The sequence below is a fragment of the Meles meles genome, chromosome 9 (genome assembly GCF_922984935.1).
Source record: "Meles meles chromosome 9, mMelMel3.1 paternal haplotype, whole genome shotgun sequence".
NCBI classification, from domain to species: Eukaryota; Metazoa; Chordata; class Mammalia; order Carnivora; family Mustelidae; genus Meles; species Meles meles.
In genome coordinates, this window is record NC_060074.1 from 117671335 (window position 1) to 117740128 (window position 68794).

The window sequence follows — 68794 nt, forward strand, 5'->3', positions numbered from 1 at the left end:
GTACGACGCAACCGCCTTCTGGCCGTGTTCTCGCAGGTGAGGAAAGAAGTGAGAACAAGGGCGGCCTGAAGCCGACTTGGACTCTCTGTGTGAAGTGCACGCCAAGTCCATTAGGCCTTCAAAAGGTAGCCTCGCTCTTCAGGTGAAGCCTCAGAAGCGGCAGCGTGTTCGCAGCTCAGGCAAGAACTTAGAACCAAGGCGGACTCTACGCCAAGTTGCAAGCTCTACGTAAAGTGCAGGCTAAGGCCCTGCTGCTTCCAACACGTAGAAACGCTCCGAAGGCCAAGAGGCCTATGCGGCCGTGTGTTCCCATTGCAGGAAGGAAAGAACTTAGAACCAAGGCCGACTAGAAGGCAGTTGGAGCTTCTGAGTTAAGTTGCCCGTCCAGTCCCTTGGGCTGCAAAGCGTGTCATCGCGCTTCAGGTGAAGTCTCCTCAGTGGCAGTGTGTTCCCAAGCGAAGGGAAGACTTGAGAAGAAGGGCGTACTAGAAGCTTGTTGGATACTCCGAGTTAAGGGCACACAAAGACGCTGCGGCTTCCAAAACGTGAACGCGACCTTCAAAGGGAGGATTCCCAAGGGGCAGTTGGCTCCCGGCTGTGGAAAGAAGTTGGAACCTGGGGCGCACCCTAGGCAATTTGCACACTGCGAGTTAAGTGCAGGCCCAGACCCCTAGGCTTCCACAACGTAAACTCGACCTGAAGTGAAGTTTCCTATGTGGCAGCGTGTTCCCTGCTGCGGAAAGAAGTTAGAGCAAGGCCGCACTGGAGGCAAGTTGGACACTCTCAGGGCAGGGCACCCCAGGTCCCCTTTTGCTTCCAAAACGTATCATCGCTCCTAAGGTGACGTCTCCGGGGGGGGGGCGTGAGATCGCAGGGGAGGAAAGACCTTAAGAACAGGGGCGGACTAGAAGCCTGTTGGCTACACCGAGTTGAGTTCCAGGGAAGGCCCTTAGGCTTCCCAAACCTACAAACGCAGCGAAGGCGAACACTACTAGAGGGCAGTGTTCTCCCAGTTGCGGAAAGGTGTTAGAACAAAGGCGGACGCCAAGGCAGGTTGGAGACTCTGAGGGAAGTGCTCGCCAATGCGCCTCTGCGTCCAAAACGCCAAGCGCCGCGTACGACGCAACCGCATTCTGGCCGTGTTCTCGCAGGTGAGGAAAGAAGTGAGAACAAGGGCGGCCTGAAGCCGACTTGGACTCTCTGTGTGAAGTGCACGCCAAGTCCATTAGGCTTCCAAAAGGTAGCCTCGCTCTTCAGGTGAAGCCTCATAAGCGGCAGCGTGTTCGCAGCTCAGGCAAGAACTTAGAACCAAGGCGGACTCTACGCCAAGTTGCAAGCTCTACGTAAAGTGCAGGCTAAGGCCCTGCTGCTTCCAACACGTAGAAACGCTCCGAAGGCCAAGAGGCCTATGCGGCCGTGTGTTCCCATTGCAGGAAGGAAAGAACTTAGAACCAAGGCCGACTAGAAGGCAGTTGGAGCTTCTGAGTTAAGTTGCCCGTCCAGTCCCTTGGGCTACAAAGCGTGTGTTCGCGCTTCAGGTGAAGTCTCCTCAGTGGCAGTGTGTTCCCAAGCGAAGGGAAGACTTGAGAAGAAGGGCGTACTAGAAGCTTGTTGGATACTCCGAGTTAAGGGTACGCAAAGACGCTGCGGCTTCCAAAACGTGAACGCGACCTTCAAAGGGAGGATTCCCAAGGGGCAGTTTGCTCCCGGCTGTGGAAAGAAGTTGGAACCTGGGGCGCACCCTAGGCAAGTTGCACACTGCGAGTTAAGTGCAGGCCCAGAACCTTAGGCTTCCACAACGTAAACTCGACCTGAAGTGAAGTTTCCTATGTGGCAGCGTGTTCCCTGCTGCGGAAAGAAGTTAGAGCAAGGCCGCACTGGAGGCAAGTTGGACATTCTCAGGGCAGGGAACCCCAGGTACCCTTTTGCTTCCAAAACGTATCATCGCTCCTCAGGTGACGTCTCCTTGGGGGGGGGGGGGCGTGAGATCCCAGGGGAGGAAACACCTTAGAACAGGGGCGGACTAGAAGCCTGTTGGCTACACCGAGTTGAGTTCCAGGGAAGGCCCTTAGGCTTCCCAAACCTACAAACGCAGCGAAGACGAACACTACTAGAGGGCAGTGTTCTCCCAGTTGCGGAAAGGTGTTAGAACAAAGGCGGACGCCAAGGCAGGTTGGAGACTCTGAGTGAAGTGCTCGCCAATGCGCCTCTGCGTCCAAAAAGCCAAGCGCCGCGTACGACGCAACCGCCTTCTGGCCGTGTTCTCGCAGGTGAGGAAAGAAGTGAGAACAAGGGCGGCCTGAAGCCGACTTGGACTCTCTGTGTGAAGTGCACGCCAAGTCCATTAGGCTTCCAAAAGGTAGCCTCGCTCTTCAGGTGAAGCCTCATAAGCGGCAGCGTGTTCGCAGCTCAGGCAAGAACTTAGAACCAAGGCGGACTCTACGCCAATTGCAAGCTCTACGTAAAGTGCAGGCTAAGGCCCTGCTGCTTCCAACACGTAGAAACGCTCCGAAGGCCAAGACGCCTATGCGGCCGTGTGTTCCCATTGCAGGAAGGAAAGAACTTAGAACCAAGGCCGACTAGAAGGCAGTTGGAGCTTCTGAGTTAAGTTGCCCGTCCAGTCCCTTGGGCTGCAAAGCATGTCATCGCGCTTCAGGTGAAATCTCCTCAGGGGCAGTGTGTTCCCAAGCGAAGGGAAGACTTGAGAAGAAGGGCGTACTAGAAGCTTGTTGGATACTCCGAGTTAAGGGCACGCAAAGACGCTGCGGCTTCCAAAACGTGAACGCGACCTTCAAAGGGAGGATTCCCAAGGGGCAGTTTGCTCCCGGCTGTGGAAAGAAGTTGGAACCTGGGGCGCACCCTAGGCAAGTTGCACACTGCGTGTTAAGTGCAGGCCCAGACCCTTAGGCTTCCACAACGTAAACTCGACCTGAAGTGAAGTTTCCTATGTGGCAGCGTGTTCCCTGCTGCGGAAAGAAGTTAGAGCAAGGCCGCACTGGAGGCAAGTTGGACACTCTCAGGGCAGGGCACCCCAGGTCCCCTTTTGCTTCCAAAACGTATCATCGCTCCTCAGGTTACGTCTCCTGGGGGGGGGAGCGTGAGATCCCAGGGGAGGAAAGACCTTAGAACAGGGGCGGACTAGAAGCCTGTTGGCTACACCGAGTTGAGTTCCAGGGAAGGCCCTTAGGCTTCCCAAACCTACAAACGCAGCGAAGACGAACACTACTAGAGGGCAGTGTTCTCCCAGTTGCGGAAAGGTGTTAGAACAAAGGCAGACGCCAAGGCAGGTTGGAGACTCTGAGTGAAGTGCTCGCCAATGCGCCTCTGCGTCCAAAACGCCAAGCGCCGCGTACGACGCAACCGCCTTCTGGCCGTGTTCTCGCAGGTGAGGAAAGAAGTGAGAACAAGGGCGGCCTGAAGCCGACTTGGACTCTCTGTGTGAAGTGCACGCCAAGTCCATTAGGCTTCCAAAAGGTAGCCTCGCTCTTCAGGTGAAGCCTCAGAAGCGGCAGCGTGTTCGCAGCTCAGGCAAGAACTTAGAACCAAGGCGGACTCTACGCCAAGTTGCAAGCTCTACGTAAAGTGCAGGCTAAGGCCCTGCTGCTTCCAACACGTAGAAACGCTCCGAAGGCCAAGAGGCCTATGCGGCCGTGTGTTCCCATTGCAGGACGGAAAGAACTTAGAACCAAGGCCGACTAGAAGGCAGTTGGAGCTTCTGAGTTAAGTTGCCCGTCCAGTCCCTTGGGCTGCAAAGCGTGTCATCGCGCTTCAGGTGAAGTCTCCTCAGGGGCAGTGTGTTCCCAAGCGAAGGGAAGACTTGAGAAGAAGGGCGTACTAGAAGCTTGTTGGATACTCCGAGTTAAGGGCACGCAAAGACGCTGTGGCTTCCAAAACGTGAACGCGACCTTCAAAGGGAGGATTCCCAAAGGGCAGTTTGCTCCCGGCTGGGGAAAGAAGTTGGAACCTGGGGCGCAGCCTAGGCAAGTTGCACACTGCGAGTTAAGTGCAGGCCCAGACCCTTAGGCTTCCACAACGTAAACTCGACCTGAAGTGAAGTTTCCTATGTGGCAGCGTGTTCCCTGCTGCGGAAAGAAGTTAGAGCAAGGCCGCACTGGAGGCAAGTTGGACACTCTCAGGGCAGGGCACCCCAGGTCCCCTTTTGCTTCCAAAACGTATCATCGCTCCTCAGGTGACGTCTCCTGGGGGGGGGGCGTGAGATCCCAGGGGAGGAAAGACCTTAGAAGAGGGGCGGACTAGAAGCCTGTTGGCTACACCGAGTTGAGTTCTAGGGAAGGCCCTTAGGCTTCCCAAACCTACAAACGCAGCGAAGACGAACACTACTAGAGGGCAGTGTTCTCCCAGTTGCGGAAAGGTGTTAGAACAAAGGCGGACGCCAAGGCAGGTTGGAGACTCTGAGGGAAGTGCTCGCCAATGCGCCTCTGCGTCCAAAACGCCAAGCGCCGCGTACGACGCAACCGCCTTCTGGCCGTGTTCTCGCAGGTGAGGAAAGAAGTGAGAACAAGGGCGGCCTGAAGCCGACTTGGACTCTCTGTGTGAAGTGCACGCCAAGTCCATTAGGCTTCCAAAAGGTAGCCTCGCTCTTCAGGTGAAGCCTCAGAAGCGGCAGCGTGTTCGCAGCTCAGGCAAGAACTTAGAACCAAGGCGGACTCTACGCCAAGTTGCAAGCTCTACGTAAAGTGCAGGCTAAGGCCCTGCTGCTTCCAACACGTAGAAACGCTCCGAAGGCCAAGAGGCCTATGCGGCCGTGTGTTCCCATTGCAGGAAGGAAAGAACTTAGAACCAAGGCCGACTAGAAGGCAGTTGGAGCTTCTGAGTTAAGTTGCCCGTCCAGTCCCTTGGGCTGCAAAGCGTGTCATCGCGCTTCAGGTGAAGTCTCCTCAGTGGCAGTGTGTTCCCAAGCGAAGGGAAGACTTGAGAAGAAGGGCGTACTAGAAGCTTGTTGGATACTCCGAGTTAAGGGCACGCAAAGACGCTGCGGCTTCCAAAACGTGAACGCGACCTTCAAAGGGAGGATTCCCAAGGGGCAGTTTGCTCCCGGCTGTGGAAAGAAGTTGGAACCTGGGGCGCACCCTAGGCAAGTTGCACACTGCGAGTTAAGTGCAGGCCCAGACCCTTAGGCTTCCACAACGTAAACTCGACCTGAAGTGAAGTTTCCTATGTGGCAGCGTGTTCCCTGCTGCGGAAAGAAGTTAGAGCAAGGCCGCACTGGAGGCAAGTTGGACACTCTCAGGGCAGGGCACCCCAGGTCCCCTTTTGCTTCTAAAACGTATCATCGCTCCTCAGGTGACGTCTCTTGGGGGGGGGGCCGTGAGATCCCAGGGGAGGAAAGACCTTAGAACAGGGGCGGACTAGAAGCCTGTTGGCTACACCGAGTTGAGTTCCAGGGAAGGCCCTTAGGCTTCCCAAACCTACAAACGCAGCGAAGACGAACACTACTAGAGGGCAGTGTTCTCCCAGTTGCGGAAAGATGTTAGAACAAAGGCGGACGCCAAGGCAGGTTGGAGACTCTGAGTGAAGTGCTCGCCAATGCGCCTCTGCGTCCAAAACGCCAAGACCGCGTACGACGCAACCGCCTTCTGGCCGTGTTCTCGCAGGTGAGGAAAGAAGTGAGAACAAGGGCGGCCTGAAGCCGACTTGGACTCACTGTGTGAAGTGCACGCCAAGTCCATTAGGCTTCCAAAAGGTAGCCTCGCTCTTCAGGTGAAGCCTCATAAGCGGCAGCATGTTCGCAGCTCAGGCAAGAACTTAGAACCAAGGCGGACTCTACGCCAAGTTGCAAGCTCTACGTAAAGTGCAGGCTAAGGCCCTGCTGCTTCCAACACGTAGAAACGCTCCGAAGGCCAAGAGGCCTATGCGGCCGTGTGTTCCCATTGCAGGAAGGAAAGAACTTAGAACCAAGGCCGACTAGAAGGCAGTTGGAGCTTCTGAGTTAAGTTGCCCGTCCAGTCCCTTGGGCTGCAATGCGTGTCATCGCGCTTCAGGTGAAGTCTCCTCAGTGGCAGTGTGTTCCCAAGCAAAGGGAAGACTTGAGGAGAAGGGCGTACTAGAAGCTTGTTGGATACTCCGAGTTAAGTGTACGCAAAGACGCTGCGGCTTCCAAAACGTGAACGCGACCTTCAAAGGGAGGATTCCCAAGGGGCAGTTTGCTCCCGGCTGTGGAAAGAAGTTGGAACCTGGGGCGCACCCTAGGCAAGTTGCACACTGCGAGTTAAGTGCAGGCCCAGACCCTTAGGCTTCCACAACGTAAACTCGACCTGAAGTGAAGTTTCCTATGTGGCAGCGTGTTCCCTGCTGCGGAAAGAAGTTAGAGCAAGGCCGCACTGGAGGCAAGTTGGACACTCTCAGGGCAGGGCACCCAGGTCCCCTTTTGCTTCCAAAACGTATCATCGCTCCTCAGGTGACGTCTCCTGGGGGGGGTGGTGTGAGATCCCAGGGGAGGAAAGACCTTAGAACAGGGGCGGACTAGAAGCCAGTTGGCTACACCGAGTTGAGTTCCAGGGAAGGCCCTTAGGCTTCCCAAACCTACAAACGCAGCGAAGACGAACACTACTAGAGGGCAGTGTTCTCCCAGTTGCGGAAAGGTGTTAGAACCAAGGCGGACGCCAAGGCAGGTTGGAGACTCTGAGGGAAGTGCTCGCCAATGCGCCTCTGCGTCCAAAACGCCAAGCGCCGCGTACGACGCAACCGCCTTCTGGCCGTGTTCTCGCAGGTGAGGAAAGAAGTGAGAACAAGGGCGGCCTGAAGCCGACTTGGACTCTCTGTGTGAAGTGCACGCCAAGTCCATTAGGCTTCCAAAAGGTAGCTTCGCTCTTCAGGTGAAGCCTCATAAGCGGCAGCGTGTTCGCAGCTCAGGCAAGAACTTAGAACCAAGGCGGACTCTACGCCAAGTTGCAAGCTCTACGTAAAGTGCAGGCTAAGGCCCTGCAGCTTCCAACACGTAGAAACGCTCCGAAGGCCAAGAGGCCTATGCGGCCGTGTGTTCCCATTGCAGGAAGGAAAGAACTTAGAACCAAGGCCGACTAGAAGGCAGTTGGAGCTTCGGAGTGAAGTTGCCCGTCCAGTCCCTTGGGCTGCAAAGCGTGTCATCGCGCTTCAGGTGAAGTCTCCTCAGGGGCAGTGTGTTCCCAAGCGAAGGGAAGACTTGAGAAGAAGGGCGTACTAGAAGCTTGTTGGATACTCCGAGTTAAGGGCACGCAAAGACGCTGTGGCTTCCAAAACGTGAACGCGACCTTCAAAGGGAGGATTCCCAAAGGGCAGTTTGCTCCCGGCTGTGGAAAGAAGTTGGAACCTGGGGCGCACCCTAGGCAAGTTGCACACTGCGAGTTAAGTGCAGGCCCAGACCCTTAGGCTTCCACAACGTAAACTCGACCTGAAGTCAAGTTTCCTATGTGGCAGCGTGTTCCCTGCTGCGGAAAGAAGTTATAGAAAGGCCGCACTGGAGGCAAGTTGGACACTCTCAGGGCAGGGAACCCCAGGTACCCTTTTGCTTCCAAAACGTATCATCGCTCCTCAGGTGACGTCTCCTGGGGCGGGGGGGCGTGAGAACCCAGGGGAGGAAAGACCTTAGAACAGGGGCGGACTAGAAGCCTGTTGGCTACACCGAGTTGAGTTCCAGGGAAGGCCCTTAGGCTTCCCAAACCTACAAACGCAGCGAAGACGAACACTACTAGAGGGCAGTGTTCTCCCAGTTGCGGAAAGGTGTTAGAACAAAGGCGGACGCCAAGGCAGGTTGGAGACTCTGAGTGAAGTGCTCGCCAATGCGCCTCTGCGTCCAAAACGCCAAGCGCCGCGTACGACGCAACCGCCTTCTGGCCGTGTTCTCGCAGGTGAGGAAAGAAGTGAGAACAAGGGCGGCCTGAAGCCGACTTGGACTCTCTGTGTGAAGTGCACGCCAAGTCCATTAGGCTTCCAAAAGGTAGCCTCGCTCTTCAGGTGAAGCCTCATAAGCGGCAGCGTGTTCGCAGCTCAGGCAAGAACTTAGAACCAAGGCGGACTCTACGCCAAGTTGCAAGCTCTACGTAAAGTGCAGGCTAAGGCCCTGCTGCTTCCAACACGTAGAAACGCTCCGAAGGCCAAGAGGCCTATGCGGCCGTGTGTTCCCATTGCAGGAAGGAAAGAACTTAGAACCAAGGCCGACTAGAAGGCAGTTGGAGCTTCTGAGTTAAGTTGCCCGTCCAGTCCCTTGGGCTACAAAGCGTGTGTTCGCGCTTCAGGTGAAGTCTCCTCAGTGGCAGTGTGTTCCCAAGCAAAGGGAAGACTTGAGAAGAAGGGCGTACTAGAAGCTTGTTGGATACTCCGAGTTAAGGGTACGCAAAGACGCTGCGGCTTCCAAAACGTGAACGCGACCTTCAAAGGGAGGATTCCCAAGGGGCAGTTTGCTCCCGGCTGTGGAAAGAAGTTGGAACCTGGGGCGCACCCTAGGCAAGTTGCACACTGCGAGTTAAGTGCAGGCCCAGAACCTTAGGCTTCCACAACGTAAACTCGACCTGAAGTGAAGTTTCCTATGTGGCAGCGTGTTCCCTGCTGCGGAAAGAAGTTAGAGCAAGGCCGCACTGGAGGCAAGTTGGACATTCTCAGGGCAGGGAACCCCAGGTACCCTTTTGCTTCCAAAACGTATCATCGCTCCTCAGGTGACGTCTCCTTGGGGGGGGGGGGCGTGAGATCCCGGGGGAGGAAACACCTTAGAACAGGGGCGGACTAGAAGCCTGTTGGCTACACCGAGTTGAGTTCCAGGGAAGGCCCTTAGGCTTCCCAAACCTACAAACGCAGCGAAGACGAACACTACTAGAGGGCAGTGTTCTCCCAGTTGCGGAAAGGTGTTAGAACAAAGGCGGACGCCAAGGCAGGTTGGAGACTCTGAGTGAAGTGCTCGCCAATGCGCCTCTGCGTCCAAAAAGCCAAGCGCCGTGTACGACGCAACCGCCTTCTGGCCGTGTTCTCGCAGGTGAGGAAAGAAGTGAGAACAAGGGCGGCCTGAAGCCGACTTGGACTCTCTGTGTGAAGTGCACGCCAAGTCCATTAGGCTTCCAAAAGGTAGCCTCGCTCTTCAGGTGAAGCCTCATAAGCGGCAGCGTGTTCGCAGCTCAGGCAAGAACTTAGAACCAAGGCGGACTCTACGCCAATTGCAAGCTCTACGTAAAGTGCAGGCTAAGGCCCTGCTGCTTCCAACACGTAGAAACGCTCCGAAGGCCAAGACGCCTATGCGGCCGTGTGTTCCCATTGCAGGAAGGAAAGAACTTAGAACCAAGGCCGACTAGAAGGCAGTTGGAGCTTCTGAGTTAAGTTGCCCGTCCAGTCCCTTGGGCTGCAAAGCATGTCATCGCGCTTCAGGTGAAATCTCCTCAGGGGCAGTGTGTTCCCAAGCGAAGGGAAGACTTGAGAAGAAGGGCGTACTAGAAGCTTGTTGGATACTCCGAGTTAAGGGCACGCAAAGACGCTGCGGCTTCCAAAACGTGAACGCGACCTTCAAAGGGAGGATTCCCAAGGGGCAGTTTGCTCCCGGCTGTGGAAAGAAGTTGGAACCTGGGGCGCACCCTAGGCAAGTTGCACACTGCGTGTTAAGTGCAGGCCCAGACCCTTAGGCTTCCACAACGTAAACTCGACCTGAAGTGAAGTTTCCTATGTGGCAGCGTGTTCCCTGCTGCGGAAAGAAGTTAGAGCAAGGCCGCACTGGAGGCAAGTTGGACACTCTCAGGGCAGGGCACCCCAGGTCCCCTTTTGCTTCCAAAACGTATCATCGCTCCTCAGGTTACGTCTCCTGGGGTGGGGAGCGTGAGATCCCAGGGGAGGAAAGACCTTAGAACAGGGGCGGACTAGAAGCCTGTTGGCTACACCGAGTTGAGTTCCAGGGAAGGCCCTTAGGCTTCCCAAACCTACAAACGCAGCGAAGACGAACACTACTAGAGGGCAGTGTTCTCCCAGTTGCGGAAAGGTGTTAGAACAAAGGCGGACGCCAAGGCAGGTTGGAGACTCTGAGGGAAGTGCTCGCCAATGCGCCTCTGCGTCCAAAACGCCAAGCGCCGCGTTCGACGCAACCGCCTTCTGGCCGTGTTCTCGCAGGTGAGGAAAGAAGTGAGAACAAGGGCGGCCTGAAGCCGACTTGGACTCTCTGTGTGAAGTGCACGCCATGTCCATTAGGCTTCCAAAAGGTAGCCTCGCTCTTCAGGTGAAGCCTCATAAGCGGCAGCGTGTTCGCAGCTCAGGCAAGAACTTAGAACCAAGGCGGACTCTACGCCAAGTTGCAAGCTCTACGTAAAGTGCAGGCTAAGGCCCTGCTGCTTCCAACACGTAGAAACGCTCCGAAGGCCAAGAGGCCTATGCGGCCGTGTGTTCCCATTGCAGGAAGGAAAGAACTTAGAACCAAGGCCGACTAGAAGGCAGTTGGAGCTTCTGAGTTAAGTTGCCCGTCCAGTCCCTTGGGCTGCAAAGCGTGTCATCGCGCTTCAGGTGAAGTCTCCTCAGGGGCAGTGTGTTCCCAAGCGAAGGGAAGACTAGAGAAGAAGGGCGTACTAGAAGCTTGTTGGATACTACGAGTTAAGGGCACGCAAAGACGCTGTGGCTTCCAAAACGTGAACGCGACCTTCAAAGGGAGGATTCCCAAGGGGCAGTTTGCTCCCGGCTGTGGAAAGAAGTTGGAACCTGGGGCGCACCCTAGGCAAGTTGCACACTGCGAGTTAAGTGCAGGCCCAGACCCTTAGGCTTCCACAATGTAAACTCGAACTGAAGTGAAGTTTCCTATGTGGCAGCGTGTTCCCTGCTGCGGAAAGAAGTTAGAGCAAGGCCGCACTGGAGGCAAGTTGGACACTCTCAGGGCAGGGCACCCCAGGTCCCCTTTTGCTTCCAAAACGTATCATCGCTCCTAAGGTGACGTCTCCTGGGGGGGGGGGGCGTGAGATCCCAGGGGAGGAAAGACCTTAGAACAGGGGCGGACTAGAAGCCTGTTGGCTACACCGAGTTGAGTTCCAGGGAAGGCCCTTAGGCTTCCCAAACCTACAAACGCAGCGAAGACGAACACTACTAGAGGGCAGTGTTCTCCCAGTTGCGGAAATGTGTTAGAACAAAGGCGGACGCCAAGGCAGGTTGGAGACTCTGAGTGAAGTGCTCGCCAATGCTCCTCTGCGTACAAAACGCCAAGCGCCGCGTACGACGCAACCGCCTTCTGGCCGTGTTCTCGCAGGTGAGGAAAGAAGTGAGAACAAGGGCGGCCTGAAGCCGACTTGGACACTCTGTGTGAAGTGCACGCCAAGTCCATTAGGCTTCCAAAAGGTATCCTCGCTCTTCAGGTGAAGCCTCATAAGCAGCAGCGTGTTCGCAGCTCAGGCAAGATCTTAGAACCAAGGCGGACTCTACGCCAAGTTGCAAGCTCTACGTAAAGTGCAGGCTAAGGCCCTGCTGCTTCCAACACGTAGAAACACTCCGAAGGCCAAGAGGCCTATGCGGCCGTGTGTTCTCATTGCAGGAAGGAAATAACTTAGAACCAAGGCCGACTAGAAGGCAGTTGGAGCTTCCGAGTTAAGTTGCCCGTCCAGTCCCTTGGGCTGCAAAGCGTGTCATCGCGCTTCAGGTGAAGTCTCCACAGTGGCAGTGTGTTCCCAAGCGAAGGGAAGACTTGAGAAGAAGGGCGTTTTAGAAGCTTGTTGGATACTCCGAGTTAAGGGCACGCAAAGACGCTGCGGCTTCCAAAACGTGAACGCGACCTTCAAAGGGAGGATTCCCAAGGGGCAGTTTGCTCCCGGCTGTGGAAAGAAGTTGGAACCTGGGGCGCACCCTAGGCAAGTTCCACACTGCGAGTTAAGTGCAGGCCCAGACCCTTAGACTTCCACAACGTAAACTCGACCTGAAGTGAAGTTTCCTATGTGGCAGCGTGTTCCCTGCTGCGGAAAGAAGTTAGAGCAAGGCCGCACTGGAGGCAAGTTGGACACTCTCAGGGCAGGGCACCCCAGGTCCCCTTTTGCTTCCAAAACGTATCATCGCTCCTCAGGTGACGTCTCCTGGGGGGGGGGGGGGCCGTGAGATCCCCGGGGAGGAAAGGCCTTAGAACAGGGGCGGACTAGAAGCCTGTTGGCTACACCGAGTTGAGTTCCAGGGAAGGCCCTTAGGCTTCCCAAACCTACAAAGGCAGCGAAGACGAACACTACTAGAGGGCAGTGTTCTCCCAGTTGCGGAAAGGTGTTAGAACAAAGGCGGACGCCAAGGCAGGTTGGAGACTCTGAGGGAAGTGCTCGCCAATGCGCCTCTGCGTCCAAAACGCCAAGCGCTGCGTACGACGCAACCGCCTTCTGGCCGTGTTCTCGCAGGTGAGGAAAGAAGTGAGAACAAGGGCGGCCTGAAACCGACTTGGACTCTCTGTGTGAAGTGCACGCCAAGTCCATTAGGCTTCCAAAAGGTAGCCTCGCTCTTCAGGTGAAGCCTCATAAGCGGCAGCGTGTTCGCATCTCAGGCAAGAACTTAGAACCAAGGCGGACTCTACGCCAAGTTGCAAGCTCTACGTAAAGTGCAGGCTAAGGCCCTGCTGCTTCCAACACGTAGAAACGCTCCGAAGGCCAAGAGGCCTATGCGGCCGTGTGTTCCCATTGCAGGAAGGAAAGAACTTAGAACCAAGGCCAACTAGAAGGCAGTTGGAGCTTCTGAGTTAAGTTGCCCGTCCAGTCCCTTGGGCTGCAAAGCGAGTCATCGCGCTTCAGGTGAAGTCTCCTCAGTGGCAGTGTGTTCCCAAGTGAAGGGAAGACTTGAGAAGGCCAAGAGGCCTATGCGGCCGTGTGTTCCCATTGCAGGAAGGAATGAACTTAGAACCAAGGCCGACTAGAAGGCAGTTGGAGCTTCTGAGTGAAGTTGCCCGTCCAGGCCCTTGGGCTGCAAAGCGTCTCATCGCGCTTCAGGTGAAGTCTCCTCAGCGGCAGTGTGTTCCCAAGCGAAGGGAGGACTTGAGAAGAAGGGCGTACTAGAAGCTTGTTGGATACTCCGAGTTAAGGGCACGCAAAGACCCTGCGGCTTCCAAAACGTGAACGCGACCTTCAAAGGGAGGATTCCCAAGGGGCAGTTTGCTCCCGGCTGTGGAAAGAAGTTGGAACCTGCGGCGCACCCTAGGCAAGTTGCACACTGCGAGTTAAGTGCAGGCCCAGACCCTTAGGCTTCCACAACGTAAACTCGACCTGAAGTGAAGTTTCCTATGTGGCAGCGTGTTCCCTGCTGCGGAAAGAAGTTAGAGCAAGGCCGCACTGGAGGCAAGTTGGACACTCTCAGGGCAGGGCACCCCAGGTCCCCTTTTGCTTCCAAAACGTATCATCGCTCCTAAGGTGACGTCTCCTGGGGGGGGGCGTGAGATGCCAGGGGAGGAAAGATCTTAGAACAGGGGCGGACTAGAAGCCTGTTGGCTACACCGAGTTGAGTTCCAGGGAAGGCCCTTAGGTTTCCCAAACCTACAAACGCAGCGAAGACGAACACTACTAGAGCGCAGTGTTCTCCCAGTTGCGGAAAGGTGTTAGAACAAAGGCGGACGCCAAGGCAGGTTGGAGACTCTGAGGGAAGTGCTCGCCAATGCGCCTCTGCGTCCAAAACGCCAAGCGCCGCCTACGACGCAACCGCCTTCTGGCCGTGTTCTCTCAGGTGAGGAAAGAAGTGAGAACAAGGGCGGCCTGAAGCCGACTTGGACTCTCTGTGTGAAGTGCACGCCAAGTCCATTAGGCTTCCAAAAGGTAGCCTCGCTCTTCAGGTGAAGCCTCATAAGCGGCAGCGTGTTCGCAGCTCAGGCAAGAACTTAGAACCAAGGCGGACTCTACGCCAAGTTGCAAGCTCTACGTAAAATGCAGGCTAAGGCCCTGCTGCTTCCAACACGTAGAAACGCTCCAAAGGCCAAGAGGCCTATGCGGCCGTGTGTTCCCATTGCAGGAAGGAAAGAAATTAGAACCAAGGCCGACTAGAAGGCAGTTGGAGCTTCTGAGTTAAGTTGCCCGTCCAGTCCCTTGGGCTGCAAAGCGTGTCATCGCGCTTCAGGTGAAGTCTCCTCAGTGGCAGTGTGTTCCCAAGAGAAGGGAAGACTTGAGAAGGCCAAGAGGCCTATGCGGCCGTGTGTTCCCATTGCAGGAAGGAATGAACTTAGAACCAAGGCCGACTAGAAGGCAGTTGGAGCTTCTGAGTGAAGTTGCCCGTCCAGTCCCTTGGGCTGCAAAGCGTGTCATCGCGCTTCAGGTGAAGTCTCCTCAGTGGCAGTGTGTTCCCAAGCGAAGGGAGGACTTGAGAAGAAGGGCGTACTAGAAGCTTGTTGGATACTCCGAGTTAAGGGCACGCAAAGACCCTGCGGCTTCCAAAACGTGAACGCGGCCTTCTAAGGGAGGATTCCCAAGGGGCAGTTTGCTCCCGGCTGTGGAAAAAAGTTGGAACCTGGGGCGCACCCTAGGCAAGTTGCACACTGCGAGTTAAGTGCAGGCCCAGACCCTTAGGCTTCCACAACGTAAACTCGACCTGAAGTGAAGTTTCCTATATGGCAGCGTGTTCCCTGCTGCGGAAAGAAGTTAGAGCAAGGCCGCACTGGAGGCAAGTTGGACACACTCAGGGCAGGGCAACCCAGGTCCCCTTTTGCTTCCAAAACGTATCATCGCTCCTAAGGTGACGTCTCCTGCGGGGGGGGGGGGGGGCGTGAGATCCCAGGGGAGGAAAGACCTTAGAAGAGGGGCGGACTAGAAGCCTGTTGGCTACACCGAGTTGAGTTCCAGGGAAGGCCCTTAGGCTTCCCAAACCTACAAACGCAGCGAAGACGAACACTACTAGAGGGCAGTGTTCTCCCAGTTGCGGAAAGGTGTTAGAACAAAGGCGGACGCCAAGGCAGGTTGGAGACTCTGAGTGAAGTGCTCGCCAATGCGCCTCTGCGTCCAAAACGCCAAGCGCCGCGTACGACGCAACCGCCTTCTGGCCGTGTTCTCGCAGGTGAGGAAAGAAGTGAGAACAAGGGCGGTCTGAAGCCGACTTGGACTCTCTGTTTGAAGTGCACACCAAGTCCATTAGGCTTCCAAAAGGTAGCCTCGCTCTTCAGGTGAAGCCTCATAAGCGGCAGCGTGTTCGCAGCTCAGGCAAGAACTTAGAACCAAGGCGGACTCTACGCCAAGTTGCAAGCTCTACGTAAAGTGCAGGCTAAGGCCCTGCTGCTTCCAACACGTAGAAACGCTCCGAAGGCCAAGAGGCCTATGCGGCCGTGTGTTCCCATTGCAGGAAGGAAAGAACTTAGAACCAAGGCCGACTAGAAGGCAGTTGGAGCTTCTGAGTTAAGTTGCCCGTCCAGTCCCTTGGGCTGCAAAGCGTGTCATCGCGCTTCAGGTGAAGTCTCCTCAGTGGCAGTGTGTTCCCAAGCGAAGGGAAGACTTGAGAAGAAGGGCGTACTAGAAGCTTGTTGGATACTCCGAGTTAAGGGCAAGCAAAGACGCTGCGGCTTCCAAAACGTGAACGCGACCTTCAAAGGTAGGATTCCCATGGGGCAGTTTGCTCCCGTCTGAGGATAGAAGTTGGAACCTGGGGCGCACCGTAGGCAAGTTGCACACTGCGAGATAAGTGCAGGCCCAGACCCTTAGGCTTCCACAACGTAAACTCGACCTGAAGTGAAGTTTCCTATGTGGCAGCGTGTTCCCTGCTGTGGAAAGAAGTTAGAGCAAGGCCGCACTGGAGGCAAGTTCGACACTCTCAGGGCAGGGCACCCCAGGTCCCCTTTTGCTTCCAAAACGTATCATCGCTCCTCAGGTGACGTCTCCTGGGGGGGGGGCGTGAGTTCCCAGGGGAGGAAAGACCTTAGAACAGGGGCGGACTGGAAGCCTGTTGGCTACACGGAGTTGAGTCCCAGGGAAGGCCCTTAGGCTTCCCAAACCTACAAACGCAGCGAAGACGAACACTACTAGAGGGCAGTGTTCTCCCAGTTGCGGAAAGGTGTTAGAACCAAGGCGGACGCCAAGGCAGGTTGGAGACTCTGAGGGAAGTGCTCGCCAATGCGCCTCTGCGTCCAAAACGCCAAGCGCCGCGTACGACGCAACCGCCTTCTGGCCGTGTTCTCGCAGGTGAGGAAAGAAGTGAGAACAAGGGCGGCCTGAAGCCGACTTGGACTCTCTGTGTGAAGTGCTCGCCAAGTCCATTAGGCTTCCAAAAGGTAGCCTCGCTCTTCAGGTGAAGCCTCATAAGCGGCAGCGTGTTCGCAGCTCAGGCAAGAACTTAGAACCAAGGCGGACTCTACGCCAGGTTGCAAGCTCTACGTAAAGTGCAGGCTAAGGCCCTGCTGCTTCCAACACGTAGAAACGCTCCGAAGGCCAAGAGGCCTATGCGGCCGTGTGTTCCCATTGCAGGAAGGAAAGAACTTAGAACCAAGGCCGACTAGAAGGCAGTTGGAGCTTCTGAGTTAAGTTGCCCGTCCAGTCCCTTGGGCTGCAAAGCGTGTCATCGCGCTTCAGGTGAAGTCTCCTCAGGGGCAGTGTGTTCCCAAGCGAAGGGAAGACTTGAGAAGAAGGGCGTACTAGAAGCTTGTTGGATACTCCGAGTTAAGGGCACGCAAAGATGCTGCGGCTTCCAAAACGTGAACGCGACCTTCAAAGGGAGGATTCCCAAGGGGCAGTTTGCTCCCGGCTGTGGAAAGAAGTTGGAACCTGGGGCGCACCCTAGGCAAGTTGCACACTGCGAGTTAAGTGCAGGCCCAGACCCTTAGGCTTCCACAACGTAAACTCGACCTGAAGTGAAGTTTCCTATGTGGCAGCGTGTTCCCTGCTGCGGAAAGAAGTTAGAGCAAGGCCGCACTGGAGGCAAGATGGACACTCTCAGGGCAGGGCACCCCAGGTCCCCTTTTGCTTCCAAAACGTATCATCGCTCCTCAGGTGACTTCTCCTGGGGGGGGGGGCCCGTGAGATCCAAGGGGAGGAAAGACCTTAGAACAGGGGCGGACTAGAAGCCTGTTGGCTACACCGAGTTGAGTTCCAGGGAAGGCCCTTAGGCTTCCCAAACCTACAAACGCAGCGAAGACGAACACTACTAGAGGGCAGTGTTCTCCCAGTTGCGGAAAGGTGTTAGAACAAAGGCGGTCGCCAAGGCAGGTTGGAGACTCTGAGGGAAGTGCTCGCCAATGCGCCTCTGCGTCCAAAACGCCAAGCGCCGCGTACGACGCAACCGCCTTCTGGCCGTGTTCTCGCAGGTGAGGAAAGAAGTGAGAACAAGGGCGGCCTGAAGCCGACTTGGACTCTCTGTGTGAAGTGCACGCCAAGTCCATTAGGCTTCCAAAAGGTAGCCTCGCACTTCAGGTGAAGCCTCATAAGCGGCAGCGTGTTCGCAGCTCAGGCAAGAACTTAGAACCAAGGCGGACTCTACGCCAAGTTGCAAGCTCTACGTAAAGTGCAGGCTAAGGCCCTGCTGCTTCCAACACGTAGAAACGCTCCGAAGGCCAAGAGGCCTATGCGGCCGTGTGTTCCCATTGCAGGAAGGAAAGAACTTAGAACCAAGGCCGACTAGAAGGCATTTGGAGTTTCTGAGTTAAGTTGCCCGTCCAGTCCCTTGGGCTGCAAAGCGTGTCATCGCGCTTCAGGTGAAGTCTCCTCAGTGGCAGTGTGTTCCCAAGCGAAGGGAAGACTTGAGAAGAAGGGCGTACTAGAAGCTTGTTGGATACTCCGAGTTAAGGGCACGCAAAGACGCTGCGGCTTCCAAAACGTGGACGCGACCCTCAAAGGGAGGATTCCCAAGGGGCAGTTTGCTCCCGGCTGTGGATAGAAGTTGGAACCTGGGGCGCACCCTAGGCAAGTTGCACACTGCGAGTTAAGTGCAGGCCCAGACCCTTAGGCTTCCACAACGTAAACTCGACCTGAAGTAAAGTTTCCTATGTGGCAGCGTGTTCCCTGCTGCGGAAAGAAGTTAGAGCAAGGCCGCACTGGAGGCAAGTTGGACACTCTCAGGGCAGGGCACCCCAGGTCCCCTTTTGCTTCCAAAACGTATCATCGCTCCTCAGGTGACGTCTCCTGCGGGGGGGGTGGGCGTGAGTTCCCAGGGGAGGAAAGACCTTAGAACAGGGGCGGACTAGAAGCCTGTTGGCTACACCGAGTTGAGTTCCAGGGAAGGCCCTTAGGCTTCAGAAACCTACAAACACAGCGAATACGAACACTACTAGAGGGCAGTGTTACCCCAGTTGCGGAAAGGTGTTAGAACCAAGGCGGACGCCAAGGCAGGTTGGAGACTCTGAGGGAAGTGCTCGCCAATGCGCCTCTGCGTCCAAAACGCCAAGCGCCGCGTACGACGCAACCGCCTTCTGGCCGTGTTCTCGCAGGTGAGGAAAGAAGTGAGAACAAGGGCGGCCTGAAGCCGACTTGGACTCTCTGTGTGAAGTGCTCGCCAAGTCCATTAGGCTTCCAAAAGGTAGCCTCGCTCTTCAGGTGAAGCCTCATAAGCGGCAGCGTGTTCGCAGCTCAGGCAAGAACTTAGAACCAAGGCGGACTCTACGCCAAGTTGCAAGCTCTACGTAAAGTGCAGGCTAAGGCCCTGCTGCTTCCAACACGTAGAAACGCTCCGAAGGCCAAGAGGCCTATGCGGCCGTGTGTTCCCATTGCAGGAAGGAAAGAACTTAGAACCAAGGCCGACTAGAAGGCAGTTGGAGCTTCTGAGTTAAGTTGCCCGTCCAGTCCCTTGGGCTGCAAAGCGTGTCATCGCGCTTCAGGTGAAGTCTCCTCAGTGGCAGTGTGTTCCCAAGCGAAGGGAAGACTTGAGAAGAAGGGCGTACTAGAAGCTTGTTGGATACTCCGAGTTAAGGGCACGCAAAGACGCTGCGGCTTCCAAAACGTGAACGCGACCTTCAAAGGGAGGATTCCCAAGGGGCAGTTGGCTCCCGGCTGTGGAAAGAAGTTGGAACCTGGGGCGCACCCTAGGCAAGTTGCACACTGCGAGTTAAGTGCAGGCCCAGACCCTTAGGCTTCCACAACGTAAACTCGACCTGAAGTGAAGTTTCCTATGTGGCAGCGTGTTCCCTGCTGCGGAAAGAAGTTAGAGCAAGGCTGCACTGGAGGCAAGTTGGACACTCTCAGGGCAGGGCACCCCAGGTCCCCTTTTGCTTCCAAAACGTATCATCGCTCCTAAGGTGACGTCTCCTGGGGGGGGGGGGGGCCGTGAGATCCCAGGGGAGGAAAGACCTTAGAACAGGGGCGGACTAGAAGCCTCTTGGCTACACCGAGTTGAGTTCCAGGGAAGGCCCTTAGGCTTCCCAAACCTACAAACGCAGCGAAGACGAACACTACTAGAGGGCAGTGTTCTCCCAGTTGCGGAAAGGGGTTAGAACAAAGGCGGACGCCAAGGCAGGTTGGAGCCTCTGAGGGAAGTGCTCGCCAATGCGCCTCTGCGTCCAAAACGCCAAGCGCCGCGTACGACGCAACCGCCTTCTGGCCGTGTTCTCGCAGGTGAGGAAAGAAGTGAGAACAAGGGCGGCCTGAAGCCGACTTGGACACTCTGTGTGAAGTGCACGCCAAGTCCATTAGGCCTTCAAAAGGTAGCCTCGCTCTTCAGGTGAAGCCTCAGAAGCGGCAGCGTGTTCGCAGCTCAGGCAAGAACTTAGAACCAAGGCGGACTCTACGCCAAGTTGCAAGCTCTACGTAAAGTGCAGGCTAAGGCCCTGCTGCTTCCAACACGTAGAAACGCTCCGAAGGCCAAGAGGCCTATGCGGCCGTGTGTTCCCATTGCAGGAAGGAAAGAACTTAGAACCAAGGCCGACTAGAAGGCAGTTGGAGCTTCTGAGTTAAGTTGCCCGTCCAGTCCCTTGGGCTGCAAAGCGTGTCATCGCGCTTCAGGTGAAGTCTCCTCAGTGGCAGTGTGTTCCCAAGCGAAGGGAAGACTTGAGAAGAAGGGCGTACTAGAAGCTTGTTGGATACTCCGAGTTAAGGGCACGCAAAGATGCTGCGGCTTCCAAAACGTGAACGCGACCTTCAAAGGGAGGATTCCCAAGGGGCAGTTGGCTCCCGGCTGTGGAAAGAAGTTGGAACCTGGGGCGCACCCTAGGCAATTTGCACACTGCGAGTTAAGTGCAGGCCCAGACCCCTAGGCTTCCACAACGTAAACTCGACCTGAAGTGAAGTTTCCTATGTGGCAGCGTGTTCCCTGCTGCGGAAAGAAGTTAGAGCAAGGCCGCACTGGAGGCAAGTTGGACACTCTCAGGGCAGGGCACCCCAGGTCCCCTTTTGCTTCCAAAACGTATCATCGCTCCTAAGGTGACGTCTCCGGGGGGGGGGCGTGAGATCGCAGGGGAGGAAAGACCTTAAGAACAGGGGCGGACTAGAAGCCTGTTGGCTACACCGAGTTGAGTTCCAGGGAAGGCCCTTAGGCTTCCCAAACCTACAAACGCAGCGAAGGCGAACACTACTAGAGGGCAGTGTTCTCCCAGTTGCGGAAAGGTGTTAGAACAAAGGCGGACGCCAAGGCAGGTTGGAGACTCTGAGGGAAGTGCTCGCCAATGCGCCTCTGCGTCCAAAACGCCAAGCGCCGCGTACGACGCAACCGCATTCTGGCCGTGTTCTCGCAGGTGAGGAAAGAAGTGAGAACAAGGGCGGCCTGAAGCCGACTTGGACTCTCTGTGTGAAGTGCACGCCAAGTCCATTAGGCTTCCAAAAGGTAGCCTCGCTCTTCAGGTGAAGCCTCAGAAGCGGCAGCGTGTTCGCAGCTCAGGCAAGAACTTAGAACCAAGGCGGACTCTACGCCAAGTTGCAAGCTCTACGTAAAGTGCAGGCTAAGGCCCTGCTGCTTCCAACACGTAGAAACGCTCCGAAGGCCAAGAGGCCTATGCGGCCGTGTGTTCCCATTGCAGGAAGGAAAGAACTTAGAACCAAGGCCGACTAGAAGGCAGTTGGAGCTTCTGAGTTAAGTTGCCCGTCCAGTCCCTTGGGCTGCAAAGCGTGTCATCGCGCTTCAGGTGAAGTCTCCTCAGTGGCAGTGTGTTCCCAAGCGAAGGGAAGACTTGAGAAGAAGGGCGTACTAGAAGCTTGTTGGATACTCCGAGTTAAGGGCACGCAAAGATGCTGCGGCTTCCAAAACGTGAACGCGACCTTCAAAGGGAGGATTCCCAAGGGGCAGTTGGCTCCCGGCTGTGGAAAGAAGTTGGAACCTGGGGCGCACCCTAGGCAATTTGCACACTGCGAGTTAAGTGCAGGCCCAGACCCCTAGGCTTCCACAACGTAAACTCGACCTGAAGTGAAGTTTCCTATGTGGCAGCGTGTTCCCTGCTGCGGAAAGAAGTTAGAGCAAGGCCGCACTGGAGGCAAGTTGGACACTCTCAGGGCAGGGCACCCCAGGTCCCCTTTTGCTTCCAAAACGTATCATCGCTCCTAAGGTGACGTCTCCGGGGGGGGGGCGTGAGATCGCAGGGGAGGAAAGACCTTAAGAACAGGGGCGGACTAGAAGCCTGTTGGCTACACCGAGTTGAGTTCCAGGGAAGGCCCTTAGGCTTCCCAAACCTACAAACGCAGCGAAGGCGAACACTACTAGAGGGCAGTGTTCTCCCAGTTGCGGAAAGGTGTTAGAACAAAGGCGGACGCCAAGGCAGGTTGGAGACTCTGAGGGAAGTGCTCGCCAATGCGCCTCTGCGTCCAAAACGCCAAGCGCCGCGTACGACGCAACCGCATTCTGGCCGTGTTCTCGCAGGTGAGGAAAGAAGTGAGAACAAGGGCGGCCTGAAGCCGACTTGGACTCTCTGTGTGAAGTGCACGCCAAGTCCATTAGGCTTCCAAAAGGTAGCCTCGCTCTTCAGGTGAAGCCTCAGAAGCGGCAGCGTGTTCGCAGCTCAGGCAAGAACTTAGAACCAAGGCGGACTCTACGCCAAGTTGCAAGCTCTACGTAAAGTGCAGGCTAAGGCCCTGCTGCTTCCAACACGTAGAAACGCTCCGAAGGCCAAGAGGCCTATGCGGCCGTGTGTTCCCATTGCAGGAAGGAAAGAACTTAGAACCAAGGCCGACTAGAAGGCAGTTGGAGCTTCTGAGTTAAGTTGCCCGTCCAGTCCCTTGGGCTGCAAAGCGTGTCATCGCGCTTCAGGTGAAGTCTCCTCAGTGGCAGTGTGTTCCCAAGCGAAGGGAAGACTTGAGAAGAAGGGCGTACTAGAAGCTTGTTGGATACTCCGAGTTAAGGGCACGCAAAGACGCTGCGGCTTCCAAAACGTGAACGCGACCTTCAAAGGGAGGATTCCCAAGGGGCAGTTGGCTCCCGGCTGTGGAAAGAAGTTGGAACCCGGGGCGCACCCTAGGCAAGTTGCACACTGCGAGTTAAGTGCAGGCCCAGACCCTTAGGCTTCCACAACGTAAACTCGACCTGAAGTGAAGTTTCCTATGTGGCAGCGTGTTCCCTGCTGCGGAAAGATGTTAGAACAAGGCCGCACTGGAGGCAAGTTGGACACTCTCAGGACAGGGCACCCCAGGTCCCCTTTTGCTTCCAAAACGTATCATCGCTCCTAAGGTGACGTCTCCTGGGGGGGGGGGGGGGCCCGTGAGATCCCAGGGGAGGAAAGACCTTAAGAACAGGTGCGGACTAGAAGCCTGTTGGCTACACCGAGTTGAGTTCCAGGGAAGGCCCTTAGGCTTCCCAAACCTACAAACGCAGCGAAGGCGAACACTACTAGAGGGCAGTGTTCTCCCAGTTGCGGAAAGGTGTTAGAACAAAGGCGGACGCCAAGGCAGGTTGGAGACTCTGAGGGAAGTGCTCGCCAATGCGCCTCTGCGTCCAAAACGCCAAGCGCCGCGTACGACGCAACCGCCTTCTGGCCGTGTTCTCGCAGGTGAGGAAAGAAGTGAGAACAAGGGCGGCCTGAAGCCGACTTGGACTCTCTGTGTGAAGTGCACGCCAAGTCCATTAGGCTTCCAAAAGGTAGCCTCGCTCTTCAGGTGAAGCCTCAGAAGCGGCAGCGTGTTCGCAGCTCAGGCAAGAACTTAGAACCAAGGCGGACTCTACGCCAAGTTGCAAGCTCTACGTAAAGTGCAGGCTAAGGCCCTGCTGCTTCCAACACGTAGAAACGCTCCGAAGGCCAAGAGGCCTATGCGGCCGTGTGTTCCCATTGCAGGAAGGAAAGAACTTAGAACCAAGGCCGACTAGAAGGCAGTTGGAGCTTCTGAGTTAAGTTGCCCGTCCAGTCCCTTGGGCTGCAAAGCGTGTCATCGCGCTTCAGGTGAAGTCTCCTCAGTGGCAGTGTGTTCCCAAGCGAAGGGAAGACTTGAGAAGAAGGGCGTACTAGAAGCTTGTTGGATAATCCGAGTTAAGGGCACGCAAAGATGCTGCGGCTTCCAAAACGTGAACGCGACCTTCAAAGGGAGGATTCCCAAGGGGCAGTTGGCTCCCGGCTGTGGAAAGAAGTTGGAACCTGGGGCGCACCCTAGGCAATTTGCACACTGCGAGTTAAGTGCAGGCCCAGACCCCTAGGCTTCCACAACGTAAACTCGACCTGAAGTGAAGTTTCCTATGTGGCAGCGTGTTCCCTGCTGCGGAAAGAAGTTAGAGCAAGGCCGCACTGGAGGCAAGTTGGACACTCTCAGGGCAGGGCACCCCAGGTCCCCTTTTGCTTCCAAAACGTATCATCGCTCCTAAGGTTACGTCTCCGGGGGGGGGGCGTGAGATCGCAGGGGAGGAAAGACCTTAAGAACAGGGGCGGACTAGAAGCCTGTTGGCTACACCGAGTTGAGTTCCAGGGAAGGCCCTTAGGCTTCCCAAACCTACAAACGCAGCGAAGGCGAACACTACTAGAGGGCAGTGTTCTCCCAGTTGCGGAAAGGTGTTAGAACAAAGGCGGACGCCAAGGCAGGTTGGAGACTCTGAGGGAAGTGCTCGCCAATGCGCCTCTGCGTCCAAAACGCCAAGCGCCGCGTACGACGCAACCGCATTCTGGCCGTGTTCTCGCAGGTGAGGAAAGAAGTGAGAACAAGGGCGGCCTGAAGCCGACTTGGACTCTCTGTGTGAAGTGCACGCCAAGTCCATTAGGCTTCCAAAAGGTAGCCTCGCTCTTCAGGTGAAGCCTCAGAAGCGGCAGCGTGTTCGCAGCTCAGGCAAGAACTTAGAACCAAGGCGGACTCTACGCCAAGTTGCAAGCTCTACGTAAAGTGCAGGCTAAGGCCCTGCTGCTTCCAACACGTAGAAACGCTCCGAAGGCCAAGAGGCCTATGCGGCCGTGTGTTCCCATTGCAGGAAGGAAAGAACTTAGAACCAAGGCCGACTAGAAGGCAGTTGGAGCTTCTGAGTTAAGTTGCCCGTCCAGTCCCTTGGGCTGCAAAGCGTGTCATCGCGCTTCAGGTGAAGTCTCCTCCGTGGCAGTGTGTTCCCAAGCGAAGGGAAGACTTGAGAAGAAGGGCGTACTAGAAGCTTGTTGGATACTCCGAGTTAAGGGCACGCAAAGACGCTGCGGCTTCCAAAACGTGAACGCGACCTTCAAAGGGAGGATTCCCAAGGGGCAGTTGGCTCCCGGCTGTGGAAAGAAGTTGGAACCCGGGGCGCACCCTAGGCAAGTTGCACACTGCGAGTTAAGTGCAGGCCCAGACCCTTAGGCTTCCACAACGTAAACTCGACCTGAAGTGAAGTTTCCTATGTGGCAGCGTGTTCCCTGCTGCGGAAAGATGTTAGAACAAGGCCGCACTGGAGGCAAGTTGGACACTCTCAGGACAGGGCACCCCAGGTCCCCTTTTGCTTCCAAAACGTATCATCGCTCCTAAGGTGACGTCTCCTGGGGGGGGGGGGGCCCGTGAGATCCCAGGGGAGGAAAGACCTTAAGAACAGGTGCGGACTAGAAGCCTGTTGGCTACACCGAGTTGAGTTCCAGGGAAGGCCCTTAGGCTTCCCAAACCTACAAACGCAGCGAAGGCGAACACTACTAGAGGGCAGTGTTCTCCCAGTTGCGGAAAGGTGTTAGAACAAAGGCGGACGCCAAGGCAGGTTGGAGACTCTGAGGGAAGTGCTCGCCAATGCGCCTCTGCGTCCAAAACGCCAAGCGCCGCGTACGACGCAACCGCCTTCTGGCCGTGTTCTCGCAGGTGAGGAAAGAAGTGAGAACAAGGGCGGCCTGAAGCCGACTTGGACTCTCTGTGTGAAGTGCACGCCAAGTCCATTAGGCTTCCAAAAGGTAGCCTCGCTCTTCAGGTGAAGCCTCATAAGCGGCAGCGTGTTCGCAGCTCAGGCAAGAACTTAGAACCAAGGCGGACTCTGCGCCAAGTTGCAAGCTCTACGTAAAGTGCAGGCTAAGGCCCTGCTGCTTCCAACACGTAGAAACGCTCCGAAGGCCAAGAGGCCTATGCGGCCGTGTGTTCCCATTGCAGGAAGGAAAGAACTTAGAACCAAGGCCGACTAGAAGGCAGTTGGAGCTTCTGAGTTAAGTTGCCCGTCCAGTCCCTTGGGCTGCAAAGCGTGTCATCGCGCTTCAGGTGAAGTCTCCTCAGTGGCAGTGTGTTCCCAAGCGAAGGGAAGACTTGAGAAGAAGGGCGTACTAGAAGCTTGTTGGATACTCCGAGTTAAGGGCACGCAAAGACGCTGCGGCTTCCAAAACGTGAACGCGACCTTCAAAGGGAGGATTCCCAAGGGGCAGTTTGCTCCCGGCTGTGGAAAGAAGTTGGAACCTGGGGCGCACCCTAGGCAAGTTGCACACTGCGAGTTAAGTGCAGGCCCAGACCCTTAGGCTTCCACAACGTAAACTCGACCTGAAGTGAAGTTTCCTCTGTGGCAGCGTGTTCCCTGCTGCGGAAAGAAGTTAGAGCAAGGCCGCACTGGAGGCAAGTTGGACACTCTCAGGGCAGGGCACCCCAGGTCCCCTTTTGCTTCCAAAAGGTATCATCGCTCCTAAGGTGACGTCTCCTGGGGGGGGGGGGGCGTGAGATCCCAGGGGAGGAAAGACCTTAGAACAGGGGCGGACTAGAAGCCTCTTGGCTACACCGAGTTGAGTTCCAGGGAAGGCCCTTAGGCTTCCCAAACCTACAAACGCAGCGAAGACGAACACTACTAGAGGGCAGTGTTCTCCCAGTTGCGGAAAGGTGTTAGAACAAAGGCGGACGCCAAGGCAGGTTGGAGACTCTGAGGGAAGTGCTCGCCAATGCGCCTCTGCGTCCAAAACGCCGAGCGCCGCGTACGACGCAACCGCCTTCTGGCCGTGTTCTCGCAGGTGAGGAAAGAAGTGAGAACAAGGGCGGCCTGAAGCCGACTTGGACTCTCTGTGTGAAGTGCACGCCAAGTCCATTAGGCTTCCAAAAGGTAGCCTCGCTCTTCAGGTGAAGCCTCATAAGCGGCAGCGTGTTCGCAGCTCAGGCAAGAACTTAGAACCAAGGCGGACTCTACGCCAAGTTGCAAGCTCTACGTAAAGTGCAGGCTAAGGCCCTGCTGCTTCCAACACGTAGAAACGCTCCGAAGGCCAAGAGGCCTATGCGGCCGTGTGTTCCCATTGCAGGAAGGAAAGAACTTAGAACCAAGGCCGACTAGAAGGCAGTTGGAGCTTCTGAGTTAAGTTGCCCGTCCAGTCCCTTGGGCTGCAAAGCGTGTCATCGCGCTTCAGGTGAAGTCTCCTCAGTGGCAGTGTGTTCCCAAGCGAAGGGAAGACTTGAGAAGAAGGGCGTACTAGAAGCTTGTTGGATACTCCGAGTTAAGGGCACGCAAAGATGCTGCGGCTTCCAAAACGTGAACGCGACCTTCAAAGGGAGGATTCCCAAGGGGCAGTTCGCTCCCGGCTGTGGAATTAAGTTGGAACCTGGGGCGCACCCTAGGCAAGTTGCACACTGCGAGTTAAGTGCAGGCCCAGACCCTTAGGCTTCCACAACGTAAACTCGACCTGAAGTGAAGTTTCCTATGTGGCAGCGTGTTCCCTGCTGCGGAAAGAAGTTAGAGCAAGGCCGCACTGGAGGCAAGTTGGACACTCTCAGGGCAGGGCACCCCAGGTCCCCTTTTGCTTCCAAAACGTATCATCGCTCCTAAGGTGACGTCTCCGGGGGGGGGGCGTGAGATCGCAGGGGAGGAAAGACCTTAAGAACAGGGGCGGACTAGAAGCCTGTTGGCTACACCGAGTTGAGTTCCAGGGAAGGCCCTTAGGCTTCCCAAACCTACAAACGCAGCGAAGGCGAACACTACTAGAGGGCAGTGTTCTCCCAGTTGCGGAAAGGTGTTAGAACAAAGGCGGACGCCAAGGCAGGTTGGAGACTCTGAGGGAAGTGCTCGCCAATGCGCCTCTGCGTCCAAAACGCCAAGCGCCGCGTACGACGCAACCGCATTCTGGCCGTGTTCTCGCAGGTGAGGAAAGAAGTGAGAACAAGGGCGGCCTGAAGCCGACTTGGACTCTCTGTGTGAAGTGCACGCCAAGTCCATTAGGCTTCCAAAAGGTAGCCTCGCTCTTCAGGTGAAGCCTCATAAGCGGCAGCGTGTTCGCAGCTCAGGCAAGAACTTAGAACCAAGGCGGACTCTACGCCAAGTTGCAAGCTCCACGTAAAATGCAGGCTAATGCCCTGCTGCTTCCAACACGTAGAAACGCTCCGAAGGCCAAGAGGCCTATGCGGCCGTGTGTTCCCATTGCAGGAAGGAAAGAACTTAGAACCAAGGCCGACTAGAAGGCAGTTGGAGCTTCTGAGTTAAGTTGCCCGTCCAGTCCCTTGGGCTGCAAAGCGTGTCATCGCGCTTCAGGTGAAGTCTCCTCAGTGGCAGTGTGTTCCCAAGCGAAGGGAAGACTTGAGAAGAAGGGCGTACTAGAAGCTTGTTGGATACTCCGAGTTAAGGGCACGCAAAGATGCTGCGGCTTCCAAAACGTGAACGCGACCTTCAAAGGGAGGATTCCCAAGGGGCAGTTCGCTCCCGGCGTGGAAATAAGTTGGAACCTGGGGCGCACCCTAGGCAAGTTGCACACTGCGAGTTAAGTGCAGGCCCAGACCCTTAGGCTTCCACAACGTAAACTCGACCTGAAGTGAAGTTTCCTATGTGGCAGCGTGTTCCCTGCTGCGGAAAGAAGTTAGAGCAAGGCCGCACTGGAGGCAAGTTGGACACTCTCAGGGCAGGGCACCCCAGGTCCCCTTTTGCTTCCAAAACGTATCATCGCTCCTAAGGTGACGTCTCCTGGGGGGGGGGCCGTGAGATCCCAGGGGAGGAAAGACCTTAGAACAGGGGCGGACTAGAAGCCTCTTGGCTACACCGAGTTGAGTTCCAGGGAAGGCCCTTAGGCTTCCCAAACCTACAAATGCAGCGAAGACGAACACTACTAGAGGGCAGTGTTCTCCCAGTTGCGGAAAGGTGTTAGAACAAAGGCGGACGCCAAGGCAGGTTGGAGACTCTGAGGGAAGTGCTCGCCAATGCGCCTCTGCGTCCAAAACGCCAAGCGCCGCGTACGACGCAACCGCCTTCTGGCCGTGTTCTCGCAGGTGAGGAAAGAAGTGAGAACAAGGGCGGCCTGAAGCCGACTTGGACTCTCTGTGTGAAGTGCACGCCAAGTCCATTAGGCCTTCAAAAGGTAGCCTCGCTCTTCAGGTGAAGCCTCAGAAGCGGCAGCGTGTTCGCAGCTCAGGCAAGAACTTAGAACCAAGGCGGACTCTACGCCAAGTTGCAAGCTCTACGTAAAGTGCAGGCTAAGGCCCTGCTGCTTCCAACACGTAGAAACGCTCCGAAGGCCAAGAGGCCTATGCGGCCGTGTGTTCCCATTGCAGGAAGGAAAGAACTTAGAACCAAGGCCGACTAGAAGGCAGTTGGAGCTTCTGAGTTAAGTTGCCCGTCCAGTCTCTTGGGCTGCAAAGCGTGTCATCGCGCTTCAGGTGAAGTCTCCTCAGTGGCAGTGTGTTCCCAAGCGAAGGGAAGACTTGAGAAGAAGGGCGTACTAGAAGCTTGTTGGATACTCCGAGTTAAGGGCACGCAAAGACGCTGCGGCTTCCAAAACGTGAACGCGACCTTCAAAGGGAGGATTCCCAAGGGGCAGTTGGCTCCCGGCTGTGGAAAGAAGTTGGAACCTGGGGCGCACCCTAGGCAATTTGCACACTGCGAGTTAAGTGCAGGCCCAGACCCCTAGGCTTCCACAACGTAAACTCGACCTGAAGTGAAGTTTCCTATGTGGCAGCGTGTTCCCTGCTGCGGAAAGAAGTTAGAGCAAGGCCGCACTGGAGGCAAGTTGGACACTCTCAGGGCAGGGCACCCCAGGTCCCCTTTTGCTTCCAAAACGTATCATCGCTCCTAAGGTGACGTCTCCGGGGGGGGGGCGTGAGATCGCAGGGGAGGAAAGACCTTAAGAACAGGGGCGGACTAGAAGCCTGTTGGCTACACCGAGTTGAGTTCCAGGGAAGGCCCTTAGGCTTCCCAAACCTACAAACGCAGCGAAGGCGAACACTACTAGAGGGCAGTGTTCTCCCAGTTGCGGAAAGGTGTTAGAACAAAGGCGGACGCCAAGGCAGGTTGGAGACTCTGAGGGAAGTGCTCACCAATGCGCCTCTGCGTCCAAAACGCCAAGCGCCGCGTACGACGCAACCGCATTCTGGCCGTGTTCTCGCAGGTGAGGAAAGAAGTGAGAACAAGGGCGGCCTGAAGCCGACTTGGACTCTCTGTGTGAAGTGCACGCCAAGTCCATTAGGCTTCCAAAAGGTAGCCTCGCTCTTCAGGTGAAGCCTCATAAGCGGCAGCGTGTTCGCAGCTCAGGCAAGAACTTAGAACCAAGGCGGACTCTACGCCAAGTTGCAAGCTCCACGTAAAATGCAGGCTAATGCCCTGCTGCTTCCAACACGTAGAAACGCTCCGAAGGCCAAGAGGCCTATGCGGCCGTGTGTTCCCATTGCAGGAAGGGAAGAACTTAGAACCAAGGCCGACTAGAAGGCAGTTGGAGCTTCTGAGTTAAGTTGCCCGTCCTGTCCCTTGGGCTGCAAAGCGTGTCATCGCGCTTCAGGTGAAGTCTCCTCAGTGGCAGTGTGTTCCCAAGCGAAGGGAAGACTTGAGAAGAAGGGCGTACTAGAAGCTTGTTGGATACTCCGAGTTAAGGGCACGCAAAGACGCTGCGGCTTCCAAAACGTGAACGCGACCTTCAAAGGGAGGATTCCCAAGGGGCAGTTTGCTCCCGGCTGAGGATAGAAGTTGGAACCTGGGGCGCACCCTAGGCAAGTTGCACACTGCGAGTTAAGTGCAGGCCCAGAACCTTAGGCTTCCACAACGTAAACTCGACCTGAAGTGAAGTTTCCTATGTGGCAGCGTGTTCCCTGCTACGGAAAGAAGTTAGAGCAAGGCCGCACTGGAGGCAAGTTGGACACTCTCAGGGCAGGGCACCCCAGGTCCCCTTTTGCTTCCAAAACGTATCATCGCTCCTAAGGTGACGTCTCCTGGGGGGGGGGCGTGAGATCCCAGGGGAGGAAAGACCTTAGAACAGGGGCGGACTAGAAGCCTGTTGTCTACACCGAGTTGAGTTCCAGGGATGGCCCTTAGGCTTCCCAAACCTACAAAGGCAGCGAAGACGAACACTACTAGAGGGCAGTGTTCTCCCAGTTGCGGAAATGTGTTAGAACAAAGGCGGACGCCAAGGCAGGTTGGAGACTCTGAGGGAAGGGCTCGCCAATGCGCCTCTGCGTCCAAAACGCCAAGCGCCGCGTACGACGCAACCGCCTTCTGGCCGTGTTCTCGCAGGTGAGGAAAGAAGTGAGAACAAGGGCGGCCTGAAGCCGACTTGGACTCTCTGTGTGAAGTGCACGCCAAGTCCATTAGGCTTCCAAAAGGTAGCCTCGCTCTTCAGGTGAAGCCTCAGAAGCGGCAGCGTGTTCGCAGCTCAGGCAAGAACTTAGAACCAAGGCGGACTCTACGCCAAGTTGCAAGCTCTACGTAAAGTGCAGGCTAAGGCCCTGCTGCTTCCAACACGTAGAAACGCTCCGAAGGCCAAGAGGCCTATGCGGCCGTGTGTTCCCATTGCAGGAAGGAAAGAACTTAGAACCAAGGCCGACTAGAAGGCAGTTGGAGCTTCTGAGTTAAGTTGCCCGTCCAGTCCCTTGGGCTGCAAAGCGTGTCATCGCGCTTCAGGTGAAGTCTCCTCAGTGGCAGTGTGTTCCCAAGCGAAGGGAAGACTTGAGAAGAAGGGCGTACTAGAAGCTTGTTGGATACTCCGAGTTAAGGGCACGCAAAGACGCTGCGGCTTCCAAAACGTGAACGCGACCTTCAAAGGGAGGATTCCCAAGGGGCAGTTTGCTCCCGGCTGTGGAAAGAAGTTGGAACCTGGGGCGCACCCTAGGCAATTTGCACACTGCGAGTTAAGTGCAGGCCCAGACCCCTAGGCTTCCACAACGTAAACTCGACCTGAAGTGAAGTTTCCTATGTGGCAGCGTGTTCCCTGCTGCGGAAAGAAGTTAGAGCAAGGCCGCACTGGAGGCAAGTTGGACACTCTCAGGGCAGGGCACCCCAGGTCCCCTTTTGCTTCCAAAACGTATCATCGCTCCTAAGGTGACGTCTCCAGGGGGGGGGGCGTGAGATCGCAGGGGAGGAAAGACCTTAAGAACAGGGGCGGACTAGAAGCCTGTTGGCTACACCGAGTTGAGTTCCAGGGAAGGCCCTTAGGCTTCCCAAACCTACAAACGCAGCGAAGGCGAACACTACTAGAGGGCAGTGTTCTCCCAGTTGCGGAAAGGTGTTAGAACAAAGGCGGACGCCAAGGCAGGTTGGAGACTCTGAGGGAAGTGCTCGCCAATGCGCCTCTGCGTCCAAAACGCCAAGCGCCGCGTACGACGCAACCGCATTCTGGCCGTGTTCTCGCAGGTGAGGAAAGAAGTGAGAACAAGGGCGGCCTGAAGCCGACTTGGACTCTCTGTGTGAAGTGCACGCCAAGTCCATTAGGCTTCCAAAAGGTAGCCTCGCTCTTCAGGTGAAGCCTCATAAGCGGCAGCGTGTTCGCAGCTCAGGCAAGAACTTAGAACCAAGGCGGACTCTACGCCAAGTTGCAAGCTCTACGTAAAGTGCAGGCTAAGGCCCTGCTGCTTCCAACACGTAGAAACGCTCCGAAGGCCAAGAGGCCTATGCGGCCGTGTGTTCCCATTGCAGGAAGGAAAGAACTTAGAACCAAGGCCGACTAGAAGGCAGTTGGAGCTTCTGAGTTAAGTTGCCCGTCCTGTCCCTTGGGCTGCAAAGCGTGTCATCGCGCTTCAGGTGAAGTCTCCTCAGTGGCAGTGTGTTCCCAAGCGAAGGGAAGACTTGAGAAGAAGGGCGTACTAGAAGCTTGTTGGATACTCCGAGTTAAGGGCACGCAAAGACGCTGCGGCTTCCAAAACGTGAACGCGACCTTCAAAGGGAGGATTCCCAAGGGGCAGTTGGCTCCCGGCTGAGGATAGAAGTTGGAACCTGGGGCGCACCCTAGGCAAGTTGCACACTGCGAGTTAAGTGCAGGCCCAGAACCTTAGGCTTCCACAACGTAAACTCGACCTGAAGTGAAGTTTCCTATGTGGCAGCGTGTTCCCTGCTACGGAAAGAAGTTAGAGCAAGGCCGCACTGGAGGCAAGTTGGACACTCTCAGGGCAGGGCACCCCAGGTCCCCTTTTGCTTCCAAAACGTATCATCGCTCCTAAGGTGACGTCTCCTGGGGGGGGGGCGTGAGATCCCAGGGGAGGAAAGACCTTAGAACAGGGGCGGACTAGAAGCCTGTTGTCTACACCGAGTTGAGTTCCAGGGATGGCCCTTAGGCTTCCCAAACCTACAAAGGCAGCGAAGACAAACACTACTAGAGGGCAGTGTTCTCCCAGTTGCGGAAAAGTGTTAGAACAAAGGCGGACGCCAAGGCAGGTTGGAGACTCTGAGGGAAGGGCTCGCCAATGCGCCTCTGCGTCCAAAACGCCAAGCGCCGCGTACGACGCAACCGCCTTCTGGCCGTGTTCTCGCAGGTGAGGAAAGAAGTGAGAACAAGGGCGGCCTGAAGCCGACTTGGACTCTCTGTGTGAAGTGCACGCCAAGTCCATTAGGCTTCCAAAAGGTAGCCTCGCTCTTCAGGTGAAGCCTCAGAAGCGGCAGCGTGTTCGCAGCTCAGGCAAGAACTTAGAACCAAGGCGGACTCTACGCCAAGTTGCAAGCTCTACGTAAAGTGCAGGCTAAGGCCCTGCTGCTTCCAACACGTAGAAACGCTCCGAAGGCCAAGAGGCCTATGCGGCCGTGTGTTCCCATTGCAGGAAGGAAAGAACTTAGAACCAAGGCCGACTAGAAGGCAGTTGGAGCTTCTGAGTTAAGTTGCCCGTCCAGTCCCTTGGGCTGCAAAGCGTGTCATCGCGCTTCAGGTGAAGTCTCCTCAGTGGCAGTGTGTTCCCAAGCGAAGGGAAGACTTGAGAAGAAGGGCGTACTAGAAGCTTGTTGGATACTCCGAGTTAAGGGCACGCAAAGACGCTGCGGCTTCCAAAACGTGAACGCGACCTTCAAAGGGAGGATTCCCAAGGGGCAGTTTGCTCCCGGCTGTGGAAAGAAGTTGGAACCTGGGGCGCACCCTAGGCAATTTGCACACTGCGAGTTAAGTGCAGGCCCAGACCCCTAGGCTTCCACAACGTAAACTCGACCTGAAGTGAAGTTTCCTATGTGGCAGCGTGTTCCCTGCTGCGGAAAGAAGTTAGAGCAAGGCCGCACTGGAGGCAAGTTGGACACTCTCAGGGCAGGGCACCCCAGGTCCCCTTTTGCTTCCAAAACGTATCATCGCTCCTAAGGTGACGTCTCCGGGGGGGGGGCGTGAGATCGCAGGGGAGGAAAGACCTTAAGAACAGGGGCGGACTAGAAGCCTGTTGGCTACACCGAGTTGAGTTCCAGGGAAGGCCCTTAGGCTTCCCAAACCTACAAACGCAGCGAAGGCGAACACTACTAGAGGGCAGTGTTCTCCCAGTTGCGGAAAGGTGTTAGAACAAAGGCGGACGCCAAGGCAGGTTGGAGACTCTGAGGGAAGTGCTCGCCAATGCGCCTCTGCGTCCAAAACGCCAAGCGCCGCGTACGACGCAACCGCATTCTGGCCGTGTTCTCGCAGGTGAGGAAAGAAGTGAGAACAAGGGCGGCCTGAAGCCGACTTGGACTCTCTGTGTGAAGTGCACGCCAAGTCCATTAGGCTTCCAAAAGGTAGCCTCGCTCTTCAGGTGAAGCCTCATAAGCGGCAGCGTGTTCGCAGCTCAGGCAAGAACTTAGAACCAAGGCGGACTCTACGCCAAGTTGCAAGCTCCACGTAAAATGCAGGCTAAGGCCCTGCTGCTTCCAACACGTAGAAACGCTCCGAAGGCCAAGAGGCCTATGCGGCCGTGTGTTCCCATTGCAGGAAGGAAAGAACTTAGAACCAAGGCCGACTAGAAGGCAGTTGGAGCTTCTGAGTTAAGTTGCCCGTCCAGTCCCTTGGGCTGCAAAGCGTGTCATCGCGCTTCAGGTGAAGTCTCCTCAGTGGCAGTGTGTTCCCAAGCGAAGGGAAGACTTGAGAAGAAGGGCGTACTAGAAGCTTGTTGGATACTCCGAGTGAAGGGCACGCAAAGACGCTGCGGATTCCAAAACGTGAACGCGACCTTCAAAGGGAGGATTCCCAAGGTGCAGTTTGCTCCCGGCTGAGGATAGAAGTTGGAACCTGGGGCGCACCCTAGGCAAGTTGCACACTGCGAGTTAAGTGCAGGCCCAGACCCTTAGGCTTCCACAACGTAAACTCGACCTGAAGTGAAGTTTCCTATGTGGCAGCGTGTTCCCTGCTACGGAAAGAAGTTAGAGCAAGGCCGCACTGGAGGCAAGATGGACACTCTCAGGGCAGGGCACCCCAGGTCCCCTTTTGCTTCCAAAACGTATCATCGCTCCTAAGGTGACGTCTCCTGGGGGGGGGGGGGCGTGAGATCCCAGGGGAGGAAAGACCTTAGAACAGGGGCGGACTAGAAGCCTGTTGTCTACACCGAGTTGAGTTCCAGGGATGGCCCTTAGGCTTCCCAAACCTACAAAGGCAGCGAAGACGAACACTACTAGAGGGCAGTGTTCTCCCAGTTGCGGAAAAGTGTTAGAACAAAGGCGGACGCCAAGGCAGGTTGGAGACTCTGAGGGAAGGGCTCGCCAATGCGCCTCTGCGTCCAAAACGCCAAGCGCCGCGTACGACGCAACCGCCTTCTGGCCGTGTTCTCGCAGGTGAGGAAAGAAGTGAGAACAAGGGCGGCCTGAAGCCGACTTGGACTCTCTGTGTGAAGTGCACGCCAAGTCCATTAGGCTTCCAAAAGGTAGCCTCGCTCTTCAGGTGAAGCCTCATAAGCGGCAGCGTGTTCGCAGCTCAGGCAAGAACTTAGAACCAAGGCGGACTCTACGCCAAGTTGCAAGCTCTACGTAAAGTGCAGGCTAAGGCCCTGCTGCTTCCAACACGTAGAAACGCTCCGAAGGCCAAGAGGCCTATGCGGCCGTGTGTTCCCATTGCAGGAAGGAAAGAACTTAGAACCAAGGCCGACTAGAAGGCAGTTGGAGCTTCTGAGTTAAGTTGCCCGTCCAGTCCCTTGGGCTGCAAAGCGTGTCATCGCGCTTCAGGTGAAGTCTCCTCAGTGGCAGTGTGTTCCCAAGGGAAGGGAAGAATTGAGAAGAAGGGCGTACTAGAAGCTTGTTGGATACTCCGAGTTAAGGGCACGCAAAGACGCTGCGGCTTCCAAAACGTGAACGCGACCTTCAAAGGGAGGATTCCCAAGGGGCAGTTTGCTCCCGGCTGTGGAAAGAAGTTGGAACCTGGGGCGCAGCCTAGGCAAGTTGCACACTGCGAGTTAAGTGCAGGCCCAGACCCTTAGGCTTCCACAACGTAAACTCGACCTGAAGTGAAGTTTCCTATGTGGCAGCGTGTTCCCTGCTGCGGAAAGAAGTTAGAGCAAGGCCGCACTGGAGGCAAGTTGGACACTCTCAGGGCAGGGCACCCCAGGTCCCCTTCTGCTTCCAAAACGTATCATCGCTCCTAAGGTGACGTCTCCTGGGGTGGGGGCGTGAGATCCCAGGGGAGGAAAGACCTTAGAACAGGGGCGGACTAGAAGCCTGTTGGCTACACCGAGTTGAGTTCCAGGGAAGGCCCTTAGGCTTCCCAAACCTACAAACGCAGCGAAGACGAACACTACTAGAGGGCAGTGTTCTCCCAGTTGCGGAAAGGTGTTAGAACAAAGGCGGACGCCAAGGCAGGTTGGAGACTCTGAGTGAAGTGCTCGCCAATGCGCCTCTGCGTCCAAAACGCCAAGCGCCGCGTACGACGCAACCGCCTTCTGGCCGTGTTCTCGCAGGTGAGGAAAGAAGTGAGAACAAGGGCGGCCTGAAGCCGACTTGGACTCTCTGTGTGAAGTGCACGCCAAGTCCATTAGGCTTCCAAAAGGTAGCCTCGCTCTTCAGGTGAAGCCTCAGAAGCAGCAGCGTGTTCGCAGCTCAGGCAAGAACTTAGAACCAAGGCGGACTCTACGCCAAGTTGCAAGCTCTACGTAAAGTGCAGGCTAAGGCCCTGCTGCTTCCAACACGTAGAAACGCTCCGAAGGCCAAGAGGCCTATGCGGCCGTGTGTTCCCATTGCAGGAAGGAAAGAACTTAGAACCAAGGCCGACTAGAAGGCAGTTGGAGCTTCTGAGTTAAGTTGCCCGTCCAGTCCCTTGGGCTGCAAAGCGTGTCATCGCGCTTCAGGTGAAGTCTCCTCAGTGGCAGTGTGTTCCCAAGCGAAGGGAAGACTTGAGAAGAAGGGCGTACTAGAAGCTTGTTGGGTACTCCGAGTGAAGGGCACGCAAAGACGCTGCGGCTTCCAAAACGTGAACGCGACCTTCAAAGGGAGGATTCCCAAGGGGCAGTTTGCTCCCGGCTGAGGATAGAAGTTGGAACCTGGGGCGCACCCTAGGCAAGTTGCACACTGCGAGTTAAGTGCAGGCCCAGAACCTTAGGCTTCCACAACGTAAACTCGACCTGAAGTGAAGTTTCCTATGTGGCAGCGTGTTCCCTGCTACGGAAAGAAGTTAGAGCAAGGCCGCACTGGAGGCAAGTTGGACACTCTCAGGGCAGGGCACCCCAGGTCCCCTTTTGCTTCCAAAACGTATCATCGCTCCTAAGGTGACGTCTCCTGGGGGGGGGGGGCGTGAGATCCCAGGGGAGGAAAGACCTTAGAACAGGGGCGGACTAGAAGCCTGTTGTCTACACCGAGTTGAGTTCCAGGGATGGCCCTTAGGCTTCCCAAACCTACAAAGGCAGCGAAGACGAACACTACTAGAGGGCAGTGTTCTCCCAGTTGCGGAAAAGTGTTAGAACAAAGGCGGACGCCAAGGCAGGTTGGAGACTCTGAGGGAAGGGCTCGCCAATGCGCCTCTGCATCCAAAACGCCAAGCGCCGCGTACGACGCAACCGCCTTCTGGCCGTGTTCTCGCAGGTGAGGAAAGAAGTGAGAACAAGGGCGGCCTGAAGCCGACTTGGACTCTCTGTGTGAAGTGCACGCCAAGTCCATTAGGCTTCCAAAAGGTAGCCTCGCTCTTCAGGTGAAGCCTCAGAAGCGGCAGCGTGTTCGCAGCTCAGGCAAGAACTTAGAACCAAGGCGGACTCTACGCCAAGTTGCAAGCTCTACGTAAAGTGCAGGCTAAGGCCCTGCTGCTTCCAACACGTAGAAACGCTCCGAAGGCCAAGAGGCCTATGCGGCCGTGTGTTCCCATTGCAGGAAGGAAAGAACTTAGAACCAAGGCCGACTAGAAGGCAGTTGGAGCTTCTGAGTTAAGTTGCCCGTCCAGTCCCTTGGGCTGCAAAGCGTGTCATCGCGCTTCAGGTGAAGTCTCCTCAGGGGCAGTGTGTTCCCAAGCGAAGGGAAGACTTGAGAAGAAGGGCGTACTAGAAGCTTGTTGGATACTCCGAGTTAAGGGCACGCAAAGACGCTGCGGCTTCCAAAACGTGAACGCGACCTTCAAAGGGAGGATTCCCAAGGGGCAGTTTGCTCCCAGCTGTGGAAAGAAGTTGGAACCTGGGGCGCAGCCTCGGCAAGTTGCACACTGCGAGTTAAGTGCAGGCCCAGACCCTTAGGCTTCCACAACGTAAACTCGACCTGAAGTGAAGTTTCCTATGTGGCAGCGTGTTCCCTGCTGCGGAAAGAAGTTAGAGCAAGGCCGCACTGGAGGCAAGTTGGACACTCTCAGGGCAGGGCACCCCAGGTCCCCTTTTGCTTCCAAAACGTATCATCGCTCCTAAGGTGACGTCTCCTGGGGTGGGGGCGTGAGATCCCAGGGGAGGAAAGACCTTAGAACAGGGGCGGACTAGAAGCCTGTTGGCTACACCGAGTTGAGTTCCAGGGAAGGCCCTTAGGCTTCCCAAACCTACAAACGCAGCGAAGACGAACACTACTAGAGGGCAGTGTTCTCCCAGTTGCGGGAAGGTGTTAGAACAAAGGCGGACGCCAAGGCAGGTTGGAGACTCTGAGGGAAGTGCTCGCCAATGCGCCTCTGCGTCCAAAACGCCAAGCGCTGCGTACGACGCAACCGCCTTCTGGCCGTGTTCTCGCAGGTGAGGAAAGAAGTGAGAACAAGGGCGGCCTGAAGCCGACTTGGACTCTCTGTGTGAAGTGCACGCCAAGTCCATTAGGCTTCCAAAAGGTAGCCTCGCTCTTCAGGTGAAGCCTCAGAAGCGGCAGCGTGTTCGCAGCTCAGGCAAGAACTTAGAACCAAGGCGGACTCTACGCCAAGTTGCAAGCTCTACGTAAAGTGCAGGCTAAGGCCCTGCTGCTTCCAACACGTAGAAACGCTCCGAAGGCCAAGAGGCCTATGCGGCCGTGTGTTCCCATTGCAGGAAGGAAAGAACTTAGAACCAAGGCCGACTAGAAGGCAGTTGGAGCTTCTGAGTTAAGTTGCCCGTCCAGTCCCTTGGGCTGCAAAGCGTGTCATCGCGCTTCAGGTGAAGTCTCCTCAGTGGCAGTGTGTTCCCAAGCGAAGGGAAGACTTGAGAAGAAGGGCGTACTAGAAGCTTGTTGGGTACTCCGAGTGAAGGGCACGCAAAGACGCTGCGGCTTCCAAAACGTGAACGCGACCTTCAAAGGGAGGATTCCCAAGGGGCAGTTTGCTCCCGGCTGTGGAAAGAAGTTGGAACATGGGGCGCACCCTAGGCAAGTTGCACACTGCGAGTTAAGTGCAGGCCCAGACCCTTAGGCTTCCACAACGTAAACTCGACCTGAAGTGAAGTTTCCTATGTGGCAGCGTGTTCCCTGCTGCGGAAAGCAGTTAGAACAAGGCCGCACTGGAGGCAAGTTGGACACTCTCAGGGCAGGGCACCCCAGGTCCCCTTTTGCTTCCAAAACGTATCATCGCTCCTCAGGTGACGTCTCCTGGGGGGGGGGCCGTGAGATCCCAGGGGAGGAAAGACCTTAAGAACAGGGGCGGACTAGAAGCCTGTTGGCTACACCGAGTTGAGTTCCAGGGAAGGCCCTTAGGCTTCCCAAACCTACAAACGCAGCGAAGACGAACACTACTAGAGGGCAGTGTTCTCCCAGTTGCGGAAAGGTGTTAGAACAAAGGCGGACGCCTAGGCAGGTTGGAGACTCTGAGAGAAGTGCTCTCCAATGCGCCTCTGCGTCCAAAACGCCAAGCGCCGCGTACGACGCAACCGCATTCTGGCCGTGTTCTCGCAGGTGAGGAAAGAAGTGAGAACAAGGGCGGCCTGAAGCCGACTTGGACTCTCTGTGTGAAGTGCACGCCAAGTCCATTAGGCTTCCAAAAGGTAGCCTCGCTCTTCAGGTGAAGCCTCAGAAGCGGCAGCGTGTTCGCAGCTCAGGCAAGAACTTAGAACCAAGGCGGACTCTACGCCAAGTTGCAAGCTCTACGTAAAGTGCAGGCTAAGGCCCTGCTGCTTCCAACACGTAGAAACGCTCCGAAGGCCAAGAGGCCTATGCGGCCGTGTGTTCCCATTGCAGGAAGGAAAGAACTTAGAACCAAGGCCGACTAGAAGGCAGTTGGAGCTTCTGAGTTAAGTTGCCCGTCCAGTCCCTTGGGCTGCAAAGCGTGTCATCGCGCTTCAGGTGAAGTCTCCTCAGGGGCAGTGTGTTCCCAAGCGAAGGGAAGACTTGAGAAGAAGGGCGTACTAGAAGCTTGTTGGATACTCCGAGTTAAGGGCACGCAAAGACGCTGCGGCTTCCAAAACGTGAACGCGACCTTCAAAGGGAGGATTCCCAAGGGGCAGTTTGCTCCCGGCTGTGGAAAGAAGTTGGAACCTGGGGCGCAGCCTAGGCAAGTTGCACACTGCGAGTTAAGTGCAGGCCCAGACCCTTAGGCTTCCACAACGTAAACTCGACCTGAAGTGAAGTTTCCTATGTGGCAGCGTGTTCCCTGCTGCGGAAAGAAGTTAGAGCAAGGCCGCACTGGAGGCAAGTTGGACACTCTCAGGGCAGGGCACCACAGGTCCCCTTTTGCTTCCAAAACGTATCATCGCTCCTCAGGTGACGTCTCCTGGGGGGGGGGGGGGCGTGAGATCCCAGGGGAGGAAAGACCTTAGAACAGGGGCGGACTAGAAGCCTGTTGGCTACACCGAGTTGAGTTCCAGGGAAGGCCCTTAGGCTTCCCAAACCTACAAACGCAGCGAAGACGAACACTACTAGAGGGCAGTGTTCTCCCAGTTGCGGAAATGTGTTAGAACAAAGGCGGACGCCAAGGCAGGTTGGAGACTCTGAGGGAAGTGCTCACCAATGCGCCTCTGCGTCCAAAACGCCAAGCGCCGCGTACGACGCAACCGCCTTCTGGCCGTGTTCTCGCAGGTGAGGAAAGAAGTGAGAACAAGGGCGGCCTGAAGCCGACTTGGACTCTCTGTGTGAAGTGCACGCCAAGTCCATTAGGCTTTCAAAAGGTAGCCTCGCTCTTCAGGTGAAGCCTCAGAAGCGGCAGCGTGTTCGCAGCTCAGGCAAGAACTTAGAACCAAGGCGGACTCTACGCCAAGTTGCAAGCTCTACGTAAAGTGCAGGCTAAGGCCCATGCTGCTTCCAACACGTAGAAACGCTCCGAAGGCCAAGAGGCCTATGCGGCCGTGTGTTCCCATTGCAGGAAGGAAAGAACTTAGAACCAAGGCCGACTAGAAGGCAGTTGGAGCTTCTGAGTTAAGTTGCCCGTCCAGTCCCTTGGGCTGCAAAGCGTGTCATCGCGCTTCAGGTGAAGTCTCCTCAGTGGCAGTGTGTTCCCAAGCGAAGGGAAGACTTGAGAAGAAGGGCGTACTAGAAGCTTGTTGGATACTCCGAGTTAAGGGCACGCAAAGACGCTGCGGCTTCCAAAACGTGAACGCGACCTTCAAAGGGAGGATTCCCAAGGGGCAGTTTGCTCCCGGCTGTGGAAAGAAGTTGGATCCTGGGGCGCACCCTAGGCAAGTTGCACACTGCGAGTTAAGTGCAGGCCCAGACCCTTAGGCTTCCACAACGTAAACTCGACCTGAAGTGAAGTTTCCTATGTGGCAGCGTGTTCCCTGCTGCGGAAAGCAGTTAGAGCAAGGCCGCACTGGAGGCAAGTTGGACACTCTCAGGGCAGGGCACCCCAGGTCCCCTTTTGCTTCCAAAACGTACCATCGCTCCTAAGGTGACGTCTCCTGGGGGGGGGGGGCCGTGAGATCCCAGGGGAGGAAAAACCTTAGAACAGGGGCGGACTAGAAGCCTGTTGGCTACACCGAGTTTAGTTCCAGGGAAGGCCCGTAGGCTTCCCAAACCTACAAACGCAGCGAAGACGGACACTACTAGAGGGCAGTGTTCTCCCAGTTGCGGAAAGGTGTTAGAACAAAGGCGGACGCCAAGGCAGGTTGGAGACTCTGAGTGAAGTGCTCGCCAATGCGCCTCTGCGTCCAAAACGCCAAGCGCCGCATACGACGCAACCGCCTTCTGGCCGTGTTCTCGCAGGTGAGGAAAGAAGTGAGAACAAGGGCGGCCTGAAGCCGACTTGGACTCTCTGTGTGAAGTGCACGCCAAGTCCATTAGGCTTCCAAAAGGTAGCCTCGCTCTTCAGGTGAAGCCTCATAAGCGGCAGCGTGTTCGCAGCTCAGGCAAGAACTTAGAACCAAGGTGGACTCTACGCCAAGTTGCAAGCTCTACGTAAAGTGCAGGCTAAGGCCCTGCTGCTTCCAACACGTAGAAACGCTCCGATGGCCAAGAGGCCTATGCGGCCGTGTGTTCCCATTGCAGGAAGGAAAGAACTTAGAACCAAGGCCGACTAGAAGGCAGTTGGAGCTTCTGAGTTAAGTTGCCCGTCCAGTCCCTTGGGCTGCAAAGCGTGTCATCGCGCTTCAGGTGAAGTCTCCTCAGTGGCAGTGTGTTCCCAAGCGAAGGGAAGACTTGAGAAGAAGGGCGTACTAGAAGCTTGTTGGATACTCTGAGTTAAGGGCACGCAAAGACGCTGCGGCTTCCAAAACGTGAACGCGGCCTTCAAAGGGAGGATTCCCAAGGGGCAGTTTGCTCCCGGCTCTGGAAAGAAGTTGGAACCTGGGGCGCACCCTAGGCAAGTTGCACACTGCGAGTTAAGTGCAGGCCCAGACCCTTAGGCTTCCACAACGTAAACTCGACCTGAAGTGAAGTTTCCTATGTGGCAGCGTGTTCCCTGCTGCGGAAAGAAGTTAGAGCAAGGCCGCACTGGAGGCAAGTTGGACACTCTCAGGGCAGGGCACCCCAGGTCCCCTTTTGCTTCCAAAACGTATCATCGCTCCTAAGGTGACGTCTCCTGCGGGGGGGGGGGGGGCGTGAGATCCCAGGGGAGGAAAGACCTTAGAACAGGGGCGGACTAGAAGCCTGTTGGCTACACCGAGTTGAGTTCCAGGGAAGGCCCTTAGGCTTCCCAAACCTACAAACGCAGCGAAGACGAACACTACTAGAGGGCAGTGTTCTCCCAGTTGCGGAAAGGTGTTAGAACAAAGGCGGACGTCAAGGCAGGTTGGAGACTCTGAGGGAAGTGCTCGCCAATGCGCCTCTGCGTCCAAAACGCCAAGCGCCGCGTACGACGCAACCGCCTTCTGGCCGTGTTCTCGCAGGTGAGGAAAGAAGTGAGAACAAGGGCGGCCTGAAGCCGACTTGGACTCTCTGTGTGAAGTGCACGCCAAGTCCATTAGGCTTCCAAAAGGTAGCCTCGCTCTTCAGGTGAAGCCTCATAAGCGGCAGCGTGTTCGCAGCTCAGGCAAGAACTTAGAACCAAGGCGGACTCTGCGCCAAGTTGCAAGCTCTACGTAAAGTGCAGGGTAAGGCCCTGCTGCTTCCAACACGTAGAAACGCTCCGAAGGCCAAGACGCCTATGCGGCCGTGTGTTCCCATTGCAGGAAGGAAAGAACTTAGAACCAAGGCCGACTAGAAGGCAGTTGGAGCTTCTGAGTGAAGTTGCCCGTCCAGTCCCTTGGGCTGCAAAGCGTGTCATCGCGCTTCAGGTGAAGTCTCCTCAGGGGCAGTGTGTTCCCAAGCGAAGGGAAGACTTGAGAAGAAGGGCGTCCTAGAAGCTTGTTGGATACTCCGAGTTAAGGGCACGCAAAGACGCTGCGGCTTCCAAAATGTGAACGCGACCTTGAAAGGGAGGATTCCCAAGGGGCAGTTTGCTCCCGGCTGTGGAAAGAAGTTGGAACCTGGGGCGCACCCTAGGCAAGTTGCACACTGCGAGTTAAGTGCAGGCCCAGACCCTTAGGCTTCCACAACGTAAACTCGACCTGAAGTGAAGTTTCCTATGTGGCAGCGTGTTCCCTGCTGCGGAAAGAAGTTAGAACAAGGCCGCACTGGAGGCAAGTTGGACACTCTCAGGGCAGGGCACCCCAGGTCCCCTTTTGCTTCCAAAACGTATCATCGCTCCTATGGTGACGTCTCGTGGGGGTGGGGGACGTGAGATCCCAGGGGAGGAAAGACCTTAGAACAGGGGCGGACTAGAAGCCTGTTGGCTACACCGAGTTGAGTTCCAGGGAAGGCCCGTAGGCTTCCCAAACCTACAAACGCAGCGAAGACGAACACTACTAGAGGGCAGTGTTCTCCCAGTTGCGGAAAGGTGTTAGAACAAAGGCGGACGCCAAGGCAGGTTGGAGACTCTGAGTGAAGTGCTCGCCAATGCGCCTCTGCGTCCAAAACGCCAAGCGCCGCGTACGACGCAACCGCCTTCGGGCCGTGTTCTCGCAGGTGAGGAAAGAAGTGAGAACAAGGGCGGCCTGAAGCCGACTTGGACTCTCTGTGTGAAGTGCACGCCAAGTCCATTAGGCTTCCAAAAGGTAGCCTCGCTCTTCAGGTGAAGCCTCATAAGCGGCAGCGTGTTCGCAGCTCAGGCAAGAACTTAGAACCAAGGCGGACTCTACGCCAAGTTGCAAGCTCTACGTAAAGTGCAGGCTAAGGCCCTGCTGCTTCCAACACGTAGAAACGCTCCGAAGGCCAAGAGGCCTATGCGGCCGTGTGTTCCCATTGCAGGAAGGAAAGAACTTAGAACCAAGGCCGACTAGAAGGCAGTTGGAGCTTCTGAGTTAAGTTGCCCGTCCAGTCCCTTGGGCTGCAAAGCGTGTCATCGCGCTTCAGGTGAAGTCTCCTCAGTGGCAGTGTGTTCCCAAGCGAAGGGAAGACTTGAGAAGAAGGGCGTACTAGAAGCTTGTTGGATACTCCGAGTTAAGGGCACGCAAAGACGCTGCGGCTTCCAAAACGTGAACGCGACCTTCAAAGGGAGGATTCCCAAGGGGCAGTTGGCTCCCGGCTGTGGAAAGAAGTTGGAACCTGGGGCGCACCCTAGGCAAGTTGCACACTGCGAGTTAAGTGCAGGCCCAGACCCTTAGGCTTCCACAACGTAAACTCGACCTGAAGTGAAGTTTCCTATGTGGCAGCGTGTTCCCTGCTGCGGAAAGAAGTTAGAACAAGGCCGCACTGGAGGCAAGTTGGACACTCTCAGGGCAGGGCACCCCAGGTCCCCTTTTGCTTCCAAAACGTATCATCGCTCCTAAGGTGACGTCTCGTGGGGGTGGGGGACGTGAGATCCCAGGGGAGGAAAGACCTTAGAACAGGGGCGGACTAGAAGCCTGTTGGCTACACCGAGTTGAGTTCCAGGGAAGGCCCGTAGGCTTCCCAAACCTACAAACGCAGCGAAGACGAACACTACTAGAGGGCAGTGTTCTCCCAGTTGCGGAAAGGTGTTAGAACAAAGGCGGACGCCAAGGCAGGTTGGAGACTCTGAGGGAAGTGCTCGCCAATGCGCCTCTGCGTCCAAAACGCCAAGCGCCGCGTACGACGCAACCGCCTTCGGGCCGTGTTCTCGCAGGTGAGGAAAGAAGTGAGAACAAGGGCGGCCTGAAGCCGACTTGGACTCTCTGTGTGAAGTGCACGCCAAGTCCATTAGGCTTCCAAAAGGTAGCCTCGCTCTTCAGGTGAAGCCTCATAAGCGGCAGCGTGTTCGCAGCTCAGGCAAGAACTTAGAACCAAGTCGGACTCTACGCCAAGTTGCAAGCTCTACGTAAAGTGCAGGCTAAGGCCCTGCTGCTTCCAACACGTAGAAACGCTCCGAAGGCCAAGAGGCCTATGCGGCCGTGTGTTCCCATTGCAGGAAGGAAAGAACTTAGAACCAAGGCCGACTAGAAGGCAGTTGGAGCTTCTGAGTTAAGTTGCCCGTCCAGTCCCTTGGGCTGCAAAGCGTGTCATCGCGCTTCAGGTGAAGTCTCCTCAGTGGCAGTGTGTTCCCAAGCGAAGGGAAGACTTGAGAAGAAGGGCGTACTAGAAGCTTGTTGGATACTCCGAGTTAAGGGCACGCAAAGACGCTGCGGCTTCCAAAACGTGAACGCGACCTTCAAAGGGAGGATTCCCAAGGGGCAGTTGGCTCCCGGCTGTGGAAAGAAGTTGGAACCTGGGGCGCACCCTAGGCAAGTTGCACACTGCGAGTTAAGTGCAGGCCCAGACCCTTAGGCTTCCACAACGTAAACTCGACCTGAAGTGAAGTTTCCTATGTGGCAGCGTGTTCCCTGCTGCGGAAAGAAGTTAGAACAAGGCCGCACTGGAGGCAAGTTGGACACTCTCAGGGCAGGGCACCCCAGGTCCCCTTTTGCTTCCAAAACGTATCATCGCTCCTAAGGTGACGTCTCGTGGGGGTGGGGGACGTGAGATCCCAGGGGAGGAAAGACCTTAGAACAGGGGCGGACTAGAAGCCTGTTGGCTACACCGAGTTGAGTTCCAGGGAAGGCCCGTAGGCTTCCCAAACCTACAAACGCAGCGAAGACGAACACTACTAGAGGGCAGTGTTCTCCCAGTTGCGGAAAGGTGTTAGAACAAAGGCGGACGCCAAGGCAGGTTGGAGACTCTGAGTGAAGTGCTCGCCAATGCGCCTCTGCGTCCAAAACGCCAAGCGCCGCGTACGACGCAACCGCCTTCGGGCCGTGTTCTCGCAGGTGAGGAAAGAAGTGAGAACAAGGGCGGCCTGAAGCCGACTTGGACTCTCTGTGTGAAGTGCACGCCAAGTCCATGAGGCTTCCAAAAGGTAGCCTCGCTCTTCAGGTGAAGCCTCATAAGCGGCAGCGTGTTCGCAGCTCAGGCAAGAACTTAGAACCAAGGCGGACTCTACGCCAAGTTGCAAGCTCTACGTAAAGTGCAGGCTAAGGCCCTGCTGCTTCCAACACGTAGAAACGCTCCGAAGGCCAAGAGGCCTATGCGGCCGTGTGTTCCCATTGCAGGAAGGAAAGAACTTAGAACCAAGGCCGACTAGAAGGCAGTTGGAGCTTCTGAGTTAAGTTGCCCGTCCAGTCCCTTGGGCTGCAAAGCGTGTCATCGCGCTTCAGGTGAAGTCTCCTCAGTGGCAGTGTGTTCCCAAGCGAAGGGAAGACTTGAGAAGAAGGGCGTACTAGAAGCTTGTTGGATACTCCGAGTTAAGGGCACGCAAAGACGCTGCGGCTTCCAAAACGTGAACGCGACCTTCAAAGGGAGGATTCCCAAGGGGCAGTTGGCTCCCGGCTGTGGAAAGAAGTTGGAACATGGGGCGCACCCTAGGCAAGTTGCACACTGCGAGTTAAGTGCAGGCCCAGACCCTTAGGCTTCCACAACGTAAACTCGACCTGAAGTGAAGTTTCCTATGTGGCAGCGTGTTCCCTGCTGCGGAAAGAAGTTAGAGCAAGGCCGCACTGGAGGCAAGTTGGACACTCTCAGGGCAGGGCACCACAGGTCCCCTTTTGCTTCCAAAACGTATCATCGCTCCTCAGGTGACGTCTCCTGGGGGGGGGGGGCGTGAGATCCCAGGGGAGGAAAGACCTTAGAACAGGGGCGGACTAGAAGCCTGTTGGCTACACCGAGTTGAGTTCCAGGGAAGGCCCTTAGGCTTCCCAAACCTACAAACGCAGCGAAGACGAACACTACTAGAGGGCAGTGTTCTCCCAGTTGCGGAAAGGTGTTAGAACAAAGGCGGACGCCAAGGCAGGTTGGAGACTCTGAGTGAAGTGCTCGCCAATGCGCCTCTGCGTCCAAAACGCCAAGCGCCGCGTACGACGCAACCGCCTTCTGGCCGTGTTCTCGCAGGTGAGGAAAGAAGTGAGAACAAGGGCGGCCTGAAGCCGACTTGGACTCTCTGTGTGAAGTGCACGCCAAGTCCATTAGGCTTTCAAAAGGTAGCCTCGCTCTTCAGGTGAAGCCTCAGAAGCGGCAGCGTGTTCGCAGCTCAGGCAAGAACTTAGAACCAAGGCGGACTCTACGCCAAGTTGCAAGCTCTACGTAAAGTGCAGGCTAAGGCCCATGCTGCTTCCAACACGTAGAAACGCTCCGAAGGCCAAGAGGCCTATGCGGCCGTGTGTTCCCATTGCAGGAAGGAAAGAACTTAGAACCAAGGCCGACTAGAAGGCAGTTGGAGCTTCTGAGTTAAGTTGCCCGTCCAGTCCCTTGGGCTGCAAAGCGTGTCATCGCGCTTCAGGTGAAGTCTCCTCAGTGGCAGTGTGTTCCCAAGCGAAGGGAAGACTTGAGAAGAAGGGCGTACTAGAAGCTTGTTGGATACTCCGAGTTAAGGGCACGCAAAGACGCTGCGGCTTCCAAAACGTGAACGCGACCTTCAAAGGGAGGATTCCCAAGGGGCAGTTTGCTCCCGGCTGTGGAAAGAAGTTGGATCCTGGGGCGCACCCTAGGCAAGTTGCACACTGCGAGTTAAGTGCAGGCCCAGACCCTTAGGCTTCCACAACGTAAACTCGACCTGAAGTGAAGTTTCCTATGTGGCAGCGTGTTCCCTGCTGCGGAAAGCAGTTAGAGCAAGGCCGCACTGGAGGCAAGTTGGACACTCTCAGGGCAGGGCACCCCAGGTCCCCTTTTGCTTCCAAAACGTACCATCGCTCCTAAGGTGACGTCTCCTGGGGGGGGGGGCCGTGAGATCCCAGGGGAGGAAAAACCTTAGAACAGGGGCGGACTAGAAGCCTGTTGGCTACACCGAGTTTAGATCCAGGGAAGGCCCGTAGGCTTCCCAAACCTACAAACGCAGCGAAGACGGACACTACTAGAGGGCAGTGTTCTCCCAGTTGCGGAAAGGTGTTAGAACAAAGGCGGACGCCAAGGTAGGTTGGAGACTCTGAGTGAAGTGCTCGCCAATGCGCCTCTGCGTCCAAAACGCCAAGCGCCGCGTACGACGCAACCGCCTTCTGGCCGTGTTCTCGCAGGTGAGGAAAGAAGTGAGAACAAGGGCGGCCTGAAGCCGACTTGGACTCTCTGTGTGAAGTGCACGCCAAGTCCATTAGGCTTCCAAAAGGTAGCCTCGCTCTTCAGGTGAAGCCTCATAAGCGGCAGCGTGTTCGCAGCTCAGGCAAGAACTTAGAACCAAGGTGGACTCTACGCCAAGTTGCAAGCTCTACGTAAAGTGCAGGCTAAGGCCCTGCTGCTTCCAACACGTAGAAACGCTCCGATGGCCAAGAGGCCTATGCGGCCGTGTGTTCCCATTGCAGGAAGGAAAGAACTTAGAACCAAGGCCGACTAGAAGGCAGTTGGAGCTTCTGAGTTAAGTTGCCCGTCCAGTCCCTTGGGCTGCAAAGCGTGTCATCGCGCTTCAGGTGAAGTCTCCTCAGTGGCAGTGTGTTCCCAAGCGAAGGGAAGACTTGAGAAGAAGGGCGTACTAGAAGCTTGTTGGATAATCTGAGTTAAGGGCACGCAAAGACGCTGCGGCTTCCAAAACGTGAACGCGGCCTTCAAAGGGAGGATTCCCAAGGGGCAGTTTGCTCCCGGCTGTGGAAAGAAGTTGGAACCTGGGGCGCACCCTAGGCAAGTTGCACACTGCGAGTTAAGTGCAGGCCCAGACCCTTAGGCTTCCACAACGTAAACTCGACCTGAAGTGAAGTTTCCTATGTGGCAGCGTGTTCCCTGCTGCGGAAAGCAGTTAGAGCAAGGCCGCACTGGAGGCAAGTTGGACACTCTCAGGGCAGGGCACCCCAGGTCCCCTTTTGCTTCCAAAACGTATCATCGCTCCTAAGGTGACGTCTCGTGGGGGTGGGGGACGTGAGATCCCAGGGGAGGAAAGACCTTAGAACAGGGGCGGACTAGAAGCCTGTTGGCTACACCGAGTTGAGTTCCAGGGAAGGCCCGTAGGCTTCCCAAACCTACAAACGCAGCGAAGACGAACACTACTAGAGGGCAGTGTTCTCCCAGTTGCGGAAAGGTGTTAGAACAAAGGCGGACGCCAAGGCAGGTTGGAGACTCTGAGTGAAGTGCTCGCCAATGCGCCTCTGCGTCCAAAACGCCAAGCGCCGCGTACGACGCAACCGCCTTCGGGCCGTGTTCTCGCAGGTGAGGAAAGAAGTGAGAACAAGGGCGGCCTGAAGCCGACTTGGACTCTCTGTGTGAAGTGCACGCCAAGTCCATGAGGCTTCCAAAAGGTAGCCTCGCTCTTCAGGTGAAGCCTCATAAGCGGCAGCGTGTTCGCAGCTCAGGCAAGAACTTAGAACCAAGGCGGACTCTACGCCAAGTTGCAAGCTCTACGTAAAGTGCAGGCTAAGGCCCTGCTGCTTCCAACACGTAGAAACGCTCCGAAGGCCAAGAGGCCTATGCGGCCGTGTGTTCCCATTGCAGGAAGGAAAGAACTTAGAACCAAGGCCGACTAGAAGGCAGTTGGAGCTTCTGAGTTAAGTTGCCCGTCCAGTCCCTTGGGCTGCAAAGCGTGTCATCGCGCTTCAGGTGAAGTCTCCTCAGTGGCAGTGTGTTCCCAAGCGAAGGGAAGACTTGAGAAGAAGGGCATACTAGAAGCTTGTTGGATACTCCGAGTTAAGGGCACGCAAAGACGCTGCGGCTTCCAAAACGTGAACGCGACCTTCAAAGGGAGGATTCCCAAGGGGCAGTTGGCTCCCGGCTGTGGAAAGAAGTTGGAACCTGGGGCGCACCCTAGGCAAGTTGCACACTGCGAGTTAAGTGCAGGCCCAGACCCTTAGGCTTCCACAACGTAAACTCGACCTGAAGTGAAGTTTCCTATGTGGCAGCGTGTTCCCTGCTGCGGAAAGAAGTTAGAACAAGGCCGCACTGGAGGCAAGTTGGACACTCTCAGGGCAGGGCACCCCAGGTCCCCTTTTGCTTCCAAAACGTATCATCGCTCCTAAGGTGACGTCTCGTGGGGGTGGGGGACGTGAGATCCCAGGGGAGGAAAGACCTTAGAACAGGGGCGGACTAGAAGCCTGTTGGCTACACCGAGTTGAGTTCCAGGGAAGGCCCGTAGGCTTCCCAAACCTACAAACGCAGCGAAGACGAACACTACTAGAGGGCAGTGTTCTCCCAGTTGCGGAAAGGTGTTAGAACAAAGGCGGACGCCAAGGCAGGTTGGAGACTCTGAGTGAAGTGCTCGCCAATGCGCCTCTGCGTCCAAAACGCCAAGCGCCGCGTACGACGCAACCGCCTTCGGGCCGTGTTCTCGCAGGTGAGGAAAGAAGTGAGAACAAGGGCGGCCTGAAGCCGACTTGGACTCTCTGTGTGAAGTGCACGCCAAGTCCATGAGGCTTCCAAAAGGTAGCCTCGCTCTTCAGGTGAAGCCTCATAAGCGGCAGCGTGTTCGCAGCTCAGGCAAGAACTTAGAACCAAGGCGGACTCTACGCCAAGTTGCAAGCTCTACGTAAAGTGCAGGCTAAGGCCCTGCTGCTTCCAACACGTAGAAACGCTCCGAAGGCCAAGAGGCCTATGCGGCCGTGTGTTCCCATTGCAGGAAGGAAAGAACTTAGAACCAAGGCCGACTAGAAGGCAGTTGGAGCTTCTGAGTTAAGTTGCCCGTCCAGTCCCTTGGGCTGCAAAGCGTGTCATCGCGCTTCAGGTGAAGTCTCCTCAGTGGCAGTGTGTTCCCAAGCGAAGGGAAGACTTGAGAAGAAGGGCGTACTAGAAGCTTGTTGGATACTCCAAGTTAAGGGCACGCAAAGACGCTGCGGCTTCCAAAACGTGAACGCGACCTTCAAAGGGAGGATTCCCAAGGGGCAGTTGGCTCCCGGCTGTGGAAAGAAGTTGGAACCTGGGGCGCACCCTAGGCAAGTTGCACACTGCGAGTTAAGTGCAGGCCCAGACCCTTAGGCTTCCACAACGTAAACTCGACCTGAAGTGAAGTTTCCTATGTGGCAGCGTGTTCCCTGCTGCGGAAAGAAGTTAGAACAAGGACGCACTGGAGGCAAGTTGGACACTCTCAGGGCAGGGCACCCCAGGTCCCCTTTTGCTTCCAAAACGTATCATCGCTCCTAAGGTGACGTCTCGTGGGGGTGGGGGACGTGAGATCCCAGGGGAGGAAAGACCTTAGAACAGGGGCGGACTAGAAGCCTGTTGGCTACACCGAGTTGAGTTCCAGGGAAGGCCCGTAGGCTTCCCAAACCTACAAACGCAGCGAAGACGAACACTACTAGAGGGCAGTGTTCTCCCAGTTGCGGAAAGGTGTTAGAACAAAGGCGGACGCCAAGGCAGGTTGGAGACTCTGAGTGAAGTGCTCGCCAATGCGCCTCTCCGTCCAAAACGCCAAGCGCCGCGTACGACGCAACCGCCTTCGGGCCGTGTTCTCGCAGGTGAGGAAAGAAGTGAGAACAAGGGCGGCCTGAAGCCGACTTGGACTCTCTGTGTGATGTGCACGCCAAGTCCATTAGGCTTCCAAAAGGTAGCCTCGCTCTTCAGGTGAAGCCTCAGAAGCGGCAGCGTGTTCGCAGCTCAGGCAAGAACTTAGAACCAAGGCGGACTCTACGCCAAGTTGCAAGCTCTACGTAAAGTGCAGGCTAAGGCCCTGCTGCTTCCAACACGTAGAAACGCTCCGAAGGCCAAGAGGCCTATGCGGCCGTGTGTTCCCATTGCAGGAAGGAAAGAACTTAGAACCAAGGCCGACTTGAAGGCAGTTGGAGCTTCTGAGTTAAGTTGCCCGTCCAGTCCCTTGGGCTGCAAAGCGTGTCATCGCGCTTCAGGTGAAGTCTCCTCAGTGGCAGTGTGTTCCCAAGCGAAGGGAAGACTTGAGAAGAAGGGCGTACTAGAAGCTTGTTGGATACTCCGAGTTAAGGGCACGCAAAGACGCTGCGGCTTCCAAAACGTGAACGCGACCTTCAAAGGGAGGATTCCCAAGGGGCAGTTGGCTCCCGGCTGTGGAAAGAAGTTGGAACCTGGGGCGCACCCTAGGCAAGTTGCACACTGCGAGTTAAGTGCAGGCCCAGACCCTTAGGCTTCCACAACGTAAACTCGACCTGAAGTGAAGTTTCCTATGTGGCAGCGTGTTCCCTGCTGCGGAAAGAAGTTAGAACAAGGCCGCACTGGAGGCAAGTTGGACACTCTCAGGGCAGGGCACCCCAGGTCCCCTTTTGCTTCCAAAACGTATCATCGCTCCTAAGGTGACGTCTCGTGGGGGTGGGGGACGTGAGATCCCAGGGGAGGAAAGACCTTAGAACAGGGGCGGACTAGAAGCCTGTTGGCTACACCGAGTTGAGTTCCAGGGAAGGCCCGTAGGCTTCCCAAACCTACAAACGCAGCGAAGACGAACACTACTAGAGGGCAGTGTTCTCCCAGTTGCGGAAAGGTGTTAGAACAAAGGCGGACGCCAAGGCAGGTTGGAGACTCTGAGTGAAGTGCTCGCCAATGCGCCTCTGCGTCCAAAACGCCAAGCGCCGCGTACGACGCAACCGCCTTCGGGCCGTGTTCTCGCAGGTGAGGAAAGAAGTGAGAACAAGGGCGGCCTGAAGCCGACTTGGACTCTCTGTGTGAAGTGCACGCCAAGTCCATTAGGCTTCCAAAAGGTAGCCTCGCTCTTCAGGTGAAGCCTCATAAGCGGCAGCGTGTTCGCAGCTCAGGCAAGAACTTAGAACCAAGGCGGACTCTACGCCAAGTTGCAAGCTCTACGTAAAGTGCAGGCTAAGGCCCTGCTGCTTCCAACACGTAGAAACGCTCCGAAGGCCAAGAGGCCTATGCGGCCGTGTGTTCCCATTGCAGGAAGGAAAGAACTTAGAACCAAGGCCGACTAGAAGGCAGTTGGAGCTTCTGAGTTAAGTTGCCCGTCCAGTCCCTTGGGCTGCAAAGCGTGTCATCGCGCTTCAGGTGAAGTCTCCTCAGTGGCAGTGTGTTCCCAAGCGAAGGGAAGACTTGAGAAGAAGGGCGTACTAGAAGCTTGTTGGATACTCCGAGTTAAGGGCACGCAAAGACGCTGCGGCTTCCAAAACGTGAACGCGACCTTCAAAGGGAGGATTCCCAAGGGGCAGTTGGCTCCCGGCTGTGGAAAGAAGTTGGAACCTGGGGCGCACCCTAGGCAAGTTGCACACTGCGAGTTAAGTGCAGGCCCAGACCCTTAGGCTTCCACAACGTAAACTCGACCTGAAGTGAAGTTTCCTATGTGGCAGCGTGTTCCCTGCTGCGGAAAGAAGTTAGAACAAGGCCGCACTGGAGGCAAGTTGGACACTCTCAGGGCAGGGCACCCCAGGTCCCCTTTTGCTTCCAAAACGTATCATCGCTCCTAAGGTGATGTCTCGTGGGGGTGGGGGACGTGAGATCCCAGGGGAGGAAAGACCTTAGAACAGGGGCGGACTAGAAGCCTGTTGGCTACACCGAGTTGAGTTCCAGGGAAGGCCCGTAGGCTTCCCAAACCTACAAACGCAGCGAAGACGAACACTACTAGAGGGCAGTGTTCTCCCAGTTGCGGAAAGGTGTTAGAACAAAGGCGGACGCCAAGGCAGGTGGGAGACTCTGAGTGAAGTGCTCGCCAATGCGCCTCTGCGTCCAAAACGCCAAGCGCCGCGTACGACGCAACCGCCTTCGGGCCGTGTTCTCGCAGGTGAGGAAAGAAGTGAGAACAAGGGCGGCCTGAAGCCGACTTGGACTCTCTGTGTGAAGTGCACGCCAAGTCCATGAGGCTTCCAAAAGGTAGCCTCGCTCTTCAGGTGAAGCCTCATAAGCGGCAGCGTGTTCGCAGCTCAGGCAAGAACTTAGAACCAAGTCGGACTCTACGCCAAGTTGCAAGCTCTACGTAAAGTGCAGGCTAAGGCCCTGCTGCTTCCAACACGTAGAAACGCTCCGAAGGCCAAGAGGCCTATACGGCCGTGTGTTCCCATTGCAGGAAGGAAAGAACTTAGAACCAAGGCCGACTAGAAGGCAGTTGGAGCTTCTGAGTTAAGTTGCCCGTCCAGTCCCTTGGGCTGCAAAGCGTGTCATCGCGCTTCAGGTGAAGTCTCCTCAGTGGCAGTGTGTTCCCAAGCGAAGGGAAGACTTGAGAAGAAGGGCATACTAGAAGCTTGTTGGATACTCCGAGTTAAGGGCACGCAAAGACGCTGCGGCTTCCAAACCGTGAACGCGACCTTCAAAGGGAGGATTCCCAAGGGGCAGTTGGCTCCCGGCTGTGGAAAGAAGTTGGAACCTGGGGCGCACCCTAGGCAAGTTGCACACTGCGAGTTAAGTGCAGGCCCAGACCCTTAGGCTTCCACAACGTAAACTCGACCTGAAGTGAAGTTTCCTATGTGGCAGCGTGTTCCCTGCTGCGGAAAGAAGTTAGAACAAGGCCGCACTGGAGGCAAGTTGGACACTCTCAGGGCAGGGCACCCCAGGTCCCCTTTTGCTTCCAAAACGTATCATCGCTCCTAAGGTGACGTCTCGTGGGGGTGGGGGACGTGAGATCCCAGGGGAGGAAAGACCTTAGAACAGGGGCGGACTAGAAGCCTGTTGGCTACACCGAGTTGAGTTCCAGGGAAGGCCCGTAGGCTTCCCAAACCTACAAACGCAGCGAAGACGAACACTACTAGAGGGCAGTGTTCTCCCAGTTGCGGAAAGGTGTTAGAACAAAGGCGGACGCCAAGGCAGGTTGGAGACTCTGAGTGAAGTGCTCGCCAATGCGCCTCTGCGTCCAAAACGCCAAGCGCCGCGTACGACGCAACCGCCTTCGGGCCGTGTTCTCGCAGGTGAGGAAAGAAGTGAGAACAAGGGCGGCCTGAAGCCGACTTGGACTCTCTGTGTGAAGTGCACGCCAAGTCCATGAGGCTTCCAAAAGGTAGCCTCGCTCTTCAGGTGAAGCCTCATAAGCGGCAGCGTGTTCGCAGCTCAGGCAAGAACTTAGAACCAAGGCGGACTCTACGCCAAGTTGCAAGCTCTACGTAAAGTGCAGGCTAAGGCCCTGCTGCTTCCAACACGTAGAAACGCTCCGAAGGCCAAGAGGCCTATGCGGCCGTGTGTTCCCATTGCAGGAAGGAAAGAACTTAGAACCAAGGCCGACTAGAAGGCAGTTGGAGCTTCTGAGTTAAGTTGCCCGTCCAGTCCCTTGGGCTGCAAAGCGTGTCATCGCGCTTCAGGTGAAGTCTCCTCAGTGGCAGTGTGTTCCCAAGCGAAGGGAAGACTTGAGAAGAAGGGCGTACTAGAAGCTTGTTGGATACTCCGAGTTAAGGGCACGCAAAGACGCTGCGGCTTCCAAAACGTGAACGCGACCTTCAAAGGGAGGATTCCCAAGGGGCAGTTGGCTCCCGGCTGTGGAAAGAAGTTGGAACCTGGGGCGCACCCTAGGCAAGTTGCACACTGCGAGTTAAGTGCAGGCCCAGACCCTTAGGCTTCCACAACGTAAACTCGACCTGAAGTGAAGTTTCCTATGTGGCAGCGTGTTCCCTGCTGCGGAAAGAAGTTAGAACAAGGCCGCACTGGAGGCAAGTTGGACACTCTCAGGGCAGGGCACCCCAGGTCCCCTTTTGCTTCCAAAACGTATCATCGCTCCTAAGGTGACGTCTCGTGGGGGTGGGGGACGTGAGATCCCAGGGGAGGAAAGACCTTAGAACAGGGGCGGACTAGAAGCCTGTTGGCTACACCGAGTTGAGTTCCAGGGAAGGCCCGTAGGCTTCCCAAACCTACAAACGCAGCGAAGACGAACACTACTAGAGGGCAGTGTTCTCCCAGTTGCGGAAAGGTGTTAGAACAAAGGCGGACGCCAAGGCAGGTTGGAGACTCTGAGTGAAGTGCTCGCCAATGCGCCTCTCCGTCCAAAACGCCAAGCGCCGCGTACGACGCAACCGCCTTCGGGCCGTGTTCTCGCAGGTGAGGAAAGAAGTGAGAACAAGGGCGGCCTGAAGCCGACTTGGACTCTCTGTGTGAAGTGCACGCCAAGTCCATTAGGCTTCCAAAAGGTAGCCTCGCTCTTCAGGTGAAGCCTCAGAAGCGGCAGCGTGTTCGCAGCTCAGGCAAGAACTTAGAACCAAGGCGGACTCTACGCCAAGTTGCAAGCTCTACGTAAAGTGCAGGCTAAGGCCCTGCTGCTTCCAACACGTAGAAACGCTCCGAAGGCCAAGAGGCCTATGCGGCCGTGTGTTCCCATTGCAGGAAGGAAAGAACTTAGAACCAAGGCCGACTTGAAGGCAGTTGGAGCTTCTGAGTTAAGTTGCCCGTCCAGTCCCTTGGGCTGCAAAGCGTGTCATCGCGCTTCAGGTGAAGTCTCCTCAGTGGCAGTGTGTTCCCAAGCGAAGGGAAGACTTGAGAAGAAGGGCGTACTAGAAGCTTGTTGGATACTCCGAGTTAAGGGCACGCAAAGACGCTGCGGCTTCCAAAACGTGAACGCGACCTTCAAAGGGAGGATTCCCAAGGGGCAGTTGGCTCCCGGCTGTGGAAAGAAGTTGGAACCTGGGGCGCACCCTAGGCAAGTTGCACACTGCGAGTTAAGTGCAGGCCCAGACCCTTAGGCTTCCACAACGTAAACTCGACCTGAAGTGAAGTTTCCTATGTGGCAGCGTGTTCCCTGCTGCGGAAAGAAGTTAGAACAAGGCCGCACTGGAGGCAAGTTGGACACTCTCAGGGCAGGGCACCCCAGGTCCCCTTTTGCTTCCAAAACGTATCATCGCTCCTAAGGTGACGTCTCGTGGGGGTGGGGGACGTGAGATCCCAGGGGAGGAAAGACCTTAGAACAGGGGCGGACTAGAAGCCTGTTGGCTACACCGAGTTGAGTTCCAGGGAAGGCCCGTAGGCTTCCCAAACCTACAAACGCAGCGAAGACGAACACTACTAGAGGGCAGTGTTCTCCCAGTTGCGGAAAGGTGTTAGAACAAAGGCGGACGCCAAGGCAGGTTGGAGACTCTGAGTGAAGTGCTCGCCAATGCGCCTCTGCGTCCAAAACGCCAAGCGCCGCGTACGACGCAACCGCCTTCGGGCCGTGTTCTCGCAGGTGAGGAAAGAAGTGAGAACAAGGGCGGCCTGAAGCCGACTTGGACTCTCTGTGTGAAGTGCACGCCAAGTCCATTAGGCTTCCAAAAGGTAGCCTCGCTCTTCAGGTGAAGCCTCAGAAGCGGCAGCGTGTTCGCAGCTCAGGCAAAAACATAGAACCAAGGCGGAATCTACGCCAAGTTGCAAGCTCTACGTAAAGTGCAGGCTAAGGCCCTGCTGCTTCCAACACGTAGAAACGCTCCGAAGGCCAAGAGGCCTATGCGGCCGTGTGTTCCCATTGCAGGAAGGAAAGAACTTAGAACCAAGGCCGACTTGAAGGCAGTTGGAGCTTCTGAGTTAAGTTGCCCGTCCAGTCCCTTGGGCTGCAAAGCGTGTCATCGCGCTTCAGGTGAAGTCTCCTCAGTGGCAGTGTGTTCCCAAGCGAAGGGAAGACTTGAGAAGAAGGGCGTACTAGAAGCTTGTTGGATACTCCGAGTTAAGGGCACGCAAAGACGCTGCGGCTTCCAAAACGTGAACGCGACCTTCAAAGGGAGGATTCCCAAGGGGCAGTTGGCTCCCGGCTGTGGAAAGAAGTTGGAACCTGGGGCGCACCCTAGGCAAGTTGCACACTGCGAGTTAAGTGCAGGCCCAGACCCTTAGGCTTCCACAACGTAAACTCGACCTGAAGTGAAGTTTCCTATGTGGCAGCGTGTTCCCTGCTGCGGAAAGAAGTTAGTACAAGGCCGCACTGGAGGCAAGTTGGACACTCTCAGGGCAGGGCACCCCAGGTCCCCTTTTGCTTCCAAAACGTATCATCGCTCCTAAGGTGACGTCTCGTGGGGGTGGGGGACGTGAGATCCCAGGGGAGGAAAGACCTTAGAACAGGGGCGGACTAGAAGCCTGTTGGCTACACCGAGTTGAGTTCCAGGGAAGGCCCGTAGGCTTCCCAAACCTACAAACGCAGCGAAGACGAACACTACTAGAGGGCAGTGTTCTCCCAGTTGCGGAAAGGTGTTAGAACAAAGGCGGACGCCAAGGCAGGTTGGAGACTCTGAGTGAAGTGCTCGCCAATGCGCCTCTGCGTCCAAAACGCCAAGCGCCGCGTACGACGCAACCGCCTTCGGGCCGTGTTCTCGCAGGTGAGGAAAGAAGTGAGAACAAGGGCGGCCTGAAGCCGACTTGGACTCTCTGTGTGAAGTGCACGCCAAGTCCATTAGGCTTCCAAAAGGTAGCCTCGCTCTTCAGGTGAAGCCTCATAAGCGGCAGCGTGTTCGCAGCTCAGGCAAGAACTTAGAACCAAGGCGGACTCTACGCCAAGTTGCAAGCTCTACGTAAAGTGCAGGCTAAGGCCCTGCTGCTTCCAACACGTAGAAACGCTCCGAAGGCCAAGAGGCCTATGCGGCCGTGTGTTCCCATTGCAGGAAGGAAAGAACTTAGAACCAAGGCCGACTAGAAGGCAGTTGGAGCTTCTGAGTTAAGTTGCCCGTCCAGTCCCTTGGGCTGCAAAGCGTGTCATCGCGCTTCAGGTGAAGTCTCCTCAGTGGCAGTGTGTTCCCAAGCGAAGGGAAGACTTGAGAAGAAGGGCGTACTAGAAGCTTGTTGGATACTCCGAGTTAAGGGCACGCAAAGACGCTGCGGCTTCCAAAACGTGAACGCGACCTTCAAAGGGAGGATTCCCAAGGGGCAGTTTGCTCCCGGCTGTGGAAAGAAGTTGGAACCTGGGGCGCAGCCTAGGCAAGTTGCACACTGCGAGTTAAGTGCAGGCCCAGACCCTTAGGCTTCCACAATGTAAACTCGACCTGAAGTGAAGTTTCCTATGTGGCAGCGTGTTCCCTGCTGCGGAAAGAAGTTAGAGCAAGGCCGCACTGGAGGCAAGTTGGACACTCTCAGGGCAGGGCACCCCAGGTCCCCTTTTGCTTCCAAAACGTATCATCGCTCCTAAGGTGACGTCTCGTGGGGTGGGGCGTGAGATCACAGGGGAGGAAAGACCTTAGAACAGGGGCGGACTAGAAGCCTGTTGGCTGCACCGAGTTGAGTTCCAGGGAAGGCCCGTAGGCTTCCCAAACCTACAAACGCAGCGAAGACGAACACTACTAGAGGGCAGTGTTCTCCCAGTTGCGGAAAGGTGTTAGAACAAAGGCGGACGCCAAGGCAGGTTGGAGACTCTGAGTGAAGTGCTCGCCAATGCGCCTCTGCGTCCAAAACGCCAAGCGCCGCGTACGACGCAACCGCCTTCTGGCCGTGTTCTCGCAGGTGAGGAAAGAAGTGAGAACAAGGGCGGCCTGAAGCCGACTTGGACTCTCTGTGTGAAGTTCACGCCAAGTCCATTAGGCTTCCAAAAGGTAGCCTCGCTCTTCAGGTGAAGCCTCAGAAGCGGCAGCGTGTTCGCAGCTCAGGCAAGAACTTAGAACCAAGGCGGACTCTACGCCAAGTTGCAAGCTCTACGTAAAGTGCAGGCTAAGGCCCTGCTGCTTCCAACACGTAGAAACGCTCCGAAGGCCAAGAGGCCTATGCGGCCGTGTGTTCCCATTGCAGGAAGGAAAGAACTTAGAACCAAGGCCGACTAGAAGGCAGTTGGAGCTTCTGAGTTAAGTTGCCCGTCCAGTCCCTTGGGCTGCAAAGCGTGTCATCGCGCTTCAGGTGAAGTCTCCTCAGTGGCAGTGTGTTCCCAAGCGAAGGGAAGACTTGAGAAGAAGGGCGTACTAGAAGCTTGTTGGATACTCCGAGTTAAGGGCACGCAAAGACGCTGCGGCTTCCAAAACGTGAACGCGACCTTCAAAGGGAGGATTCCCAAGGGGCAGTTGGCTCCCGGCTGTGGAAAGAAGTTGGAACATGGGGCGCACCCTAGGCAAGTTGCACACTGCGAGTTAAGTACAGGCCCAGACCCTTAGGCTTCCACAACGTAAACTCGACCTGAAGTGAAGTTTCCTATGTGGCAGCGTGTTCCCTGCTGCGGAAAGAAGTTAGAGCAATGCCGCACTGGAGGCAACTTGGACACTCTCAGGGCAGGGTACCCCAGGTCCCCTTTTGCTTCCAAAACGTATCATCGCTCCTCAGGTGACGTCTCGTGGGGGGGGGGGGGCGTGAGATTCCAGGGGAGGAAAGACCTTAGAACAGGGGCGGACTAGAAGCCTGTTGGCTACACCGAGTTGAGTTCCAGGGAAGGCCCTTAGGCTTCCCAAAACTACAAACGCAGCGAAGACGAACACTACTAGAGGGCAGTGTTCTCCCAGTTGCGGAAAGGTGTTAGAACAAAGGCGGACGCCAAGGCAGGTTGGAGACTCTGAGTGAAGTGCTCGCCAATGCGCCTCTGCGTCCAAAACGCCAAGCGCCGCGTACGACGCAACCGCCTTCTGGCCGTGTTCTCGCAGGTGAGGAAAGAAGTGAGAACAAGGGCGGCCTGAAGCCGACTTAGACTCTCTGTGTGAAGTGCACGCCAAGTCCATTAGGCTTCCAAAAGGTAGCCTCGCTCTTCAGGTGAAGCCTCATAAGCGGCAGCGTGTTCGCAGCTCAGGCAAGAACTTAGAACCAAGGCGGACTCTACGCCAAGTTGCAAGCTCTACGTAAAGTGCAGGCTAAGGCCCTGCTGCTTCCAACACGTAGAAACGCTCCGAAGGCCAAGAGGCCTATGCGGCCGTGTGTTCCCATTGCAGGAAGGAAAGAACTTAGAACCAAGGCCGACTAGAAGGCAGTTGGAGCTTCTGAGTTAAGTTGCCCGTCCAGTCCCTTGGGCTGCAAAGCGTGTCATCGCGCTTCAGGTGAAGTCTCCTCAGTGGCAGTGTGTTCCCAAGCGAAGGGAAGACTTGAGAAGAAGGGCGTACTAGAAGCTTGTTGGATACTCCGAGTTAAGGGCACGCAAAGACGCTGCGGCTTCCAAAACGTGAACGCGACCTTCAAAGGGAGGATTCCCAAGGGGCAGTTGGCTCCCGGCTGTGGAAAGAAGTTGGAACATGGGGCGCACCCTAGGCAAGTTGCACACTGCGAGTTAAGTACAGGCCCAGACCCTTAGGCTTCCACAACGTAAACTCGACCTGAAGTGAAGTTTCCTATGTGGCAGCGTGTTCCCTGCTGCGGAAAGAAGTTAGAGCAATGCCGCACTGGAGGCAAGTTGGACACTCTCAGGGCAGGGCACCCCAGGTCCCCTTTTGCTTCCAAAACGTATCATCGCTCCTCAGGTGACGTCTCGTGGGGGGTGGGGGGGCGTGAGATTCCAGGGGAGGAAAGACCTTAGAACAGGGGCGGACTAGAAGCCTGTTGGCTACACCGAGTTGAGTTCCAGGGAAGGCCCTTAGGCTTCCCAAACCTACAAACGCAGCGAAGACGAACACTACTAGAGGGCAGTGTTCTCCCAGTTGCGGAAAGGTGTTAGAACAAAGGCGGACGCCAAGGCAGGTTGGAGACTCTGAGTGAAGTGCTCGCCAATGCGCCTCTGCGTCCAAAACGCCAAGCGCCGCGTACGACGCAACCGCCTTCTGGCCGTGTTCTCGCAGGTGAGGAAAGAAGTGAGAACAAGGGCGGCCTGAAGCCGACTTGGACTCTCTGTGTGAAGTGCACGCCAAGTCCATTAGGCTTCCAAAAGGTAGCCTCGCTCTTCAGGTGAAGCCTCATAAGCGGCAGCGTGTTCGCAGCTCAGGCAAGAACTTAGAACCAAGGCGGACTCTACGCCAAGTTGCAAGCTCTACGTAAAGTGCAGGCTAAGGCCCTGCTGCTTCCAACACGTAGAAACGCTCCGAAGGCCAAGAGGCCTATGCGGCCGTGTGTTCCCATTGCAGGAAGGAAAGAACTTAGAACCAAGGCCGACTAGAAGGCAGTTGGAGCTTCTGAGTTAAGTTGCCCGTCCAGTCCCTTGGGCTGAAAAGCGTGTCATCGCGCTTCAGGTGAAGTCTCCTCAGTGGCAGTGTGTTCCCAAGCGAAGGGAAGACTTGAGAAGAAGGGCGTACTAGAAGCTTGTTGGATACTCCGAGTTAAGGGCTCGCAAAGACGCTGTGGCTTCCAAAACGTGAACGCGACCTTCAAAGGGAGGATTCCCAAAGGGCAGTTTGCTCCCGGCTGTGGAAAGAAGTTGGAACCTGGGGCGCACCCTAGGCAAGTTGCACACTGCGAGTTAAGTGCAGGCCCAGACCCTTAGGCTTCCACAACGTAAACTCGACCTGAAGTGAAGTTTCCTATGTGGCAGCGTGTTCCCTGCTGCGGAAAGAAGTTAGAGCAAGGCCGCACTGGAGGCAACTTGGACACTCTCAGGGCAGGGCACCCCAGGTCCCCTTTTGCTTCCAAAACGTATCATCGCTCCTAAGGTGACGTCTCCTGTGGGGGGGGGGGCGTGAGATCCCAGGGGAGGAAAGACCTTAGAACAGGGGCGGACTAGAAGCCTGTTGGCTACACCGAGTTGAGTTCCAGGGAAGGCCCTTAGGCTTCCCAAACCTACAAACGCAGCGAAGACGAACACTACTAGAGGGCAGTGTTCTCCCAGTTGCGGAAATGTGTTAGAACAAAGGCGGACGTCAAGGCAGGTTGGAGACTCTGAGGGAAGTGCTCGCCAATGCGCCTCTGCGTCCAAAACGCCAAGCGCCGCGTACGACGCAACCGCCTTCTGGCCGTGTTCTCGCAGGTGAGGAAAGAAGTGAGAACAAGGGCGGCCTGAAGCCGACTTGGACTCTCTGTGTGAAGTGCACGCCAAGTCCATGAGGCTTCCAAAAGGTAGCCTCGCTCTTCAGGTGAAGCCTCATAAGCGGCAGCGTGTTCGCAGCTCAGGCAAGAACTTAGAACCAAGGCGGACTCTGCGCCAAGTTGCAAGCTCTACGTAAAGTGCAGGGTAAGGCCCTGCTGCTTCCAACACGTAGAAACGCTCCGAAGGCCAAGAGGCCTATGCGGCCGTGTGTTCCCATTGCAGGAAGGAAAGAACTTAGAACCAAGGCCGACTAGAAGGCAGTTGGAGCTTCTGAGTGAAGTTGCCCGTCCAGTCCCTTGGGCTGCAAAGCGTGTCATCGCGCTTCAGGTGAAGTCTCCTCAGTGGCAGTGTGTTCCCAAGCGAAGGGAAGACTTGAGAAGAAGGGCGTACTAGAAGCTTGTTGGATACTCCGAGTTAAGGGCACGCAAAGACGCTGCGGCTTCCAAAACGTGAACGCGACCTTCAAAGGGAGGATTCCCAAGGGGCAGTTTGCTCCCGGCTGTGGAAAGAAGTTGGAACCTGGGGCGCAGCCTAGGCAAGTTGCACACTGCGAGTTAAGTGCAGGCCCAGACCCTTAGGCTTCCACAACGTAAACTCGACCTGAAGTGAAGTTTCCTATGTGGCAGCGTGTTCCCTGCTGCGGAAAGAAGTTAGAACAAGGCCGCACTGGAGGCAAGTTGGACACTCTCAGGTCAGGACACCCCAGGTCCCCTTTTACTTCCAAAACGTATCATCGCTCCTCAGGTGACGTCTCCTGGGGGGGGGACGTGAGATCCCAGGGGAGGAAAGACCTTAGAACAGGGGCGGACTAGAAGCCTGTTGGCTACACCGAGTTGAGTTCCAGGGAAGGCCCTTAGGCTTCCCAAACCTACAAACGCAGCGAAGACGAACACTACTAGAGGGCAGTGTTCTCCCAGTTGCGGAAAGGTGTTAGAACAAAGGCGGACGCCAAGGCAGGTTGGAGACTCTGAGTGAAGTGCTCGCCAATGCGCCTCTGCGTCCAAAACGCCAAGCGCCGCGTACGACGCAACCGCCTTCTGGCCGTGTTCTCGCAGGTGAGGAAAGAAGTGAGAACAAGGGTGGCCTGAAGCCGACTTGGACTCTCTGTGTGAAGTGCACGCCAAGTCCATTAGGCTTCCAAAAGGTAGCCTCGCTCTTCAGGTGAAGCCTCATAAGCGGCAGCGTGTTCGCAGCTCAGGCAAGAACTTAGAACCAAGGCGGACTCTACGCCAAGTTGCAAGCTCTACGTAAAGTGCAGGCTAAGGCCCTGCTGCTTCCAACACGTAGAAACGCTCCGAAGGCCAAGAGGCCTATGCGGCCGTGTGTTCCCATTGCAGGAAGGAAAGAACTTAGAACCAAGGCCGACTAGAAGGCAGTTGGAGCTTCTGAGTTAAGTTGCCCGTCCAGTCCCTTGGGCTGCAAAGCGTGTCATCGCGCTTCAGGTGAAGTCTCCTCAGTGGCAGTGTGTTCCCAAGCGAAGGGAAGACTTGAGAAGAAGGGCGTACTAGAAGCTTGTTGGATACTCCGAGTTAAGGGCACGCAAAGACGCTGCGGCTTCCAAAACGTGAACGCGACCTTCAAAGGGAGGATTCCCAAGGGGCAGTTGGCTCCCGGCTGTGGAAAGAAGTTGGAACCTGGGGCGCACCCTAGGCAAGTTGCACACTGCGAGTTAAGTGCAGGCCCAGACCCTTAGGCTTCCACAACGTAAACTCGACCTGAAGTGAAGTTTCCTATGTGGCAGCGTGTTCCCTGCTGCGGAAAGAAGTTAGAACAAGGCCGCACTGGAGGCAAGTTGGACACTCTCAGGGCAGGGCACCCCAGGTCCCCTTTTGCTTCCAAAACGTATCATCGCTCCTAAGATGACGTCTCGTGGGGGTGGGGGACGTGAGATCCCAGGGGAGGAAAGACCTTAGAACAGGGGCGGACTAGAAGCCTGTTGGCTACACCGAGTTGAGTTCCAGGGAAGGCCCGTAGGCTTCCCAAACCTACAAACGCAGCGAAGACGAACACTACTAGAGGGCAGTGTTCTCCCAGTTGCGGAAAGGTGTTAGAACAAAGGCGGACGCCAAGGCAGGTTGGAGACTCTGAGTGAAGTGCTCGCCAATGCGCCTCTGCGTCCAAAACGCCAAGCGCCGCGTACGACGCAACCGCCTTCGGGCCGTGTTCTCGCAGGTGAGGAAAGAAGTGAGAACAAGGGCGGCCTGAAGCCGACTTGGACTCTCTGTGTGAAGTGCACGCCAAGTCCATTAGGCTTCCAAAAGGTAGCCTCGCTCTTCAGGTGAAGCCTCATAAGCGGCAGCGTGTTCGCAGCTCAGGCAAAAACTTAGAACCAAGGCGGACTCTACGCCAAGTTGCAAGCTCTACGTAAAGTGCAGGCTAAGGCCCTGCTGCTTCCAACACGTAGAAACGCTCCGAAGGCCAAGAGGCCTATGCGGCCGTGTGTTCCCATTGCAGGAAGGAAAGAACTTAGAACCAAGGCCGACTAGAAGGCAGTTGGAGCTTCTGAGTTAAGTTGCCCGTCCAGTCCCTTGGGCTGCAAAGCGTGTCATCGCGCTTCAGGTGAAGTCTCCTCAGTGGCAATGTGTTCCCAAGCGAAGGGAAGACTTGAGAAGAAGGGCGTACTAGAAGCTTGTTGGATACTCCGAGTTAAGGGCACGCAAAGACGCTGCGGCTTCCAAAACGTGAACGCGACCTTCAAAGGGAGGATTCCCAAGGGGCAGTTGGCTCCCGGCTGTGGAAAGAAGTTGGAACCTGGGGCGCACCCTAGGCAAGTTGCACACTGCGAGTTAAGTGCAGGCCCAGACCCTTAGGCTTCCACAACGTAAACTCGACCTGAAGTGAAGTTTCCTATGTGGCAGCGTGTTCCCTGCTGCGGAAAGATGTTAGAACAAGGCCGCACTGGAGGCAAGTTGGACACTCTCAGGGCAGGGCACCCCAGGTCCCCTTTTGCTTCCAAAACGTATCATCGCTCCTAAGATGACGTCTCGTGGGGGTGGGGGACGTGAGATCCCAGGGGAGGAAAGACCTTAGAACAGGGGCGGACTAGAAGCCTGTTGGCTACACCGAGTTGAGTTCCAGGGAAGGCCCGTAGGCTTCCCAAACCTACAAACGCAGCGAAGACGAACACTACTAGAGGGCAGTGTTCTCCCAGTTGCGGAAAGGTGTTAGAACAAAGGCGGACGCCAAGGCAGGTTGGAGACTCTGAGTGAAGTGCTCGCCAATGCGCCTCTGCGTCCAAAACGCCAAGCGCCGCGTACGACGCAACCGCCTTCGGGCCGTGTTCTCGCAGGTGAGGAAAGAAGTGAGAACAAGGGCGGCCTGAAGCCGACTTGGACTCTCTGTGTGAAGTGCACGCCAAGTCCATTAGGCTTCCAAAAGGTAGCCTCGCTCTTCAGGTGAAGCCTCATAAGCGGCAGCGTGTTCGCAGCTCAGGCAAGAACTTAGAACCAAGGCGGACTCTACGCCAAGTTGCAAGCTCTACGTAAAGTGCAGGCTAAGGCCCTGCTGCTTCCAACACGTAGAAACGCTCCGAAGGCCAAGAGGCCTATGCGGCCGTGTGTTCCCATTGCAGGAAGGAAAGAACTTAGAACCAAGGCCGACTAGAAGGCAGTTGGAGCTTCTGAGTTAAGTTGCCCGTCCAGTCCCTTGGGCTGCAAAGCGTGTCATCGCGCTTCAGGTGAAGTCTCCTCAGTGGCAGTGTGTTCCCAAGCGAAGGGAAGACTTGAGAAGAAGGGCGTACTAGAAGCTTGTTGGATACTCCGAGTTAAGGGCACGCAAAGACGCTGCGGCTTCCAAAACGTGAACGCGACCTTCAAAGGGAGGATTCCCAAGGGGCAGTTGGCTCCCGGCTGTGGAAAGAAGTTGGAACCTGGGGCGCACCCTAGGCAAGTTGCACACTGCGAGTTAAGTGCAGGCCCAGACCCTTAGGCTTCCACAACGTAAACTCGACCTGAAGTGAAGTTTCCTATGTGGCAGCGTGTTCCCTGCTGCGGAAAGAAGTTAGAACAAGGCCGCACTGGAGGCAAGTTGGACACTCTCAGGGCAGGGCACCCCCGGTCCCCTTTTGCTTCCAAAACGTATCATCGCTCCTAAGATGACGTCTCGTGGGGGTGGGGGACGTGAGATCCCAGGGGAGGAAAGACCTTAGAACAGGGGCGGACTAGAAGCCTGTTGGCTACACCGAGTTGAGTTCCAGGGAAGGCCCGTAGGCTTCCCAAACCTACAAACGCAGCGAAGACGAACACTACTAGAGGGCAGTGTTCTCCCAGTTGCGGAAAGGTGTTAGAACAAAGGCGGACGCCAAGGCAGGTTGGAGACTCTGAGTGAAGTGCTCGCCAATGCGCCTCTGCGTCCAAAACGCCAAGCGCCGCGTACGACGCAACCGCCTTCGGGCCGTGTTCTCGCAGGTGAGGAAAGAAGTGAGAACAACGGCGGCCTGCAGCCGACTTGGACTCTCTGTGTGAAGTGCACGCCAAGTCCATTAGGCTTCCAAAAGGTAGCCTCGCTCTTCAGGTGAAGCCTCATAAGCGGCAGCGTGTTCGCAGCTCAGGCAAGAACTTAGAACCAAGGCGGACTCTACGCCAAGTTGCAAGCTCTACGTAAAGTGCAGGCTAAGGCCCTGCTGCTTCCAACACGTAGAAACGCTCCGAAGGCCAAGAGGCCTATGCGGCCGTGTGTTCCCATTGCAGGAAGGAAAGAACTTAGAACCAAGGCCGACTAGAAGGCAGTTGGAGCTTCTGAGTTAAGTTGCCCGTCCAGTCCCTTGGGCTGCAAAGCGTGTCATCGCGCTTCAGGTGACGTCTCCTCAGTGGCAGTGTGTTCCCAAGCGAAGGGAAGACTTGAGAAGAAGGGCGTACTAGAAGCTTGTTGGATACTCCGAGTTAAGGGCACGCAAAGACGCTGCGGCTTCCAAAACGTGAACGCGACCTTCAAAGGGAGGATTCCCAAGGGGCAGTTGGCTCCCGGCTGTGGAAAGAAGTTGGAACCTGGGGCGCACCCTAGGCAAGTTGCACACTGCGAGTTAAGTGCAGGCCCAGACCCTTAGGCTTCCACAACGTAAACTCGACCTGAAGTGAAGTTTCCTATGTGGCAGCGTGTTCCCTGCTGCGGAAAGAAGTTAGAACAAGGCCGCACTGGAGGCAAGTTGGACACTCTCAGGGCAGGGCACCCCAGGTCCCCTTTTGCTTCCAAAACGTATCATCGCTCCTAAGGTGACGTCTCGTGGGGGTGGGGGACGTGAGATCCCAGGGGAGGAAAGACCTTAGAACAGGGGCGGACTAGAAGCCTGTTGGCTACACCGAGTTGAGTTCCAGGGAAGGCCCGTAGGCTTCCCAAACCTACAAACGCAGCGAAGACGAACACTACTAGAGGGCAGTGTTCTCCCAGTTGCGGAAAGGTGTTAGAACAAAGGCGGACGCCAAGGCAGGTTGGAGACTCTGAGTGAAGTGCTCGCCAATGCGCCTCTGCGTCCAAAACGCCAAGCGCCGCGTACGACGCAACCGCCTTCGGGCCGTGTTCTCGCAGGTGAGGAAAGAAGTGAGAACAAGGGCGGCCTGAAGCCGACTTGGACTCTCTGTGTGAAGTGCACGCCAAGTCCATTAGGCTTCCAAAAGGTAGCCTCGCTCTTCAGGTGAAGCCTCATAAGCGGCAGCGTGTTCGCAGCTCAGGCAAGAACTTAGAACCAAGGCGGACTCTACGCCAAGTTGCAAGCTCTACGTAAAGTGCAGGCTAAGGCCCTGCTGCTTCCAACACGTAGAA